This window comes from Bos mutus, chromosome 13, assembly GCF_027580195.1.
Source record: "Bos mutus isolate GX-2022 chromosome 13, NWIPB_WYAK_1.1, whole genome shotgun sequence".
In the NCBI taxonomy this organism is placed as follows: domain Eukaryota; kingdom Metazoa; phylum Chordata; class Mammalia; order Artiodactyla; family Bovidae; genus Bos; species Bos mutus.
Genome location: NC_091629.1, coordinates 43,934,657 through 43,988,933, shown reverse-complemented (window position 1 = coordinate 43,988,933; position 54,277 = coordinate 43,934,657). Strand labels below are relative to the sequence as shown.

General features: G+C 44.5%; 3 protein-coding genes across 4 annotated transcripts; 2 read left to right on the top strand and 1 right to left on the bottom strand.

The window, feature by feature from the left end:
• The first annotated feature begins 5,175 nt into the window (after window positions 1-5,175).
• Window positions 5,176-48,482, top strand: RTF2 (replication termination factor 2). Of its 2 annotated transcripts, none has more exons than XM_070381512.1 (9): window positions 5,176-5,314; window positions 10,333-10,427; window positions 11,583-11,676; window positions 13,689-13,828; window positions 21,571-21,649; window positions 44,186-44,299; window positions 47,083-47,137; window positions 47,242-47,337; window positions 48,090-48,482. In XM_070381512.1, the coding sequence occupies exons 1-9, from the start codon at window positions 5,246-5,248 to the stop codon at window positions 48,242-48,244; spliced, it is 897 nt and encodes a 298-aa protein (XP_070237613.1). In that variant the 5' UTR covers window positions 5,176-5,245; the 3' UTR covers window positions 48,245-48,482. The 2 variants fall into 2 exon arrangements, with proteins under 2 accessions (XP_070237613.1, XP_005888032.1); XM_005887970.2 differs by having other exon boundaries at window positions 48,087-48,482.
• LOC102269034 (beta-1,3-galactosyl-O-glycosyl-glycoprotein beta-1,6-N-acetylglucosaminyltransferase 7) lies at window positions 30,191-33,849 on the bottom strand. The gene is made up of 3 exons (XM_005887969.2): window positions 32,880-33,849; window positions 31,803-31,898; window positions 30,191-30,414 (listed from the first exon to the last, which is right to left on the bottom strand). Exons 1-3 carry the CDS (start codon window positions 33,847-33,849, stop codon window positions 30,191-30,193), a joined length of 1,290 nt encoding a protein of 429 aa, XP_005888031.2.
• A 137-nt stretch (window positions 48,483-48,619) lies between the features above and the next one.
• On the top strand, window positions 48,620-53,469 carry FAM209A (family with sequence similarity 209 member A). Its single transcript, XM_005887971.3, has 2 exons — window positions 48,620-52,070; window positions 53,015-53,469. The coding sequence occupies exons 1-2, from the start codon at window positions 51,822-51,824 to the stop codon at window positions 53,270-53,272; spliced, it is 507 nt and encodes a 168-aa protein (XP_005888033.1). The 5' UTR covers window positions 48,620-51,821; the 3' UTR covers window positions 53,273-53,469.
• The last annotated feature ends 808 nt before the right edge of the window (window positions 53,470-54,277 follow it).

The window sequence follows — 54,277 nt, the reverse complement described above, 5'->3', positions numbered from 1 at the left end:
GCCAAAGTGAGGGTGAACGCCAGTGAGGCGCTCTCTTTGGATGCAAAATGCAGGCAGGCACACCCAGCACTTGGTAATAAAGATAAATTATATTTTATACAACATTTTAAAAATCTAAATTAATGCAAAAACTCCATGGTGGACAAGACATCAAAAGTTACATTTATAACAGGTTATCAGTGATGGTAAATGGAAGGAAGAAATTAAATCAGGGTAGTGGGTAGGGTGATGGGGGAGATGTGCATTTTTTAAAAAGATTTATTTATTTTTTTGGCTGTGGTGGGTGTTCACTGCTGCACTCAGGCTTTCTCTAGTTGCTGCAAGCAGGGGCTACCCTTCATCACAGTAGGTGGGCTTCTCAGTGTGCTGGCTTCTCTTGTAGCACAGCACGGGCTCTAGGGCACAGGTGGGTTCAGTAGTTGTGGTACGTGGGCTTAACTGCTCTGTGCTATGTGGAATCTTCCTGAACCAGGGCTCTAACTGGTGTTCCTTGCATTGCAAGGCAGATTCTTAACCACTGGACCATCACGGAAGCCTGAGTTTTTTGTTCGTTTGTTTTGTTTTTAATGCACCCTGCAGCATGAGGGAATCTTACTTCCCTGACCAGTGAGCAAACCCATGCCCCCTGCATTGGGAACACAGAGCCTCAACTACTGGCCCGCCAGAGAAGTACCAAGATGTGCCTTTTCAAATGGAGAGGTCTGGAAAGATTGCTCTGAAGAAGGGACCAGGAGCCAAGTGATGATGCATCACTGAAGAGAGTCAGCTTGGCAAATGCAGGGGAAGAGTGTTCTGCAAAGGGAACAGCAAGGGGAGTGTGCAGAGTAGATGTACACCTGGAAAGCAAACATACACCGGGAGAATAAATGTACACCTGGAGAGTAAACGTATGCTGCTGCTGCTGCTAAGTCACTTCAGTCGTGTCCGACTCTGTGTGACCCCATAGACGGAAGCCCACCAGGCTCCCCCGTCCCTGGGATTCTCCAGGCAAGAACACTGGAGTGGGTTGCCATTTCCTTCTCCAATGCATGAAAGTGAAAAGTGAAAGGGAAGTCGCTCAGTCGTGTCCGACTCTTATCGACCCCATGGACTGCAGCCTACCAGGCTCCTCCATCCATGGGATTTTCCAGGCAAGAGTACTGGAGTGGGGTGCCATTGCCTTCTCCGGAGTAAACGTATACCTGGAGAGAGTTCTATCAAGTGGAGGAGATGCCAGTGTAGGAAAGAAAAATGAATGACGTGAGCTGGGAGGCGTAGTTAGGAGCCCAGTTCATGTAAGGCCCTGTAGAGTCCTGGAATAGTTTTAATATTTCACTAAAACAGCAATGAAAAGTAACTTTTCTCTTGAATTACCGCCGCAAACACTTCCATTTTCTACTTTATTTTAACTGTCTTTGGGACACCCTCCCAGTGTAACCTTAAATGAGGCCATGAAATTCTTTTTTATTTTTTGGCCGTGCCAAGAGGCATGTGGGATCTTAATTACCCACCAGGGGCTGAACCCACGCCACCGGCATTGGAAGCACAGTCTTAATCCCTGGGCCACTAGGGAAGTCCCCAGGCTGTGAGCATCTTGAAGAATCCTAACACGTAGTTTTACGTTTTTGTTTTTTCATGCTGACTCTTAGAACGAGTTATTCTGCATATCAGCCTTTTCCAGACAGAATTGAAAACTGCAGCTTTGGAAGAGCATCTGGGCAGAGCTAACAGGAAATAAAACCCTCAATGGTTTAGAAGTCGGAAGTATTTGGGAACTATTTTAACAGGCAGTTGAAGCACTTAAAGTAGTGGGTCTTAGCCTGGGCTTCAGGAAGCCATGAATAAAATGCATATATGTATAAAGTACAGCTGGGCTTCCCAGGTGGCTCAGTGGTAAAGAATCCACCTGCCAATGAAGACAACAAGGGTTCAAACCCTGGGTCAGGAAGATCCCCTGGAGAAGGAAATGGCTACCCACTCTAGTATTTTTGCCTGGGAAATGCCATTGACAGAGGAGCCTGGCAGGCTACAGTTCATGAGTCAAAAAGAGTCAGAGATGACTTAGCAACTAAAATAACAAACAAATTGTAGCATCCTGAGTGCTTATGGATAATTTTTCTGGGGAATAAGTCCAAAGCTTTCACCAAATTCTCCAACAGGTCCAATGACCCCAGAAAGGTTAAGGAATACTGATTTTTTTAATTGGCTGAACAGCATGTGAGATCTTAGTTTTCTGATCAGGAATGGAACCATGCTCTCTGCAGTGGAAAAGTAGAGTCTTAACCACTGGACTACCAAGGACGTCTCTAAGGAGTACTGATTTTGGTAGAAGGTAATGGTTTTCTCTATCATGATTCCACGCCTCTCCTGCCCTTCAAGTTCACAGCTTGATCCAGGGATCAAACTTGTCACCAAGGATCCTCATAAGGGAATATCCTTTACCAGCTCATTCAACAGACAGTGGGAAGAAGCAGCAGATAATAGACCTACTTCTCAGTGTGGCTGGAAATGAAATACTCTAATGAAATAAAGGCAGAATACAATGCTGACAGCTCTCAACACAAACTAGTTGCTACTGATATTAAAAAATAAACCTGTACATTTTAGCTGTGTATAGTCTGCAACACAGAGTAGCTAAGAAACCAATATTCTAAAAGAGGAAACCAAGGGGGAAGAGAAAAACCATGCAGCTGCCTGAACTTTAACGCCCGCACAGTCATTACCACTGGGTGTCATCAGTAGCTTTGGGGGGAGGAGGTGAAGGATCCTGGCATCTGTGGTTAGATGGGCCTCATTTGGGAAAGCCCCTCCCCCACCTCCTTTCCCTTCTACTTCCCTGATGTGTGCCATGGACCCAGGACATCTGGCACATCTGAGCCTCAGGGTTGTCACTTGGATAACAGAAGGCACTATACCCCATACTAAGGTTGAGAGGACAGAAGGCAAGAATGCTTCCAACTCTCCCAGCATAGAATTACAGTTTGATAAAGAGCAGCTATTTTTGTTTATTCCACCCCAAATGAATTTGGTGAGGGGTAGTTGTACCTGTCCGAAAAGAACACTGGTTTGAGAGTCTGTCTAAAAATCCTTTATTTTTGCTATTCTCTGTTTTTCTGTCCATTGCTTTAAGAGAAAACCAATCTTAGAAGCCATCCCCAGCTCTCACTAGCTGTTTAACCTTGGACCAGTGCTTTTGATCTTTCCAGCCTTCTGTTTCCCTACCCTAGAAATGAGATTCTAGTTGAATCAAACTTTTTTAGGGTCTGCTGGTCAACCCTCTCGGAATGAATCTGTACTTTTTTGGTTTATGGAGGACTTAGACTCTTGCTCTCAACCTATTCGGAGAAGGCAATGGCACCCCACTCCAGTACTCTTGCCTGGAAAATCCCATGGACGGAGGAGCCTGGTAGGCTGTAGTCCACGGGGTCGCTAAGAGTCAGGCACGACTGAGCGACTTCACTTTCACTTTTCACTTTCATGCACTGGAGAAGGAAATGGCAACCCACTCCAGTGTTCTCGCCTGGAGAATCCCAGGGACGGGGGAGCCTGATGGACTGCCGTCTATGGGGTCGCAAAGAGTCGGACACAACTGAAGCGACTTAGCAGCAGCAAAGACTCTTGCAGGCACTGAGAATGCAAGAGGGAGTAAAACAAAGTCCCTAGGAAGTTTACAGTTCTTGAGATGTTAATAAAAATAAATTAGGTGCCAATCAGAGACCAACTGATTAAAGGATTTATTTTAATTCTAATTAATTGCAGTATCAGATAACTCAATCATCTAGCCCTTGAAGCTTTCCAATCCACATACACTGTATTTTCTCTTCCCAAGTGGGGAGTATTTTTAGTCTTTTTGTTTCATTTTGATCAAGGTGGTAACACCCAGACTCACGTCCATCTAGTCAGTGATGCCATCCAGCCATCTCATCCTCTGTCGTCCCCTTCTCCTCCTGCCCCCAAATCCTCCCAGCATCAGAGTCTTTTCCAATGAGTCAACTCTTCGCATGAGGTGGCCAAAGTACTGGAGTTTCAGCTTCAGCATCATTCTTTCCAAAGAAATCCCAGGGCTGATCTCCTTCAGAATGGACTGATTGGATCTCCTTGCAGTCCAAGGGATTCTCAAGAGTCTTCTCCAACACCACAGTTCAAAAGCATCAATTCTTCGGCGCTCTGCCTTCTTCACAGTCCAACTCTCACATCCATACATGACCACAGGAAAAACCATAGCCTTGACTAGACGAACCTTTGTTGGCAAAGTAATGTCTCTGCTTTTGAATATGCTATCTAGGTTGGTCATAACTTTCCTTCCAAGGAGTAAGCGTCTTTTAATTTCATGGCTGCAGTCACCATCTGCAGTGATTTTGGAGCCCCCAAAAATAAAGTCTGACACTGTTTCCACTGTTTCCTCATCTATTTCCCATGAAGTGATGGGACCGGATGCCATGATATTCGTTTTCTGAATGTTGAGCTTTAAGCCAACTTTTTCACTCTCCTCTTTCACTTTCATCAAGAGGCTTTTTAGTTCCTCTTCACTTTCTGCCATAAGGGTGGTGTCATCTGCATATCTGAGGTTATTGATATTTCTCCCTGCAATCTTGATTCCAGCTTGTGTTTCTTCCAGTCCAGCGTTTCTCATGATGTACTCTGCATATAAGTTAATTCCCGAACAATCTCAGTTAACATCACTTCTTTGTTGTGAATGCTTCGATCATAACTGACGCCCAGTAAAAAGATACGTTCTCTTTTAGACACATAAACGTTAACTGAAATGGATCCATCCCTATTCATCGCTAATTGCACTAATAAAATTTAGTCTTTTCCTCCACGCGGTCCCAGTCTAGGGATGTTTGCCCACAGTCAGAAAGGCTGGGGTGGGATGGGGCCCCAAAACACGGCTGCTGCTCCTGAGTCGTCCCCACCCGCGCCGCCCCCTGAACCCCGCCCCCGAAAGGTGGAAGAACGATTAGGTAGGCGGATGCAGCAGGAATCCCACGTCCACCGGAAAGATGAAGGGACTGGCTGCAGACAGACGTGCTGCTTGCACCAAGACCCAGCCTTCGCTTTGCAGCTGCCCCCGCTGCGGGGCCACGCCCAGCGCCTAGCGACGCTCTCCATAGCAACCAAGACTGGGCACAAGCCCCGCCCCGCCCCGCCCCGCCCTTCCGTGTGGAGACTAGCGTGTTGCGTCATTGCAGCGCGCCGGAAGTGAGTCCTACAGTCGCCAGGGACTCCGGAAGTTGCTGCTTGTTCTGGACTCTGTCGGCTTGCGATGGGTTGCGACGGAGGAACAATCCCTAAGAGGCATGAACTGGTGAAGGGGCCGAAGAAGGTTGAGAAGGTGAGTTACATGGGCCCAGTGGGGCCTGGGGGTGGTGCGGCCTGCGAACGCTCCCAGGAAACGAAGGGAGGTGGGAGGAGGAGCTAGCGGGTTTCCACATACAACCGTGCTTATTTATTCCCTTTCAGAGAACTCAAAATTAACCACAGTGTTAATAAGGGACGTTCATTGACTGCGGGCTGTTACCATTCATCCGACAGTATGCATGATATAGGGTGTCTCATGTAATTTTCAAAGCAGCCTTACGGGTATATACTTTCAGAAGCCTCACTTTTGAGACTTGAAAATTGAGGCTCAGGAGGAGAAAGTTGCAAAGCTAGTAAGTGGCAGAACCAGGATTTGAAGTTTGTCTGCTGCTAGTAACAATGATACAAATAGTTGCTGTTTATTGAGTTCTGTACACACTAACTTCGTTTTCTCAGGAGGTCAGGGCCTCCACTTAAAAAGTAACCACCGTGTACACTGCGTTCAAGTTGATTACTGTTGGTCTTAGAAGGTGGTTGGGCTTCTCAGTTGGTAAAGAATCCGCCTGCAATGCAGGAGACCGCGGTTCGATTCTTGGGTCGGGAAGATCCGCTGGAGAATAAATAGGCTGCTGCTGCTGCTGCGAAGTCGCTTCAGTCGTGTCCAACTCTCTGTGACCCCATAGACGGCAGCCCACCAGGCTCCCCCCGTCCATGGGATTCTCCAGGCAAGAACACTGGAGTGGGTAAGAAATAGGCTACCCACTCCGTATTCTTGGGCTTCCCTTGTGGCTCAGCTGGTAAAGAATCCGCCTTCAATACAGGAGACCTGGGTTTAATCCCTGGGTTGAATATCTCCTGGAGAAGGGAACGGCTACTGAACATTTCCCAGTGTTCTGACCTGGAGAATTCCATGGACTATATAGTCCATGGGGTTGCAAAGAGTGGGACAGGACTGAGCGACTTTAACTTTCAGAGGGTGGTAAGCTCCTGGGGGCTGAGGCCACACCTTTTCCCCCTCCTCAACTAGCACTATAAATACCGTAGATAAATGGGTGATTGAATAATCCATAATTCTCACCAATGATTGAGCAAATTACGTATAATAATTTACCTGCTTTTGTTGTTGTTCAGTCGCTAAGTCGTAGGCTACTAACAGGGAAATTGAGTCAGTAACATGAGCAAGATCACACAACTGTTAGGTAATGAAGCCAGGATTCCCATCCAGTTATTCAGGATTTCAGAGTTAGCACCAGTGATTACTTTTTAATAATAGAAGGTGTTTAAAGTACCTAATATTATACAAGTGACTGCCACACTGGGTGGTCCATATGAGTCTCCAGTCAGTAGCCAGAGAAGTCTTTTTTTAAAGTAAATTCCATGTATCACTACTGTATTTAAACCCCTCCAGTCATTCCCATTATATTCAGAAAAAAAGTCCCACAAGACCCTGTGTGATCAGACAGGATGTGATCTGTTTACCTCATCTTCTGCCCTTCTCCAGTTCTTTTATTCTGTTCCAGCTCATAGGCCTTGTTCCTCAACCTGGAGTATAATTTCCTCAACCTGGAGTATAATTTCCTCAACCTGATATGTTCTTCACTGAGACAATCATATCATTTGGTGTTTTTTTTAATACATCAGTTAATTCTTTACTGAAATGTCATCTCAGCCCACTGTAGCCAAAATACATCTCTTTTCTGATCACTCTGTCCTCTTCTGCTGCTTTACTTTATCATGCTTATCACTATATTTATTTATTCTTTGTCTATTTCTTATGTGAACAGGGGCCATGTATGTGTCACTTTTGTGACCCCTGTGATGTGTCTGCCACACAGTCAACTCCCAACAAATGTATATGGAATTTGAGAGTGAGTGAACACCCAAGGTGATGGTGTGTGCTCTTCTGATCACAGCTACGTGTGCAGAGATTAATGCTGGGTAGCTACCACTTTTGTGAGCAAGCTTTTACCCAAGTAGTATTTAGCTCGGTTTTGTTACCTTGAGCCCAGAACTGAAGAGGAGTAGCTTATTGACAGGCTTGGCTAAGAATAGATGTCAGAAGGGGAAAGAAAAGAAGAAAGGGTGATCTGAAACAACTAGAGTACCCAGGCAAGGTGGATTTTTATTATCCTTATTCACTCAACAGATACATATTAAGTGCTTACGATATACACCATTCTAGGCCCTGGAGTTATAGCAGTGAACAGAGTCCAGCCATTGTAGAGCTTGCATTTCAGATAGGTATATAATAACATTTGTCGATCACATATAGTATGTTTGATTTGGCCCAAGACATTCCTCAGGTTTAAGACCTTGTGTGGACCAAATTTTAAATTGGAAAGAAGTAATTCCTTCCCTGTCCCCAACTCTCCCAGGTAGTTTTTTTGAAGCAGTGAAGGACTGTGGTGTGAAGCAGGTGGGAGATCTAGAAGGTAGATCCTAAACTTACCTAATGTAGCTTTTTAAATCTACAAAAAGCATAGTACGTCAGCTTCACTGGTGACAAGTCTCTCTCGGGGCTCTTCTACAGTGTGGCTGATGATAAGTGCTATTTAAGATGCCAAAATGGGGCTGTTGGATCTTGGGACCAAATAGGACAACATCTGCAGTAGTGTGGTGGGATTTTTGTTGTTTGTGTGTTTGGTTTTGTTTTAAACTATAGAGGGGAAGGACACATTTATCTGTATTAACAGATACTAACTACTATTAATAACCTCAGATATGCAGATGACACCACCCTTATGGCAGAAAGTGAAGAGGAACTAAAAAGCCTCTTGATGAAAGTGAAAGAGGAGAGTGAAAAAGTTGGCTTAAAGCTCAACATTCAGAAAACGAATATCATGGCATCCGGTCCCATCACTTCATGGGAAATAGATGAGGAAACAGTGGAAACAGTGTCAGACTTTATTTTTTGGGGCTCCAAAATCACTGCAGATGGTGACTGCAGCCATGACATTAAACGACACTTACTCCTTGGAAGAAAAGTTATGACAAACCTAGATAACATATTGAAAAGCGGAGACATTACTTTGCCAACAAAGGTTCGTCTAGTCAAGGCTATGGTTTTTCCAGTAGTCATATATGGATGTGAGAGTTGGACTGTGAAGAAGGCTGAGCACCGAAGAATTGATGCTTTTGAACTGTGGTGTTGGAGAAGACTCTTGAGAGTCCCTTGGACTGCAAGGAGATCCAACCAGTCCATTCTGAAGGAGATCAGCCCTGGGATTTCTTTGGAAGGAATGACGTTGAAGCTGAAACTCCAGTACTTTGGCCACCCCATGCAAAGAGTTGACTCATTGGAAAAGACTCTGATGCTGGGAGGATTTGGAGTCAGGAGGAGAAGGGGACGACAGAGGATGAGATGGCTGGATGGCATCACCAATCGATGGATATGAGTTTGAGTGAACTCCGGGAGATGGTGATGGATAGGGAGGCCTGGCGTGCTGTGATTCATGGGGTCGCAGAGTCGGACACGACTGAATGACTGAACTGAACTACTATACATAAAATCAGGATGAGATGGTTGGATGGCATCATCGACTCAATGGACATGAGTTTGAGCCAACTCTGGGAGATAGTGAAGGACAGGGAAGCTTGGCGTGCTGCAGTCCGTGGGGTCACAAAGAGTTGATGTGACTGAGCGACTGAACAACAAATACATAAAATAGATAAGCAACAAGGATTTACTGTATAGCACAAAGAATTAAATCTAATATCTTGTAACAGCCTGTAATTGAACATAATCTGCAAAAACCTCAAATAACTACACTATATACCTGAAACTAACACAATATTGTAAATAAACTGTACGTTAATAAAAATAATATAAAAGTTATACAAAAATAGAAATGTAATAGAGAGTAGCGATTAAAAGCATGGTCTTTAGAGCCTGCCTGCCTGACTTTATCTTCGCTCCTCTGCTTGAGTGTGTGACCTTGACACGCAATTTAACTTCTTGGTACCTCAGTTTCCTCAACTACAAAGATAGGAATCCAAACTCATAAGTTTCTATGAGGGCTAAAATATGCTGAAGCTGAAGCTCCAACACTTTGGCCACCTGATGCAAAGAACTGACTCATTGGAAAAGACCCTGATGTTGGGAAGGATTGAAGGCAGGAGGAGAAGGGGACGACAGAGGATGAGATGGTTGGATGGCATCACCGACTCGATGGACGTGAGTTTGAGCAAGCTCCGGAGTTGATGAATAGGAAAGCCTGACGTGATGCAACCCATGGGGTTGCAAAGACTCAGACACGACTGAGCAACTGAACTGAAAAGACTAAGTCACAGAAACTGTCTAGCATAGTACCTGGCATACAGTAAACCCTTAAATAGTTCCTGCAAAAATTAAATTTGAGGGAATTTAAATTCTTTATTTTTTCTTCCTTTCTTTCCCCCAAGTGTGCCATCTTGTTAAATTATTCAGGTTTGACATTTTAGGAACAGTAGAGAGTGGGACATGGGATATTAAATAGGTGGAAATATCATTTGAGGGCTTTGGAGGGTCTCAGATCTGAATCTTTACAGTGTGGATAATGACTTGATACGCCTTGTAGTGAGTACTCTGCAAAAACATTTTTGTTACATCGGTGATTTTTGTAAGGAATTATACAGTCTTTGTGCTGAACTTTTTTTTGTTTTTGTTTTTAATGCCTGTCTTCTCAATTCTTTGCCCTTAAATTCTGCTACAACTTTGGAGCTGTTCCCACTGTTAGAAATCAACCTGTACTGCTTGTTTTTTCTGTTTGAGCTTCCTGGTTTACTATTAGGATATAAATACTAATATTTATATGTAATTGACGTAAGCAATTTAGTGACTTGATGTAAACTGTTTTTTTGTACACATCATATATAGAGAGGCCTTTATTTGACATACTATTGATTACTTGTGACTTTTTAAATCCCAGCTTCGTGTTTCAGTAATTTGATTTAAAAAACAAAAATGATCACAGCGTGGTATTACTAAATAAGCCTTTATATGTAGAATTCTGTGGAGTATGTGTCTTTCAAAGGAGAAAATTAACTGAAAGGATTTTTTTTTTCTCTTCTCAGGTCGACAAGGATGCTGAATTAGTGGCCCAGTGGAACTACTGTACTCTAAGTCAGGAAATATTAAGACGACCAATAGTTGCCTGTGAACTTGGCAGGTATAGTTCCTTCACTTAATGGAGATGAGTTTTTATTACATGGTGTTAAAAAGAATTTTAACATGTAAATTCAGTTTTTGATTCATCAGATGATGAATTATCTCAAGCAAATTTGTGAAGCCTGGGTTGTCATTCCCTGTCTCAGAGCATACTTCCGCACTTTTCTATTCAGTTTGGTTTGTTTAATCCATGGGTTGGAAACTCAGGGGCCGATAGGAGGGAGCTAAGTTACAAACCTAAACGCATGAAGGATCCATGTGGGATCAGTAGGGCATGGTGAGGACTGGGTGAACCAGAGAGTTCATGTTCCCTGGTGTTCCAGTGGTTAAGACTTGTTCTCACTGCTGAGCGCCCACGTTCAGTTCCTGGTTGGGGAACTGAGATCCCCCAGGCTGCATAGCAAAAAAATAATAAAATAAAAGGCAGCTGCTATTGAATTCCAGCTTGTTGTTACATTTCAAGAAGGTAGACTGATTCCAAAACATCTGATTTCTTTTTTCCCCCAGGGAAAGTTGAAAATGTGTACTTTAAAAAAAATAATAATTTTATTTATTTATTTATGACTATGTTGGATCTTTGTTGCTTAGCAGGCTTTTCTCTGGTTCCAGCGACAGGGGGCTACTCTCTAGTTCCAGTGCACAGGCTTCTCATCATGGTGGCTCCTCTTGTGGCACAAGGCTCTAGGGTGCTCAGACTTCAGTGATTGCGGCACAGGGCTCAGTAGTTGCAGTTCCCAGGACCCAGAGCACAGGCTCAATAGATGTGGCACTCTGGCTTAGTTGTCTCTCGGCAGGTGGGATCTTCCTGGATTGGGGATTGAACCTGTGTCTTCTGCACTGGCAGTCAGATTCTTTACCACTGAACCACCAGGGAGGCCTGAAAATGTTTTATGTTAATTTCCCAATTTAAAAAATCTTAGTTTGGGTCACATTCAGTCCTCTGACTGCCAGTCCGCATAGCCCTTGATTTAAACTGGTTTCTTTCTTTGTATGCTTTGGAAATGGTTAAGACAGGATTAAATTTACATTTTTAGGAGTGCAAGGACATTTCTGTTATCAGATGTAAATGACTTTGGACTGTACTCAGTTTAGTCTTCTTCCCTTGGATGAAGGTTGATTGTTGCCAGAATGTCTTGACTGATCTTTATTGTTGCAGACTTTACAACAAAGATGCAGTCATTGAATTTTTATTGGACAAATCTTCCGAAAAGGCTCTTGGGAAGGCAGCCTCTCACATTAAAAGCATTAAGGTAAGACAGGTGATTCTGAAGTGCTCTGGGAGTCTCAGTGGTTAAGGTTTATTGTATAGAATTCATGTATGTTTTACACTGGACTTGGAAATTGGAATTCCAGTCCCATCGAGCCATCTAATAAAGGTGTGATTTAGGACAGGTCACGTAAAGTTCAAGCCAGAAGTCCCCACACCTGTACTTACTGGATTATAAATCTCTGGTGACTTAATGTCTGTGAAAGAGCTTCAAAAATTCTCAGTGTGCTGTATAAATGTTAAGAGGCATAATTTTTGAAGTTAAAACTCAGCTACTTGAATTTTTTTATTTAGAAGACACTTTTATACAATTAGAGATTTTTATAGATAGATCACTTTTCAGTCATTGTGGTTATCTCCTGCTGATTAGATGTTGTGATTGACACATTTCTATCACAGAAGTGGAAAAACAAGTTTTGTAGTAAAGGAACTTTGTTGAGAAGACAAAATCTGGTCAGTGGGAGAAAAATCAAAAAAGTAGTGAAGAATCTGAGAACTGTAAAGCTTGTCAGACACTTCATCTCACTGTGTGTGACATGGTGAGGCCTCATGGCTTGTCAGAGGGTTGCTTAAATCAGAGCCAGAGCCCCTGACTCCCAAGCTGAGGCTTTGAGGTTTTTCCTTTTTTTCCTCCTCCTCTTTCTTTTTTAAGTTTTTAGCCTATTACTACAGTAGGTGTTTTGTTTGAGTCTGGGGTGGGTAATTAAAGGATATAGGGATTTGAAATAGTTCATTTCAGACAAATTAATAATTCTGAATTGTGGCTGATGGTCATGCTGTGGAGATATCCATGTTGATTTTTGTCGTCATTTCCTTGAGAAGAAAATTCATTTCTTAAAAACCCACAGTAGCAGAATGACCTTATCTCAAAAATGTGATGACCACTGAAATTAACCTATACAAGTCTATACTTACAATATATAATGTATGTGGTTGAACTTTTAATTTTAATGCAAAATATTTTTTCTAAGAATTCATAACTCTATAAAGACAGAAGGATTCAAATAAAACAATGTAAAAGTTATTATTACTGTAATTAATAGTCCACAAATACTCTGAGCAAAGAACCTAATTAGCACACACCAGCTCTCAAGCAAGAAGTTTACTGTGTAGTGGCTTTCCTTCGGACATGCTCAGCTGCTCCCTGGAGTGTTGAAATCAAATTGGTGCAGTTAATTATGAAGAAATGCTTCAGATGCTAAAGTGAGGCTGTTAAGTCACTCCTTGTAAAATTGAATTTTGAAAACCCAAATAACTGGGTCTTGGAGTATGACAATAATCCCCAGCTGATAGCCTGCCTTGGACTCATTAGATCGTGGCCTCACAGATTTACTGTCTCTTCAGCTGTTAAATTAACATGGCAGGTCAATAATATGAACAGCCTGACTGAGGCTTCATTAGCCAGGAAAGAAGGTGTTCCTTTCCAGAGAATACTAATACGAACCTTTCTTCTCTTAGTGGGATAAATTTTCATGTCCAAAGTTCCTTTGCCTTACTTAGCAAAACGCTTGTAAAATAAAAATTAATAATCTGCTAGACAGTACATTTAAAAAATGTTTTCTATCACAACTTATGGCTTAATTTCATTTCTGTGTTAATTGATGCAAAAGGAAAGTAGAAAAAGAGGTTTGGATGGGAAGAGACTATGCTATGCTATGCTAAGTCACTTCAGTCGTGTCCAACTCTGTGGGACCCCATAGACAGCAGCCCACCAGGCTCCCCTGTCCCTGGGATTCTCCAGGCAAGAACACTGGAGTGGGTTGCCATTTCCTTCTCCAATGCAGGAAAGTGAAAAGTGAAAGTGTAGTCGCTCAGTCATGTCTGACTTTTAGCGACCCCATGGACTGCAGCCTAACAAGCTCCTCCGTCCATGGAATTTTCTAAGCAAGAGTACTGGAGTGGGGTGCCATTGCCTTCTCCGGGGAAGAGACTAGAACAATAATTAAGGCTAAGGATGATCCATTTGTCAAAGGAATTGTTGATGTTTTTTCACAGAATGTGACAGAACTGAGGCTCTCTGACAACCCCGCCTGGGAAGGCGATAAAGGAAACACTAAAGGTGACAAGCATGATGACCTCCAGCGGGCACGTTTCATCTGCCCTGTCGTGGGCTTGGAAATGAACGGCCGACACAGGTAGGTAGTCAGTGTAGACAGGTGATGTGGACTCTGGGTGAGTAATCCCAGGGCTGTTATGAACTATGCTGTAACTTCATAATCACACTGGTTTCTCTAAGGTGTCTTTTGGTTAGGGAAGTGCTGCACCTAATCTGGAGTGTTCTGGCACATCTGTACATGGCCATCTAAGAGACATATGTACATTGTATGTGGAAAACTACACCAGAGGAACCGATCACCCAGCTCTGAAATGAAATAACCTAAGGCTTCATGGGTTTGTGGAGAAGGAAAACTTAAGTCCCAAGGATCTTCTACTTTTAAAGTTTATATTCTTCAGATAGTCTGAATGGAAATCGTTTAGACTTCTCTTAAAGTTTACGTTTAGTGGTGACCCTGGGAGTACGTCAAGGCTGTATATTGTCACCCTGCTTATTTAACTTATATGCAGAGTACATCATAAGAAACGCCGGGCTGGAGGAAGCACCAGCTGGAATCAAGATTGCCAGGAGAAAATATCAGTAACCTCAGGTATGCAGATGACACCACCCTTATGGCAGAAAGTGAAGAAGAACTAAAGAGTCTCTTGATGAAAGTGAAGGAGGAGAGTGAAAAAGTTGGCTTAAAGGTCAACATTCAGAAAGCTAAGATCATGGCATCTGATCCCATCACTTCATGGGAAATAGATGGGGAAACAGTGGAAACAGTGGCTGACTTTATTTTGGGGGGCTCCAAAATCACTGCAGATGATGGTTGCAGCCATGAAATTAAATGACACTTACTCCTTGGAAGGAAAGTTTTGACGAACTTAGATAGCATGTTGAAAAGCAGAGATATTACTTTGCCAACAAAGGTCCATCTAGTCAAGGCTATGGTTTTTCCAGTGGTCATGTATGGATGGGAGAGTTGAACTGTGAAGAAAGCTGAGCGCCGAAGAATTGATGCTTTTGAATTATGGTGTTGGAGAAGACTCTGAGAGTCCCTTGGACTGCAAGGAGATCCAACCAGTCCATTCTAAAGGAGATCAGTCCTGGGTGTTCATTAGAAGGACTCATGTTGAAGCTGAAACTCCAATACTTTGGCCACCTGATGCGAAGAGCTGACTCACTTGAAAAGACCCTGATGCTGGGAAAGATTGAGAGCAGGAGGAGAAGGGGACGATAGAGGATGAAACAGTTGGATGGCATCACGGACTCTATGGACATGGGTTTGGGTGGACTCCGGGAGTTGGTGATGGACAGGGAGGCCTGGCATGCTGCAGTTTATGGAGTTGCAAAGAGTCGGACATCACTGAGCGACTGAACTGAACCGTGAGGTGATGGGTATATTAACAAGCTTGACTACAAGGATTATCTTAACAGTTTATACATATAGCAGATCATCAAGTTGTACACAAATATATACAATTCCTGTTTGTCAATTATACCTAAATAAAGCTGAAAAAAAGAAAAGTAAATAAAATGAAAGGCTAAAGTTCACGAGAGAGATTCTGAGGAATGAGACTTGCCACTAACCTTGTTCTGTCGTGTGTTGTGTACATAGACAGTATTTTGAGGTGAATTTCATAATGTGAAATTTATCATTTAAGGTGTATGTTTCAGCGGCATTTAGTATTGATCCAGTCAGAGTGCTGTGCAGCTGTCACCTCCATCTAGTTCAAAAACCCCCTACCCATTAGCAGTCCCTCCCCGTTCCTCCCCAGCCCCATAGAATGACACACTATGTGACCTTTTATATCTGACTTCCCACTTCTTTTTAAGGAAACCATGGTTCACCCCAAAAGAGGAACTTAGCAGAAACAGTCTCAGCTCTGGGGTCTTGAGCAGGGGTTACCTGCAGTACATTGCTCCGATTGTGGTTTCCCCTAGATTTTCTTTTCACTTGTTAGTTAATCTCTTCTCCTTTTTCTCTTCTCAGTTCATTGAGCTTTGCCTGTTTTGGCTTTGCCCTGGTGCTATTTGTAGGACCTCCACACTAGAAAATTGATTTTGGAGTTCGTTTGTATATTTAATATACAAAACAAAGCACGTCAAAGGCTAACAAGAGTTTTGCCAGGAGAACGCACTGGTCGTAGCAAAGACCCTCTTCCAACAACACAAGAGAAGACTCTAGACATGGGCATCACCAGATGGTCAATTCCGAAATCAGATTGATTATATTCTTTGCAGCCAAAGATAGAGAAGCTCTATACCGTTAGTAAAAACAAGACCAAGAGCTGACTGTAGCTCAGATCAACTCCTTACTGCCAAATTCAGACTTAAATTGAAGAAAGTAGTGAAAACCACTAGACCATTCAGGTATGACTGAATCAGGTATGACTGAATCAAATCCCTTACAATTTTACGGTGGAAGTGAGAAATAGATTCAAGGGATTAGATCTGATAGACAGAGTGCCTGAAGACCTATGGACGGATGTTTGTGACGTTCTACAGGAGGCAGTGATCGAGATCATCCCCAAGAAAAAGAAATGCAAAAAGGCAAAATGGTTGTCTAAGGAGGCCTTAAAATAGCTGTGAAAAGAAGAGAAGTGAAAGGCAAAGGAGAAAAGGAAAGATATACCCATTTGAATGCAGAGTTCTGAAGACAAGCAAGGAGAAACAAGAAAGCCTTCCTCAGTGATCAATGCAAAGAAACAGAGGAAAACAATAGAATGGGAAAGACTAGAGGTCTCTTCAAGAAAATTAGAGATACCAAGGGAACATTTCATGCAAAGATGGGCACAATAAAGGACAGAAATGGTATGGACCTGACAGAAGCAGAAGATATTAAGAAGAGATGGCAAGAATACATAGAAGAACTACACAAGAAAGATCTTCATGACCCAGATAATAATGATGGTGTGATCACTCACCTAGAGCCAGACATCCTGGAATGCAAAGTCAGGTGGGCCTTGGGAAGCATCACTACGAACAAAGCTAGTGGAGCTGATGGAATTCCAGTTGAGCTATTTCAAATCCTGAAAGATGATGCTGTGAAAGTGCTGCACTCAATATGCCAGCAAAGTTGGAAAACTCGGCAGTGGCCACAAGACTGGAAAAGGTCAGTTTTCATTCCAATCTCAAAGAAAGGCAATGGCAAAGAATGTTCAAACTACTGCACAGTTTCACTCATCTCACACACTAGCAAAGTAATACTCAAAATTCTCCAAGCCACGGTTCAACAGTACGTGAACCATGAACTTCCAGATGTTCAAGCTGGTTTTAGAAAAGGCAGAGGAACCAGAGATCAAATTGCCAACATCCATTGGATCATCGAAAAAGCAAGAGATTTCCAGAAAAACATCTATTTCTGTTTTATTGACTACGCCAAAGCCTTTGACTGTGTGGATCACAACAAACTGTGGAAAATTAGTAAATAGATGGAAATACCAAACCACCTAACCTGCCTCTTGAGAAATCTATATGTAGGTCAGGAAGCAACAGTTAGAACTGGACATGGAACAACAGACTGGTTCCAAATAGGAAAAGGAGTACGTCAAGGCTGCATATTGTTACTCTACTTGTTTAACTTCTATGCAGAGTACATCATGAGAAACGTTGGGCTGGAGGAAGCAGAAGCTGGAATCAAGATTGCCGGGAGAAATATCAGTAATCTCAGATATGCAGATGACACCACCCTTATGGCAGAAAGTGAAGAACTAAAGAGCCTCTTGATGAAAGTGAAAGAGGAGAGTGAAAAAGTTGGCTTAAAACTCAACATTTAGGAAACTAAGATCATGGCATCTGGTCCCATCACTTCATGGGAAATAGATGGGGAAACAGTGGAAACAGTGACAGACTTTCTTTTCTTGGGCTCCAAAATCACTGCAGATGGTGATTGCAGCCATGAACTTAAAAGATACTTGCTCTTTGGAAGAAAAGTTATGACCAACCTAGATAGCATATTAAAAAGCAGAGACATTACTTTGCCAACAAAAATCCATCTAGTCAAAGCTGTGGTTTTTCCAGTAGTTATGTATGGATGTGAGAGTTGGACTATAAAGAATGCCAAGCACTGAAGAATTGATGCTTTTGAACTATGGTGTTGGAGAAGACTCTTGAGAGTCCATTGGACTGCAAGGAGATCCAACGAGTCCATTCTAAAGGAGATGAGTCCTGAATATTCATTGGAAGGACTGCTGCTGAAGTTGAAATTCCAATACTTTGGCCACCTGATGCAAAGAACTGATGCCTTGGAAAAGACCCTGATGCTGAGAAAGATTGAAGGTGGGAGGAAAAGGGGATGATAGAGGATGAGATGGGTGGATGGCATCACTGACTCGATGGACATGAGTTTGAGTAAGCTCTGGGAGTTGATGATGGACAGGGAAGCCTGACGTGCTGCAGTCTATGGGGTCACAGAGAGTCAGACACAACTGAGTGACTGAACTGAACACTTGTTTCCATAGGGAATGTTTCTGTAGGAGAAATTCAGAAGAGTGATGCTTTACCCAGTGCTGCCAGTCGTCCTCCTGAAATCCTGTAGTGTGTCGCACCCACCCACCCACAAATGTGCGTTTCCCCAGACAGTTTCCAGCTGGTCACCTTCAGACTCTTTCATTACTGCCTGATCGGTAAAACAGTATGTGTCTTTGTTTGAAATGCGTTTGTGTAATTAATAGATGGGGGTTCAGTTCAGTTCAGTTCAGTCGCTCAGTCATGTCCAAGTCTCTGCGACCCCATGAATTGCAGCACACCAGGTCTCCCTGTCCATCACCAACTCCTGGAGTTCACTCAACTGAACTCGGTGTCCATCGAGTCAATGATGCCATCCAGCCATCTCATCCTCTGTCGTCACCTTCTCCTCCTGCCCCCAATCCCTCCCAGCATCAGAGTCTTTTCCATTGAGTCAGCTCTTCATATCAGGTGGCCTAAGTATTGGTGTTTCAGCCTTAGCATCAGTCCTTCCAATGAACACCCAGGACTGATCTCCTTCAGAATGGACTGGTTGGAGAGTCCAAGGGACTCTCAAGAGTCTTCTCTAACACCACAGTTCAAAAGCATCAATTCTTTGGCGCTCAGCTTTCTTCACAGTCCAACTCTCACATCCATACATGACCACTGGAAAAACCATAGCCTTGAGTAGACGGATCTTTGTTGGCAAAGTAATGTCTCTGCTTTTCAATATGCTATCTAGGTTGGTCATAACTTTCCTTCCAAGGAGTAAGCGTCGTTTAATGTCATGGCTGCAACCACCATCTGCAGTGATTTTGGAGCCCCCAAAAATAAAGTCTGACACTGTTTCCACTGTTTCCCCATCTATTTCCCATGAAGTGATGGGATCAGATGCCATGATCGTAGTTTTCTGAATGTTGAGCTTTAAGCCAACTTTTTCACTCTCCTCCTTCACTTCCATCAAGAGGCTCTTTAGTTCTTCACTTTCTGCCGTAAGGGTGGTGTCAACTGCATATCTGAGGTTATTGATATTTCTCCCGGCAATCTTGATTCCAGCTTATGCTTCTTCCAGCCCAGCGTTTCTCATGATGTACTCTGCATGTAAGTTAAATAAGCAGGGTGACAATATACAGCCTTGACGTACTCCTTTTCCTATTTGGAACCAGTCTGTTGGTCCATGTCTAGTTCTAACTGTTGCTTCCTGACCTGCATATAGGATTCTCAATAGGCAGGTCAGGTGGTCTGGTATTCCCATCTCTTCCAGAATTTTCCACAGTTTATTGTGATCTGCATAGTCAAAGGCTTTGGCATAGTCAATAAAGCAGAAATAGATGTTTTTCTGAAACTCTCTTGCTTTTTCCATGATCCACTGGATGTTGGCAACTTGATCTCTGGTTCCTCTGCCTTTTCTAAAACCAGGTTGAACGTCTGGAAGTTCACAGTTCACATATTGCTGAAGTCTGGCTTGGAAAATTTTGAGCATTACTTTACTAGCGTGTGAGATGAGTGCAATTGTGCGGTAGTTTGAGCATTCTTTGGCACTGCCTTTCTTTGGGATTGGAATGAAAACTGACCTTTTCCAGTCTTGTGGCCACTGCTGAGTTTTCCAACTTTGCTGGCATATTGAGTGCAGCACTTTCACAGCATCATCTTTCAGGATTTGAAATAGCTCAACTGGAATTCCCTCACCTCCACTAGCTTTGTTCGTAGTGATGCTTTCTAAGGCCTACCTGATTTTGCATTCCAGGATGTCTGGCTCTAGGTGAGTGATCACAGCATCGTGATTATCTTGGTCGTGAAGATCTTTTTTGTACAGTTCTTCTGTATATTCTTGCCACCTCTTCTTAATATCTTCTGCTCCTGTTAGGTCCATACCATTTCTGTCCTTTATTGTGCCCATCTTTGCATGAAATGTTCCCTTGGTATCTCTAATTTTCTTGAAGAGATCTCTAGTCTTTCCCATTCTTTTGTTTTCCTCTGTTTCTTTGCATTGATCACTGAGGAAGGCTTTCTTATCTCTCCTTGCTATTCTTTGGAACTCTGCATTCAGATGTTTATATCTTTCTTTTTCTCCTTTGCTTTTCGCTTCTCTTCACAGATGGGGGTTAAGCATCTTTTATGTGTTCTGACCGTTTATGTTTCTCTTGTCAACCACATGTTAAGGCCCTTTGCCCATTTTTCTGTATTGTTTATTATTGCTTTTAAAGACCATTTTGAATATTCATAAACTCTGAATCTTGGGACTTCCCTGCTGGTCCAGTGGTTATGACTGTGTGCTTCCAATACAGGGAACGTGGGTTCAATTTCTGGTTGGGAAACTGAGATCCCACATGCTGTATGTAGTGGCCAAAAAAAAAAAAAAACTCTTGAGTCTCATATATATTTAAAATATTTTCTCCCTGAGTTCGTATTCTGTCTTTTGACTCTTGTGGAGTTTTTAAAAAATTCATTTATTTATTTTTATCGTTAGTGTTTTTTTCCAAAGGATTATTGCAAGGAGGTGGGAGTGGAACTGTTGCCTGTGTTTGTGGTTTTAATTTCAGTATACGGGTTTCTCCTCTATGGTGGCTCAGACGGTAAAGCGTCTGCCTGCAATGTGGGAGACCCTGGTTCGATTCCTGTATCAGGAAGATCCCCTGGAGAAGGAAATGGCAATCCACTCCAGCACTCTTGCCTGGAAAATCCCATGGATGGAGGAGCCTGATAGGCTACAGTCCATGGGGTCGCAAAGAGTCGGACATGACTTAGCAACTTCACTTCACTTCACTTCACTTCCTCTATCTGAAAAGTAGAGCTTTCCCTAAATTTGTACGAATTTTTATAAGAATTTTTCTTATAAAATGAAGAAGCAGTTACCTTGCTTACCTTGCTTACACATGCACAAGTTAAATAGGGATGAAGGCCTGATGCTCACAGACATAATTCAGAGCTGTGGCAGCTTGATGCTGAGATGGTGAATGTGGTTAGCTGGAAGGAGTTTGGAGTGCAAGCTACCTATATAACAGCTCTCTGCAAAACAAACACTGAACGCTATTTTCTGCTTTTTTGCCTTGTTTCATAGAAGGAAAAATTCACTTTGAATTTCTTTCCATTAGTAAAAATAGGTGCTCATGTAGGTCTTTTGAAACAATGAAAGTGTAGGTCTTTGTAAAGAATGAAGTTTCCTAAAGCAAACTTTCAAAAAGTGGGGGATACCTCATGTGTGGGTCTGTACTTACTTATTTATTTAGGACACACTGATTTTTTTTTTCTTAAGGGAATCAGATATAACCATTTTTCTCTTTGTGGTTCTTGGCCTTTGTGAAAACAGAATAAATATTAATCGATAATGTGGGTAATAATTTTTAAGTTGTTATTTAAGTCATTCTCCATGTTGGATTCTCTCTCCAGGTTTTGCTTCCTCCGGTGCTGTGGTTGCGTGTTTTCTGAGCGAGCCCTAAAAGAGATCAAAGCAGAAGTTTGTCACACGGTGAGTTGTTGACATCATTTGTTCCTTCTCAGTAGCTGAAGACATCAGATGGTTTGGGCTCCTTCCCTCCGTGTGTTATTTCAGCATCTTTCAATTCTTTCTGAGACAGGGATCTCATCGGTTGCTTCTCTGCATAAAACCCTTCCATCCCCATCCTTGCTTTGATTCCATCTTCTATCCCCTCCTTTAAGGTAGAGACTCAGACCACCTCTGGTCCCTGCCCACCTGTCCTGTCTGGTGCCTTTATTCCCTCTAGTGGGTGGAGGCCTGCTTCCAGAACCTTAGTTCAGAGCCGTTGCTTCCTCTGTGAACCCAGCCTCCTTCCCCATTCCCTGGGCACTTGGTTATCCCACGGATCTCATCAGAATGTACTTGCTGGTTGTGTGGTACTTTTCCCACTGGACTATGAGAGTTTCTTCTTTCTCATTTTCTTTTTTATTTTCATAAATAGGACTTTATTTTTAGAGCAGTTTGACGTGCATAGCAGAATTAAGAGGAAAGTAAAGGGTTTCTCACAGACCCTCTACCCCCATATGTGCACGGCCTCCCCCTGTATCCACATCCGCGCCAGTGGTGTATTCGTTCCAGTTAATGAACCTATTATGATCCCTCACCATCACCTGAGGCCCCTTCATGTTAGGGTCCATGCTCGGCAGTGAGCGTTCTTGAGCTGGGACGAGGATGTAATGGTGTGCGTCTGTCACTGCAGGCTCACAGTGTGTCTCCACTGCCCTCACCATCCCCTGTGCTCCGCTGGGACATGTTTGAAAGTGGGAGCAGGGCTTGACTGTCTCTTCACCCTTGCCTTGTTCTGTCCAGGCATGTTGGACGTCCTCAGTAGACGCTCACACCCATGAGCACACACGTGATGTAAGAGTGCCTGCTCAGCTCACATGAGAGGGTACAGAGGACTTTGCTCTCCAGGGTTGCTGCACAGCCTGGGACCTCTGTGTCTTGGTGTTCCGCCTGTCCGTGGAGAACCTGGCATTTATTTTAATGTCATGGATGCCAACAACTGACTGCATTTTCATCCACATTAGCTCTGCTTGGGTTTCCTTAGGCTTCCCAGGATGGTTTCTCCCTGTTGTGAGTTATTCTTTGATTCAGCAGCTTTCATAAAACAAATGTCATGGGCCAGCCTCATCTTGGCAACTGTGGAATGGGGTGCCTCTGCAGATTTGAGTTAAGACCTGAGGGCAGGAAGGAGCTCGCTGAAGAACATTTGCACCTAAGCTCAGAAGTGGCAGAGGGTTTTGCTAGTTGAAGGAACAGAAAGTGTGGTGGAGGGTGGGGACAGGAGAGGAGAAGTGGGTGAGGTGGAGGGCTAGGCAGGGGTCACCTTCCGTAGGCCCGGGTGGCCACACGGGGGCTTGTGGATTTTATCCTCAGAGCAGTGGGAAGCTGGGGGCAGCTTCCAGCTAAGCTGGATGACTTTAGTTTCAGAATGACTTCTCTGCAAAGAAGCCAGACGCAGAGGAGGACTCACTGAAATGTGACTTCATTAATTTGAGGCTCAAAGGCAGACAGAAGGTGATGGGTGGTGAAGAAGTTGGGGAGCATCTAGTTGTTTCCACTTTGGGGTGATTATGGATCGAGCCCATCACAAAATTTGGAATCTGTCTCATTAAGCTTTTACCAAAAAAAGAGAAATTTAAAGAATGCATTTAGGAATCAATCCGTGTCATTTATTGTCCAGTATTGATTATGTCTCCGGTATTAAAGATGATGTTACAGGGGTTCCCAGGGAAAGTGGGATGTGGATGACTCGGTCCCTGCACTTAAGGAAACTGCAGTCCTGCAGGAATCAAGTTATATGAAAAATCGTGTTCTACTTCGTTTCTTGAGTTGTTGTTGTTTCGTCAGTAAGTTGTGTCCAACTCTTTGTAGCCCTGTGGACTCCCTGCCAGGCTCCTCTGTCCATGGGGATTCTCCAGGCAAGAACACTGGAGTGGGTTGCCATTCCCTTCTTTGTCTCTTGAGGCCAGTTGCCAAGTGGATGTAAGGACGTTATTGGAGTTGAGGGGCCGGAGAACTTTCTGGCCATGCTGGTGATAAATGGCTTTATGAAGGAGGAGGTATTTGTTGTAGGCCTTGGAGGCAGAGCGTGTTCTCATCAGTCAGGCTTTCCCAGAGATTGGGACGTCACTGTCAGCGTAGGAGTGCTGGTGCGGGGACCACAGGAAGGACCCCAGACATCCTCACGAGACATTGCGTGGCAGGACGGCAGCTCCCGTTTCCCGCGCCTTCTGTCATGTGCCTGCCCTGCAGGGAGTCTCCATTTGGTCCTGGGATGGTTTTAACGCATCTCCAACACTCACTGAGCTCCCAGGAGAATGGGCCTTACGCTCAGAGCTTAGGCAGACAGAGCCTCCAGAGATTTGTTCTCTGCATTTCTATGCTTCCTAAATCCCATGGTCAGAGGAACCCAGTGGGCTGCAGTCCATGGGTTGCAAAGAGACAGACGTGACTTAGCATGTGCACACACACACTATTTTTATACTTAGCAAGATCAAGTTAATGTTTCAAGTAAATTTAAGTAAAAGCGATGGGTAGATTTAAAGAAAAATATTAAGATGCTGACAGTACATTAGGCAGGGGAAGGCCTGCAGTTTGAGAGATGCTATTAGTGATGGTGGGCGCGCTGTGGGGGTGGCAATAGGTGGGAGAGGAAGAGCTGCAGCCGCATTCAGGAGAGGAAGTGCCCAGGCAGCCTGAGAAGGTGGGGGCTCGAGGTGCCATCACTGCCCGGGCCGCTCAGGAGCAGGGAGAAGCCAGGGGTGTGAGTCAGACTGCCTGGTGAAAACTAGGAGCACCAGGCTGAGGAGCAGCTGCCCGGGGGTGGAGGCGGGAGGGCAATGCTGTCATCGGGGGCTGTTGATACCTTTGCAGCAGCAGAGACCCCTGGGGGCAACAGTGTGTAGGTCTGTGCAAGATGGACAGAGAGAAAAGACTAAACAAGAGCAAGTAAGAAAAAGGAGCCTGTGAGAGAAGCGTCGTGAAGGAGAGGGAACTCAGCTGGCCTGGGGTTCCCAAGAGCAGGAAAGGAACCTCTCTGTGTTCAAGTGTGTGTGCGTTTTAACAAGTAGTGTGTGAGGCGTTGTCTGTGTCAGACACATCCACAGGTGCACTCTGGAAGCTTGCTTGAAAGAATGTAAATATGAGAAGGTGGGAAATTAAGCTGAAATCTTAAAGCAGTCAGATGCCCTGAACTAGTGGTTCCCAGCCCAGGCCGCGCTGTAGAGTCACCGCAGTGGTTTTTTAAGTCCCCGCTCCCGACCTCAGGCCCTACGTCAGGATTTCAGGATTAGTGTGGAGCCCTCACGTATTTCTTTTCTTTCTTCATTTGTTTTTGATTTCTGCTGGGAGGCTCAGTGATCTAAAGGAATCAGGCTTTTTCTCCTGACCCACAGTGGGTGTCCATCTCTTAGATTGGTGTGCAGTTGTCTTCTTCTCTGGCTGACCCTGGATGTCCTTGGTGGTAGCCATTGTGACAGGCCTGCAGCAGAACAGGAGTGTGCGAACAGGAGTGTGCTCTGCAGAACAGCTCTGCAGAAAAATTGATGTGATTTCATGGAAAGGCAGTGCCACTAGGGAACTGTAAAGTCATTCTGTTGGTGTCTCGGAACAAAGTGCTAGTCACCTTCTGAAAGTCACCATCCAGCTCTTCAAGGGAAGGGAAGGAAGCAGGGGGAGAGGGGAAATGACCTCATCAGGATTGCACAAGCAGCAGCCAAGACCAGATGAGAACCAGAGTGCTGGCTCCTCCTACCACCTAACAGGGGCCGCAGGGTAGCCGAGACTACCCACAGTCAAGACGGGACCCTGGCTATATAACCCAGGAACCAACCTTAGGGACCAGCTTCCCTTAAAAATCAGTCTGTCATCAGAAGAGTAATATTTTACTCTTTTCACTTAGGTCATCTCCTTAAAAATCGCCCTTGCACACAGAGGTAGGTTGAGTACTCTGCGTATTAGTTCACTAGGGCTTCCGTAACCAGGCGCTGCAGACTGGGTGACCTAACAGACATTTAGTTTCTTACCTTTCTGGAGGCTTGAAGTCTGCAGTCACAGTGTTGGCCGGGCTGGTTCTTCCTGAGGGCAGCGAGGGGAAGATCTGTTCCAGACCTCTGTCCCTGGCTTGTCCATAGCTGCCTCTCCCTGTGTCTGTTTGCACAGTCTTCCCTCTGTGGAGCGTGTCTTTGTGTCTCAATTCCCCCCTTTTTATAATAATACCAGCCCACGCAGTGACTGCATCTTAACCAACTGCATCTGCAGAAGGTGACGTTGTAACATCCTGGGGGTTAGGACTTTTTGGGGAGGTGGGGGAGCATAATTCAACTGATAACACTATACGGTTTAGAAAATTAGAGCCTGGGACAGTCTGTGGTGCCCTTGGTGGGCGTCATTCATTCAGTCACTCACGCAGCCAACACTGAGAGCCTTGTATTTTATGGGGCAGACCTGGGTATAGTACTTACTGCTTCTGCTCACATGCCATTGGCCAGAACTTAGTCAGGTGACCACACCTACCTGCAGGAGCCTAGGGATTGCGTTCTAGCTGGACACCCCAGAAGAAGAGGTGAACACCAACCATTTCTGCCCAAGTACCCAAAGGAGGAATGATGGTGCAGTTTCAGGAGCTGTGGTGCGTTGTGAAAATGTGAATGAAGGGAGATAAGGCCACAGTGTGGAAATCTAAAGCAAGTATTTTTCATGTTTTAGAAAACGTCTGAAATTTAGAGGAACCAGTGTCATTAAAACGGTGTCAGGGACTTCTCTGGCAGTCCAGTGGTTAGAACTGTGTTTCCTCTGCACAAGAACACCTTTCTTGGAAACAGGAAGGAATAAACATGTAAACAAACACGATGGAATGTTATGTTTTAAAAAAAGAACAGTATCAGGAGTGATGCTGAGGGTGTGCACTTTCTCCACTTTCCCTCTGTAATCCCATGGACATTGGGCTCTTTGGTTCACCAGAAGAGACTCCAGGGTTTGAAGTTGCCCTGGTTCTGTGTTCTAAAATACACACTGTGCGCCTGACTTCAGGAAACAGAGACCAAAGAGATGTAGTTGCTAGGTTTTTCTGTTTTCGTGGTAAACAAAGCACTAGCCACAAAACTAATAGTATTCCCTACTGTGTTCATCCCTGCTTGTAATAAGAAACACATTGGAGTAACCACGGGTTGCAAAATAAATGGTGTGCTTGTTACTCAAAACATGAGCCATGGTCCCGCGAATACTGGCATCACCTGGGAGGGTTTTGCTTTTGTTTTTTAAGAAACACAGAAAAAAAAAAAACAGACTCCCAGGCCCCTCCTCAGACCTGCAGAATTGAAAACTTCATTTTAACAAGAGCCTCCCAGGGTATTTGTATGCACAGGTCAGCTTGAGAAGCTGACCTGGATGTTAACGGTGGTGGTGATGGTGTTCCTTCGCTCAGTCATATCTGACTCTTTGCCACCTCATGGAGTGCAGCACACCAGGCTTCCCTGTCCTTCACTATCTCCCAGAGTTTGCTCAAACTCATATCCATTGAGTCGATGATGCCATCTAACCATCTCATCCTCTGTTAACCTCTTCTCCTGCCCTCAGTCTTTCCCAACATCAAGGTCTTGTCCAGTGAGTCGGCTCTTTGCATCAGGTGGCCAAAGTATTGGATCTTCATCTTCAGCATCAGTCCTTCCAATGAGTATTCCAGGTTGATTTCCTTTAGGATTGACTGGTTTGATCTCCTTGCTGTCCAAAGGACTCTCAAGAGTCTTCTCCAGCATCACAGTTGGAAAGCACTAATCAATAGAAGTGTGGGCAGTAGCATTTGGCTTGCTGACCTGGCTTTATTTAGTTAGGCCTTGTGACAACTGAGCACAGGGTGTGGATGTTTTAAAGTCAGAAGTGAAACAAAAATTTACACTCATACACTGGTTTTTTGTTTTGTTTTATTTTTATCATGGAGCAAGCAGAGTGGAAAGGGGAGAAAATAAAGAAGGAGGCACTTCAAAAGCGGGTGGTGAATTCTGCTTCTCGGGCCCAGCCTCCTCCAGTTGTTCCTTTCTGCCATCTTCATGGTCTCGGTGAATAGTAAGCCTTAGGAAATCATATAGCATACAGCACTGGCAGCTTTAAATTTTTACATGTAAGGAAAACACAATAGGAAAATTGAACAGTAGACTCTACATATTCACAAGCAGGTTCTGTTCCCGGAAACTTAGAGAAATTATCTCAAGACCCCTATTTGTCTCACCTTTAAGATACAATCCTTAGAAACGTTGTTCAGACTTTGTTTTACATGTGATTTGATTTTGTTTTTTTTATATGACGAATAAACACAGTTAGAGGCTGGCTCAGGGTAGAGAGTGCGGCAGCTTCCCACTGGTTCTCATATCCATGGAGGCTGTGGCTTTGTCTTGGCCTCCTGGGAGGTGCCCTGATGCCCCACTAACACCCAGCTTGTGCTTCCCCAAATCTCACGCTGCTTCATTCCACTGTGGTGGTGGTTTAGTTGCTTAGTCGTGTCCAACTCTTGCAACCTCAAGGACTGTAGCCCTCCAAGATCTTCTGTCCATGGGATTTCCCAGGCAAGAATACTGGAGTGGGTTGCTGTTTCCTTCTCTAGGGTATCTTCCCAACTCATGAATGGAACCCAGGTCTCCTGCACTGCAGGAGGATTCTTTACCAACTGAGCCACCAGGGAAGCCCCCTTCATTCCTCTGTACGTTTAAGTTGTTTTTTATTTATTTATGTGGCTGCACCAGGTCTTAATGCAGCATGCAGGATCCAGTTCCCTCACCAGGGATAGAACCCAGGCCCCCTGCATTGGGAGGGCAGAGTCTTAGCCGCTGGACCACGGGGGAAGTCCCTGTCTTTATCTTATTATTCTTATTTTTTATCTCGCTGTTACAGAAATGCTTTGTTGCAGGATTTGAGGTTTTTGAGGGCAGTTGTGTGAATTTGTGTTCTATGAATGGACATTGAAATGAAGGGAAGCTTATCTTTTAAGTAACTTGAAACAATGTTAGCTTCTTTTATTTTTTATTTTATTTAATTTAAAAAGTGTACTGGGGTTTGCACTTACTTGCAAAGAGTTGTTATAAAATGTAGGGGACAAGATTGTGGTGAACCTGAGCTTTCTGAACAACCACTCAGACCATGACCATCAACTCCGTGTCTGCCTGTAAGCAGGCTGGCTGGGGCGCTCACATTTTCTGATGGTCTTAACCTTCTGTTGTGCGCTTTCCCTGGAATCACGTATCTTTGGTGAAGAAATATTTGTTTCAATGGAAATTCAATGTGCTATGGTTAGCTCAAGTTTGATTTGCAGACTCTGCTTTCAGAGCCTCTTTTCCTTCTGTGTAGTTCCATGCTTTTCAAGGGCTGTTTGCATTGACTTAAGTGGAATCTCATTTAGTTTCTGCATTTGAGAAGTGTCAGTTCACTAAAGGGTATGCTTTGTCCTTGAATTATATGTTTATTTCTTTAGTATCCTGTCCTGTGGTTCCTACTTTTCCCTTATTTTAGTTGTTTTAAGTTGTGCTGTTTAATAGTTGTATGTTTCTAACCCACTCCAGTATTCTTGCCTAGAGAATCCCAGGGACGGGGGAGCCTGGTGGGCTGCCGTCTATGGGGTCGCACAGAGTCGGACAGGACTGAGGCGACTTAGCAGCAGCAGCAGCCCTGTATGATGCCGTGGGCTCTTTTCGAAAGAGTATATAAAAAGTCCTCGACAAAACAACAAAGATTTGTGGATTTTTGAAAGACCTGGATCTTTGAGTAGAGAGAAGTAAGACCATCCACACCTTTGACCTGTGCTGTTCTGTAACCACCAGCTACGTGTGACTTTTTACATTTTAATTAATTAAAGTTTTTAAAGTTAATGTTCACTTGATCAGTCACTGCAACCACATTTCAGATGCCCAGCGCTCCCTGTGGTTGTGACTGGTATAGGCAGCTTAGACACAGACCATCCCATCATCGCAGCTGCAAGCCCGCAGAAACTTGGGGGCAGCCTTTGTAAGAAGTTATGTTTCAATTCCATAATTTCCTTTTACCCAAAGGAATTAGACTCTTCCTTGTTTTTCTAGGATTTCTAGAACAGAGTTACATTGTTCCTAGCCAAACTGGAGGACTGCTAGAAGCCTATTTTCATTTTCAGTGGGAGTTTGTTCTTTATTAGAATCTCATACACAATAGTATCTTTAAGACAAGATACATTCTTACTCTAACTTGAGCCTGGATCTAAGTGTTTGGAGAATCTTGATTTCCATTAACTGTTTAGTGAGGCAGTCAGGCCTCCATGTCACTTATCTAGTCACCAGTGGAACTTTGAATTATTTTTTCTCTTGTGATTTCTTTCTCTAAACTGTGAAAGTGGCTTATCACCAACAGCAGAGTCTTTGTCAGTAGCAAGTTTCTAAATTCATTTTATGACTAACTTCTGTCAAGGAATTATTTTTCCATTCTTTTTTGGTTGAATGTTCTCTGATTTCAAGTCAAGAAAACAGAATGATACCAATAAGAAAGCAAGCAGTCTCTATAACTTTCGACTCAGCGGTTCAATTCCGTATTAAAATGGCTCTCCCGTTGGAAATGCCAGTGTGCCTCCACAGGGCCCTCTGCCTGCCCGAGAACTCTGAGCCTGTGCCACCGCTCCAGGCAGGAGACCACAAGAGGCTCGGTCGAGTCAAATTGGTTGGCAAAGAGAGAAGGTGATTGAATGATCCATGGCAAATCCCCTGGTCCGTACACACAGGTGTCCTGGGCGTAGTGGCCTGCAAAGAGAACACAGAAGCTGAGCCGCCTTTGTTTTGTTGTCAGTGTACATCTACATGGATAAGTGCCACTTCTAAGGTCATCTCTCAGGCCTCTCTGCTTCTTGCAAGTTCAGATTAAACATGATTTCCACAAGTGCTTTGAAAGGGGCTTTTATTTTCAACTTTGAACTTGTGATGGAAGGGAAGCTTCTATTCGTTTGGTTAGTGATGTGTGAAGTCTTTAATGGCTGCTGTAGGTGAATTCTTTAGAATTTTAGCTCGTCATGAGCTGCAACTCTCTGGCCCCCTGATGTGAAGAACTGACTCACGCAGGGATTTGCTGCAGTCTCCGCGAGTTCTCTGTCCACCACGAGCTGCGGGCCCACAGAGGTCATGCATGCTCTGTTTTCCCTTCCGTGTGTGCACCAGAGAACTTGCCATCTTTCTACTGGACCCCGTCTGTGTCACGTTGTGAATCGTCATCCATCATTTCCTCCCTGAGACTGTCTGCCCCTCTCTGCCATCTTCACATCGCAGGTCTGGGTGGGCAGGGAGAGCCAGCCCAGGAGAGTAGGCTTGAATCGCTCCCTAGGAGCCAGGTTCTGGCTCTTCAACCCGGAAGTGATCTCCCCCAAACTGATGAGCCTGAGAACCTCCCTGTAGCCTGCTAATTCTCTTCCAGACTATTCACAGAACAGAGACACTGCTCTCTCCTCCACCCACTATCTGGCTTCTGTGTTTTGTCCCAGTAACTAAAACCTCTGGGACACCAGTCAAAGGGGCAAAAGAATTCACGGTTCCGGAGAGCCTCCTGAGGGCAAAGGAAAGAGACCTTTTTTCAGCAGGAACTGTGTTGGAAATGTGGGGTATCGCTGGCTGATCCCACCAATGAGCACAGACTTGTGTTATTCAGTCGTTTTGTTCTAATAGACCCAGGGAGGCAGGGAGCTCATTTTAAATAAATGTTTGGGTTTGAATTCTAGGAGCAAGTGGGGTAAAGCCAGATGGCTGATGTATTTTTATCTGAAAATTTTGGAAGTTGCAGTCCTGTTGTGTGTTCTCTTTGTGAAAATTTATTGACTCAGATTCTTAGAATTTGTGTACTTTTCTGTCTGGAGAGTAGTTAGAAGTTTTTTAAAAAATTGACACCATGCTAATTGGATCATCTCATACATGACCGTTAGCCTTTTCCTATTGTTACTGAGGCAGCAGTTGTACAGTTTTTGTAAAATTTGAAGGCATCCTATGGTGTGTGTTTTATTTTGTTTTTATTTTTTGTTTTCCTGAGCTGGTTGGCTTGCAGGATCTGTTTCCAGACCAGGGATGGAACCCAGGCCCCAGCAGTTGAAAGCCTGGAGTCCTAACTCATTAGGCCACCAGGGAGCTCCCTTGGGTTTTGTTTTTACCTTTACAGCCTTCGTGAACTGTTCCCTCCTTATTTCTCCATTTAACAGCTCGAATGTTTCCTTCCCAGCCAGCGTTTGGGGTGGAGCCCGGAGCGTCTAAGGGAGAAGACAGGCAGGTACACAGGGAGCAGGTGGAAAGCAAGCCCTACCTCACTCAGGATGTGTGCCCTTGTCTGCACAAAGGACAGCTCTCTGGGGTAATTTGAAAGGATTTTCAGTGGTTAAAAAGGTCCTAACTCATTTTTTCTGGACTCATTGTTTGCACTGTCTTCCTGGACCTATTCACTTAGCTATTCAAGCTTGAAGGCCCGTCCCCAGTTGGAGCCAGTCGCAAATAAGCCCCATTTAAAGGAAAGCATCATATTTCCCTCTGCCTCTCAGAAAACCTACCTACCCACACACAATGGCTAGTTTTAATATTTTCCATTCTTAAAGAGCCCCTAGCATGATATATGGAGAAGGTGATGGCACCCCACTCCAGTACTCTTGCCTGGAAAATCCCATGGATGGAGGAGCCTGGTAGGCTGCAGTCCATGGGGTCTCGAAGAGTCGGACACGACTGAGCGACTTCCCTTTCCCTTTTCACTTTCATACATTGGAGAAGGAAAGGGCAACCCCCTTCAGTGTTCTTGCCTGGAGAATCCCAGGGACGGGGGAGCCTGGTGGGCTGCCGTCTCTGGGGTCGTGCAGAGTCAGACACGACTGAAGCAACTTAGCAGCAGCAGCATGATAAATAGTACGCGTAGGTATTCAGCAGTATCTAATAAGTAAATGAAGAAAGGAAGACCTTTCCAGTGATCTGTGCTCAGAATTTTCAAAGGGCTCTATTTGGGGAGATGCAGAATGCTGGCACTTCCTTCTGGAGAGGGAACAAAGCAGTGAGCCTGGCAAAGCCCAGACCCCTAAAAGCAGACACACCCTGCACCCCAACCCCCGCCAACAACCACCCAAGTGGGAGGTCCTACAGAATATGTAGAGCTGTTTGCCAAGTCAAAGAGCTGAAATAGAATCTTCAAGGGTACACGTCTGCTGTTGCAGCTGGCCTGCACAGACACCCCTCTGCTGGATTGTTTTTACCTTTCAGTCGGTTCAGAGTCACCCAGTAGTGTCGCTCTGGGCCATGGATGTCTTGGGACCACTGGAGCATGTCTTTTGCGCGGATGTCAGTCAGCACAAACTCCACAAACTTCCTCGTTAGTACATAGTAAGCACTTCCAAAATAAATGGTCAAGTTATGGGGTGGCTCAACCTTGAATCCTGCATTTGGAGACACGTAGATGTCTCCTTCAGGGCTGAATTCAAGATGGCTCTGACTTGTCTTAGATTTAATGCTTGGTGACTGGATTACTCCGGGAGTGATATTTTTATCTTTCCATTTGCTTCTGATGTAGTGTATGATTTCTTTGTTGGTTTTGATTGGAAAGTCCTGTCCACAGAGATTAATGACATAGTTCCATTGAAATTTGGAATGCACTAGATCTCTCATACAGTTAATATCTGCCTGTAGTCTTCTAAAGCCAGTGTAAGCCATTTTCTCTCTCTTTGATGAAATGAAAATGTTCTCAAAACAGTTAACCAGGGATTGCACTGCAGTCTTATACTTCTTTGGGGCCTTTTCATCCACATGAATACAGTAAACATTCTGAGGCACATAAACAGCCCTGAGTAGCTGCACAAACATAGCCAGCTCCTTATGAATAGTTACAATATATGCCAAAGAGAAGCTGGCTTCCTCTGCAGACAGGGGTCTGGTTATGAAATGCAACTCCTGGGAAATCCTGGAGCAATTTCCTGGTCTGTGTAAATGAGCAAGTATTTCAGATCCATGAGGGTTTCTACAGAACTTTGCAATCTGGGGAGCCGCCTCTTTCCCTTCAAACAAAGCCGAGCACAGTTCATCTGGATAGAAGCCGCATTCCACCACTGCTGGGTGGGTGGGTTCCTCCTCTGCTTCCTCAGGAGTCAGATTCCTTAAATAAATAAAAATGAAGATGCAAATGGCTGTGCACACGAGAAGACCAGGCTTTGTGGCTCGCAGCTGGCTCATGCTTTGAGCTCCAGTTGCCTTCTTATTACCATGGTTTGAAATGTTCTCCTCTCAGCTTCCTAAAGGAACAACAGACAGAATTCAGGGTGTTGTGAAAGTGCTTGTGAAACCCACACCACAGTCACGTTAAGCATTTCTTTTACCCCATAAGAGTTTTCTTGGGCCCCTTTGTACTCTATCCTCCTTCCATCCTTGTCTCTAGATAATCTCTTAATGTGCTTTGGTCACTGTAGATGTTTTGGCATATTCTGCAGTTTTATATAAATGGAGTTACACGTGTGTATTTTTTTGCCTGGATTTTTTTTTCACTTAGGATAATGCTTTTAAGGTTTGACCCACATCATTGCACTTATCACCATTTTCCCTTTTTACTGCTGAGCAGTATTCCATCAAATGGATGTGGCACAATCTGTTTGCTCATCTGTTGAAGGACTGAAGTTGTTTCCATTTTAGGATACTACAAGGCGCTGTAAGCATTTATGCATAAGTCTTTGTGTAGACCTGTGTTTTTGTATCCCTGAGGTAAGTACCTAAGAGTGAACTAGCTGGCTCACATATGGGTGTTTAACTTCTTAAGAAACTGCCAGGTTGTTTTCCAAAGTGAGTGTGCCATTTTCTATCCCCACCAGCAAAGTATGAGCATTCCGTTTACTCCACATCCTCACCAACACAGGGTGTAGTCAATTTAAAATTTGTTTAATTGGTAATGGTAATTCACTGTGGTTTTACTGTGCATTTCCCCAATGATTGATGGTGTTGAATATATTTTCATGTGTTATTGCCTTTATCTTGGCAGAAAAAAAAAATCTCAAAGATTTATTTTGGACGTAGATCCTGTCCTGGTTTGCATTATCCAGAATTTCTTAGGCTGTAATTCTGTATCATGTTATGAGGATATATCTTTTCAATAAAAGGAACAACAAATCAAGAGAAATTTTGTGATCACATAATTCGACTTACTGAAATGAATTTATGTATTTTAATTTTTTTTAGAGAAGGCTTCAGTGATTAAAAACAAGATATTTTTAATAAGATTATTTGATAATAATTTAGTTGCCTCTCTTGAACTCTATAGAGATGCATGAATAGGTGTTTTAATTAATTATTATTAGCATGCAAATACCATCCTTGGGAATTTAGGGAAGAAAATTGATCAGGTAAAATGTCTTTATTGTTAGTAATTTTTTTCCTTATTTATGAGTCTTATTTCTAAGTTTCTGTAAAAAAAAAAAAGTCATCATTGCCTATTCCTCCTTCCTGTTTTTAAAGACCCAATTACTTTTGACCAGTGTTAATCTCAAATTTCACATTAGCCCCTTACCTTTCCACATCATTATTGCAAATGCCATTTGAAAGTATGGATGAGGCAACATTTTTGAGTTATCTCTGTGCTTTTAAAACTGTGAGCCAGGAAAAACTATAAATGCTGGTTGAAGGTTGTGGATTTTTAAAATGTATACAGTTTTCTTTTTACACATCATGCTTCAAAAATAAAAAGCAGCTGCTGCCCATATACGCCAGGTTACATTTTACTCTAGTTCAGTAAATGTTTGTTGATGGTCCCAAACAGAAAACATTATGGCATAATTTTAAAGACATTTTTTTATGAAGTACAGAGTCATCATTAACACATTTCAGTATCTGGTCTCTAAAATAGACACAACCTTTATCATGTAAACAGAAATCCAGTTGGAAGGAAATACCTTCCTGAAATGAAAAGAAATGCTTCTCTGTTAAGAATTTTGGTTAAATGTAAACCATGTACCATAGTTTATTACATTTTATCCTGCATTTAGTTTTAGCATGGGAAGGGGGTTTGGAGTATTTTTCAGTTTGTTGTCTTGGTTGATGTTTTTAAGCTTATGGTCAAAGTAAAACCAGCTGGCCTCATCACAGAAGTGTTAGCCCCACTTCACTGACAGACTCCACCTCATGCAGCGCCCAGAGGATTGGGTATTTTCAGTGGTTTGTGATAATTAAATGAAGATGAGTCCCATGTGTAACCTGTTGTCCTTCAGGGCAATACATGGGCTAAGTCCCTTCCCTCCCTTATAAAGAGACGGTCAGTGGAGCGTGGTCAGGGTTAATCGGCCGCCTTTCCACCTCTTGTTCTGTGGTGTGTGGTTCACAGTTGCCCAGTCTTCCTTTTAGCTCAGGTTCACTTTGAAATTTAGAAGCTGGGGAGTGCTAGAATGTCACGTTGTGGGAAGGGCCACCAACTTTATTTTCATTGTTTCAACACGAGCCTTTCAAGGACAGCCTTGAAATGAAGCCTTTGGAGACCCTACTGCTGTTGAATGTAAATAGTTGTTGCTGTTGGTTTAACCTCCACGAGGTGGATAACGTGAAAATTGCTACAGGGATCAACTGTTTAGGGCCTGGCAATTTTTTCTTTTGAAGTAGTAAATGAACACCATTTTCAGCTTTGCAGGCATTTCCAGCCTCTCTTCTTGGTGATTTTTTGTTGTTTTGTTTCTGTAATGTGAAATCAACTTTTGTAGTCATCATGAAACTATAATTGTTAAACATGTGACTTTTAATCACTAATTTCCAAGAAATACAAGCAATATTTTTCAAGTGAGGGGATCCCATTAAAAAAAAGTACAGTCTTTTATTTTTGAGCCTTTTTTTTCTTCCGCAAAAAGTTTTATTTAAACTGTGTATTTTAAAGGCTTTAGAAAGAGCGGCAGTTATCATTGTGTTTCATGGATCAGGAGCAGATATAGTTCTTTTTTTTTTTTTTTTTTTTTAATGAGTAGCCTCATTAAAATAAGGCTTCACAGGTGGTGCAGTGGTAAAGAATCACCTGCCAATGCAGGAGCCACAGGAGACTCGAGTTCCATCCCTGGATTGGGAAGATCCCCTGGAGTGGGAAATGGTAACCTGCTCCAGTATTTTTGCCTGGAAAACCCCATGGACAGAGGGGCCTGGCAGGCTACAGTCCATGTGGTCGCAGAGTCAGACACGACTTAGCAACTGAGCATGGCAAAAACGTCATTAAAATATATATAATGGAACTTTCCTGGTGGTCCAGTGGTTTAGACTCTGTGCTTCCACTGAAGGGCAGGGGGTCAGTGGGGCATGGGTTCTGTCCCTGGTAGGGGAATGGCCAAAAAATAATAATAAAATATGTATAGTGTACAGTAGAATTAAATAGCTTCCAGACAATGAATAATGTTTTAAAGATTTTACAGTCAGTTGACTGAAGACATATGACATCTAAGAGATTTTGTAGAATATCCTTCAATAGAAGTAATTACCAAGGCTATGGTTAAGGATGGTGTTAAGATTTTTTCCTTTTTGTGGTATTAGCAATCACACATGATTTCTAATTCTTGTTCTCAGAATGGAATAATTTAACCTTTTATGTTTTTTGTCCAAGCATAAAATATTTCCAAGAAGTTATTTCACAATTCCTTACTATCCTAACTGAGAGCCAGTAAGTATATTTTCCTTCTTTTTTCCTTTCTTCTGTGTCCTTCTGTAGTCCTCCTCTCCCACCCCACTAACAAGCCTTAAACAGCCCAAAACAAAGCCAGTAATGTGGGTTTGGTACCAGGTATTGCCACTGGAACACTTCGGGGCAGTCGTTTTGAATTTCATTATGATGAGATTTAAGTTGTTGTATGGACTTTAAAGGGCAGGTTGGCAACATCCTGTATAAATTAATTATTTTGCTGAAACTTACACTTATTTAAAGGTTATTCCTGTTAGTAAATAGATCATGGGCATCTTTAAAGATGAACTTGTGGTATTTTGCCATATACCCTAGTATGCTTCTGTTTTAGAGCATTAATGTTAGCTGGTTAATGTCAATTTAACAGGGATTAAACAGTGTAGTCTTTATCTTCTGGACTGCAGGTGGGGGTATATGACAGAACCTGTCTCTTAAGGCCCAGGGACCCAGGGGTGTGGGAGTGGATAGACGAGTGTTTCCTCCTGAGCCTGGCCTGGGAGGGTGCTCAGTGCTTAAGTCGGATGGGGGTGCTTAATTCCCACCAGTCTCCTGGAGTAGTGAGACCTTCAGACCATGAATGTCGGCTCTCTCTCCATTTACTGTGTGTTTGTCCTAAAAAAGTCACTGTAGCTGCAGCGATGAAAATTTTATGTGTTTTTCTGTCATCTCTAGGCTCAGAATGATGTCCAGAGCATCCTACAAGTTAACGGTTTTTTTCTTGAACTATTTGAGCTTTAACATATTAGACTAATTTTGAACTCAGACCATCTAGCTATCTAGTAAAACAGATGTCTTAATCACAACATGCTAATTCCTAAAATGAGTATTTGTTTCTTCAGCCACTTTGATATGAAGAGGGAAACTGCATTTCAGGATATCCACTCAGAACATCACAGCAAATACAACGTTCTTCTTATTGGTGCAGATTGAGAACTGAGAGTGTGGACACGGCCTTGAGGCTGACTTAGTTATTTCCCACATGAGGAATCAATAAATGGCAGCATTTAAAATTTAAAAATAAAATTGGTCTCATTCTTAAAATTCCACTTTAAATTTTCTTGACTTAAATGAAAAAATGAGGGCTGTTTTTTGAGAGGAAAAGATGCGCAGTACTTCTGAATTTTAAAATATTACTGATATTCCAGTAGTTCTAGTTTAAAGACATGGAGGAGACACAGAAAAACTTAAATTTCATTTTATTAGTAGTAACAATACCTGCTCAGCCTGTGGCATTCATGAAGCACTTACCGAGAGAGGCTCCTCTCATGGGTTGGAGGTCCGGGCGTGTCTGCACCCTGCCTGGCTTTTCTTCTCCTTCAGTTGCTTCTCTTGCTGCGGCTCCTGCTGAAGTCACATGAACCAGAGTCGCTTGGCAGGTTTTGTTACCCTTTCATCCCTGGAGGATTTTATTCTTGTCAATTCTGACCCATGGGTTGAAAAACAGAACCTGAGTGTTTCTTCAGGGCTGGCTCCCTTTACAAAACAAACACCTGGCCCAGGAGAAGGGCAGCACGGGGTGCTTCTCGGATTCTAAAAGCTGGGTGAAATCCTGGCAGTCCTGGGTCAGATTTCTTAAATGTTTTTAAAAGAAGAAGGCCAGAATTGATTATTGAGCCTTTTTCATTCAGGGAGTAAATAAAAATCGCTTAAAAATCTCACTTGCTTCCTACGTAGCATTGGAGCAGTCGAGTGCCTCAGCATGGCTCTCCAGAGGCCTGACTTCAGAGACACAGGCAGAGTCCTGGCCCTGCCCCATCTTCCAGCGGCCACCGGCTAGCCTGTGCACCAGGCGGAGGTGGAGTCTCTGTCCACGAGTAGTGGCTCCCCCCTTTTGTTACTCTTCTCTGATGGGTACTTCTCCTCTTAACAATCTTCGCTTTTCTGGCTTAAAAGGTCCTCCACTTGCTGGTCCGCTCTTTAGGTTTACCCCACGTGTGTCTGCCGGGGATAGTGAAGCCAAGAGACGTGACTCAGAGCCCACAGAGACTCTCACCCTCGTGGGTGTCCAGACACCTGAGCTCTTTGTTAAGTCAGATGAGTCCAGCTTTTCTTCACCTCCGGTCACTCGAGATACCTGTTGCTCTTTTGCAGAACAGATGTTGCTTAAGTTTTCTTAATGGGGCATAGAGAACCTGGTCTGTCTGATCTTAAGGGGCTGCAGCATTGCTGTGCATGTAACATGCATGCTTTTTATATAAAAACAGATCTATGCAGCCTTTCAGTGGGGAGACCCTGTGTAGGTTTGTATGGAGGTATTCAGATTCTCTGAGTCGATAGACTAATTTTACCAAGAAAGGAAAGGCCACCCTGCCAGCTCGTCAAATCGTTGCTGCAGTGCTGCCCCCCAGGACCCTGAGGGCTTGTCTTAAATGTCCCGTGGGTGCTGCTGAACTGGCCTGGCAGGTCCATCCCTGGGGGAAGAGGTTTGGTGCTGGATTTCACCTGGATCTCACATCCTTAACCTGGGGAAAACAGTGGAAGAAAACAGCTGAGAAAATGGTGAGAGTTGCTTGCATGCACTTTACACCCCACAGCTCTGAGGAAAATACAGAATAAAAATCAAACATGTTGGAGGAGCTGTTGTAATAAGTGGATGAAAGATAGGTTTAATGTATCAGCTTCTTATACAGATTGAAAGTGAAAGTGAAGTCTCTCAGTCGTGTCCAACTCTTTGCGACCCCATGGACTATAGCCTACCAGGCTCCTCTATCCATGGGATTCTCCAGGCAAGAGTACTGGAGTGGGTTGCCATTACAGATTGATTCAGCTAAAATTTTTTAAATGAAAGTCCTAAGAAAACAGCATAAACATAAATAACAGAATTTATATGTGCTATGAATACAGTGGGGTACTTTTGTATTTCTTAAAGCCCAAGAGGAGCAATCTTCTCCTTTTTAGATTACCGTAAGTTTTTTTTTTTTTTTTTTTTTACCCCTGCCTTTATGTGATGTGATGGGCATTCTCACATGTTTTAGGGAGTGTAAGGTTCATGCGGCCTTTTAGGCGAGCTATTTGGCTTTAAAATTTCACTCCCTTTCATCCTGGTTTGAAATATTTCTTTAGGTTATGTTCTCATTCATGGAGTCAGCAGTTATTTACTGAGCGTCCACTGTGTGCAAGACCCTGGGCTTAAGACTTGGCTACAACCAAGAAAGATAAAACCTTCTCATTTGGAGCTTACGGTATGACAGAGGGAAGCCCTGTTTTAAAAGTTCATACACACATACAGGCATGCATTCATTTATTAATATTATAAGCCATGAATGCAGGAAACTGACAGGGTTCTATGACAGAATAACCAAGTCTCAGAAGTGAAATTTCTGGGTCAGAGATGCATGTAATCAGTTCTTCATCACAGTTATTGTTCGTAAGAACAAAAATTGAGAAACCACTACTCCATTTGTCTCATATGTAAAAATACAGATAGAGAGGCATATTACTCTTAATTCTGTCTCCTTCAGGACTTTGCTACTAGCCTTTTTTTCCCAATATTTAAAAAGAAATTAACATCCAGAGATCATATGAATATATAACTTCCAGCCTACTTTTCCTTTTAACATATAATAAGCATTTTCTATGCTGTCAAAAAATCTAAAATAGCTATATATACGCTTCCTTTTTAGGAACGTATTATGATTTATTTAGCTATCCACCCCCCCTCATTTTTTTGGACGTCTAAGGTCCAAGTGATGAAGCAAAACTGAAAATGAATTTACGATTTCAAGTGCATGGTAATGGCACACATAGAAAAATGCATTCACAGGGAAATATGGTGTTTTCTGCTTTGTGTGCATGTTAATTTTATAGGCAGAGAGAGGATCAGTCCCTTTGGGGTCTTTACAGCAGCGCCACTCCCCCCCCCTTTCTAAAGTGATTCCTACCCTTTAGTCCACAGAGAAGAGCCCCAGTCTGAGGCTGGCATCATGGCAGAAGCCTGATTCCTGCCCTGGTTTCACTCACCTCCAGGGATGGTTTGCTCCACCCAGGGCCCTGGAGTCCTGCAGAAGCCTGGTGAGGTCAGGTCACAGGCCTGTGGCTGGTGGGAGAGCCAGGTGCCTTCTCCAAGGGCTGCCAGGTCAAGTCCAGGCAGTTGAAGCCTTGAGGGAAGAGTGGGTTTGATATTAGTGGGTCTTTTAAATTTTGGAGACCAAGAGCAAGATACCACGAGTTTTAACGTGAGCAGTTCCTGACTTGGTGGTGGTAGCAGCTAAATCAGCTGTAAGAGTACAACTTTGGGGGCAGCATACCACAGCAGCAGGCAGGGCAGAGCCCACCATTATAGACAGGCAACTAAGCAGTCATGTGCAGGGGAGGAGGCTGAGGCCACTGACATGATCAGGCCAGGGCAGCAGGGCATGGTGGAAGGTGGAAGGAGGCACAGAAAGCCCCCAGAGGAGGACAGCGCGGCTGTGATGGAGCAGGGTGAGCAGACGCCACAACTCTGCCTCACGGTTGTGCACTCAGGAGGGTTACTGACACCAGAACCCGGCCCCAAGCCTCACTGGGCCTTATCTACCACCTGATTCTGTTCCTGCAGATTCTCTCCCATTGTCTCTCCAAGGAGGACACCTCCAGGGGAAGGCTCTGCCCAAATCTCCCACAACCCGCGGCTTCTGGGTTAGAGGGACTCTCCCCCTGCAGAGGGGCTCTTCCCTTCCCCAGGCCTGCCAGCCTCACTGTTCTCCAGGGGCACAGAACTATCTCTACGGCACCAGCCTTGGGCTTGGTGGGTCAAAGGAATGTCTTTTCAGTTGAGAAAACTTACCCGAACGTGAGCTTACTTTGACTTGGAGCTATGCTTTTTGGACCCAGAACCACAGTAAATAACACAGCTAAGGCAGTGGCTGAGGAGAGTTGGGAGGTGCTGGGAAAGCTTTGGCAGCTTCTGAGAACAGAACTTGCAACAGTCTTGTGTTGAGAATGTTCTCTATCAAAGAGATTCTGGGCACAGTTGGTCTCTTACTGTTCTGGGCAGAGTGGGCTAGTAGGACCCACCGGACGTGCCCTACAGCTGTCCTCATGGCCCAGCTTTGTCCACTGATCCAGCAGGGGTGTGTAGCCCTCATGGTGAGGGATGGAGACTCAGGCTGTCTAGAGGAATCCTGTGAGGCTTCCTTCTGCGTTCTCCCCCGATGCAGGCGCGCACCTCCCAGTAGGGAGAATGCAGCCATGTGACTGTCAGCCCTCCTTATTGGGCTGGGGGCTTGGGGTTGGTCCAGGACACTCCCCCCCACCCCGCCCCCAATACCAGAATCCGAAGAGGCTGAAGTCCCTTATATAGCATGGTGTAGTATTTGCGTGTGACCGACATCCATCTTCCCATATACTCCAAGTCATCTTCAGGTTACTTAATAAAATACCTAATAGAATATACCTAAGAATAATAATAATACCTAATGATCTTCCTGGGTAAGATATCCCCTGGAGAAGGAAATGGCAACCCACTCCAGTATCCTTGCCTGGAAAATCCCATGGATAGAGGAGCCTGGTGGGCTGCAGTCCATGGGGTCGCAAAGAGTAGGGCACGACTGAGCAACTAACACTCCTACTAATAGAATGTAAATGCTTTGTAAATACGGTGTAAATGTTATGTTAATAGTTGCGGGTCTGTGTAAATAGTTACTGCCCTGCACAGATGCGTGGTAACTATTTAAATAGTATTCAAGTGTTGCTTTCTGGAACTTTATGAAAAAATTTTTTTCCCAGTATTTTTAGTCAGAAGTTGGTTGAATCCATGGATAAGGAACTCAGGGTAGGCAGTGCTTCTGCCTAGGGAAGCTGGTTAGAGCATGGTGCAGAGGGCTGTGTCTTAGAGTTCCACCTGTGCTGATACCAGAAGCTCTGCTCCAAGAAAATGCGCAACTGCAACAGTAGCTGAGAATGGTCAAGTGCTTGGTGCCCAACTCGGCATTCTAGTCCCTTCAGTGTTACCCTTGCTGGGAGTTCAGTTTATTCCCTTTAACAGAGGCAGTAACTGAGGCCAGGGTCTAGGCAGAGGGACTCTGGAGAGCCCACAGGAAGAGGTCCTCCATGCCCCTGGCCCACACCCTGTCCTCAGCAGCGCGGGCTCCCCAGGGAGCGGCTGAAAATGCAGGTCCCTGTGGGGATGACAGTGGCCACTGCAGCCCAGGACAGAGCTGAGATGCAGCTGTGTCTCTGGAATGATCTCTCCCCCGTCCTGCTAGAATTCAGCCCATTTGCCCCAATCACCAACTATCTAAACTCTAGAACCGTGGTTCTCAAAGCCTGGTTCCCCCACAGGCAGCACCTGCAGGACCTGAGAACACATTAGAAATGTGAATCCCCAGGTCCCACCCCAGAACTGAAAGGTGGGTCCCAGGGATCCCCCAGGAGGTGCTGCTCTGAGGTCAAGGTCACAGACCTCTGTCTGGAATGTGAGATCCCCTGGTCTCTTCCCTTCTAGCCTTGGCTCAGCTGTGTGTGAGCCTCATGGGCTCGTATTAAGTCTGTCATCATGAGATGAGGCAGCAGTAGGTGCTCAGTAAGTACTGCTGGTGAGTCCTTAACAGGCATCTCCTAAATGCCCACCCCGTGCTTGGGTCTGTGCACCCAGAGGTTGGGTCCAGTGGCGGGGGTGGGGACTGTAAGCAGAAGCCCAGCACAGTTTGGAAATGGGAAGAACCCTCCAGAAATGTACGTTCCCAGACACCAGCCAAGGCCAGTCTTGTAGGCAGGCCTGTTGGACTAACCATGCCCGGAAACTTCCCCAAGCAGGGCGGGACCTCCACAGCGGATCAAGCCAAGGTGCAAGCGGGAAAACAACAGGAGGCCCAGTGGCTGGGCTGAGAGCCAGGACCTGGGGTCGCTGCTGTCCGCGTGCTCACGGGACCTGTCTCCTCTCTCCTCTCTCCTCTCCAGTGTGGGGCTGCCTTCCAGGAGGATGACGTCATCGTGCTCAATGGCACCAAGGAAGACGTGGAAGTACTGAAGAGCAGGATGGAGGAGAGGCGGCTGCGAGCCAAGCTGGGGAAGGTACCGCGTCCTGGGCTTTGCCCTTAGCCTCTGAGTCTGGGCAAAAGTAGGTCCTGCCCAGCTATGGCCCCTGCTCGGGAGCCTGTTGCAACCCCACAACCACACTGCTGGCAGCGCCCTCAGGGTTTGCAGTGATGGAGGTGGCTTTTATGACCTAGAAGAACGTGGGCTCTAGAAGATTCCTCGGAGCTCGGGCTCCATGGTCTGCTCTGCACTCAGCTTCCTCTTCAGTGTGGAGGGAGGAGTGGTTGGCCCACCCGCAGGGGAAGAGCACGGGCAGGAGAGCAGAGAATAGCCTTCCCACCACTGGAGCCATGGCTTGGACTCTCTTCCCGCCCACCTGTTTTGAGTGGCACCTCAGTGAGCATCAACTGCAGGCAATGCTCTGGGTTGGGGTGTCGGGGTGCAGGCTTTGTTTTGTGCCCCAGGCTCAAAACAATTGATCAGCTAAGAAATGTGTTCAATATGCCATCGATTCTGTATCCAGCAGTGAATTTTGTTATTTCTTGAGTACTTAAGGTGATAGCTATGGTCTTTTTACATTCTTAAAAAAAAAAGTTAGGTTTAGTTTAAATGTGGGAGAAACTTCATGTCTTCAGAACTAAGGCAAAAGAATGCCTAAAATACTAGAAAATTGAGGACATAAAATTGTGGGGAAGAAAAAATAGCCTGCCTGTTTTTATGCAGTTGGAGTACATCTACCAGTGATGTCATAATTAAAGATTTTTCAGGTTATTCTTTTTTAAAAATCATAATAGAGGAAAGTGCAGGATTGTATCACTCTCAAATAATATGTAATTCATGTTCATGGGGCTTTAAAAGCCTGATGCTTGAGAATGTGGTATTGGTCTTACGTGTCCAGAATTCTCAGAAAGAGCTAAACCATTTGGGTTTTCTTCTCTTATTGTCTCACTTAGGTAGAAAATAAATAATTTGTGTGAATTATTCTGTAGTACAGGAAATTGTGCCCAGCTTATGTGATCAAATGCCAATCGAAGTGTTCCTCGAAGTGGTCTTGTATGGGTTATTACAACATTCATGAGGATAAAGAGCCACTCTGTGTTTTAAAGGGGTGACTTTAGGTTTAGGAGCAATTAAATCTATAAATGTGTTCATTTCAAGTTGGTTTTCTAAATAGCTGTGATCTCATTATCAAATGAGCAAAAAAAGAAAAAGTTTGAGATGTTTTTGACAGAGGACATTTACCAAAAAGGATCTGCTTGTCCTTGATTGCTGCTACCAATCAAGTCCAGTTTTTAAAAAGCACGGAAGGGGAGATTGTGTTTTGAAGGAAGCTTTAGTAGAGATGGTGGTGTGGTCGTAGCCCTCTTACCTTAGTTGTCTCCTGTGTCCCAGGCTTCCGCCAAGTTGTTGAAAGCCCAGCGGAGCTAACCTGCCTGTCTCCTCAGGGTCCTTCCTGGAGCTTCTGGGAATGCCTCTTAGAGACGGCTGCCGGGAAACCAAAATATTTCCCAAATATACCCACAGCTAGGAATAGGACATAGCATTTCCTTTCTAATGCCCCATTGCCCATGCTTTTCAAACATCATAACCTTATCTGTGAGTGGAGGGCTTAGAAGTCACTTTTCTGTATTATTTTTGAACCACGATGTGTTACCCTCAGAGTTGAATGCATGTCTTGCCTGTGTGAAATGAACAGGACATTGTGTTTTGTACAGATGTTACAAATCACAAGGCGTATATATATATTACAAGACCAAGAGGCCACTGCCTGAGCAGGGTCTCTGATGTTTTCTAGAGGTGGGATGTTTTCTAGGTATGGGAGCCTCCTGAAAGGGTTAGGCTGTGTATCTGTAGCGCCGCCTTTTGCATACTGAAGGAAATGTCATGATGAGAGTAAATTCCCTCAGTGAAGAGTCCTGTTTATCCTATGATTGAATCAGCTGTGTGGTTTTTAATATTCTTTTTCTCTTAATGTTTATTTGTTTATGGCTGCACTGGGTCTTCATTGCTGCGTGGGCTTTCTCTAGTTGTGATGCATGGGCTTCTCATTGTGGTGGCTTCTCTTGTTGCAGAGCATGGCTTCTAGGGTATGCGAGCTTCAGTAGTTGAGTAGCAACACGGACTTAGTTGCTCCTCGGCTTGTGGGATCTTCTCAGTTCAGGGATCGAACTTGTGTCTCTCGCATTGTTAGGTGGGTTCTTTACTACTGAGCCAGCAGGGAAGCCCAGCTGTGTGGTTTTTAGAAGTTTCATTTCTTAACTTTTTGCTGACCAGCTTAACTTTAACTATTATGAGCAACAGAATTCTAACAGAAGTAATCCACAGTTGAGAATTGGCTAAAGTGCTCTTTAGTACAGGCCTCAAGTCCTTACAGTTAAATACACAAATGTCAGAACATTTTGACCACTTTGAAGAGGTCTTCCTGAAAAGGTTAGGACTCAGTCCATGGTTATCCTGTCTGGATTTTATGTTATTATCCAGCTAACTGCTCTTATGTGTGTGGTGGTCACTATTAAAACGGACTGTTCTCACCGAAACTTGTCTTCCTCGTTGAAATTGTCTGAGGATGTGGTTTTGGAATATAACTGTACAGCTGAGCAGATCCCTCTAGATGTGTACTGCGTGAGGCATAAGTGTGCAGCCAGAAACACCTAGGCAGGACCAAGGTGCAGGGCTGAGGGTCAGAGTCGCCTTCAGAGGGAGCCCTGCCCTAGGTGACTGTGTCGGCCTCAAGTTGGACTCCCAGGCCAGTGGCAGCCACACAGACGCTAAAAATCAGTGAATTGGAGCACGTGTCCTCTCTCCCTTTCTTTTCACAGAAAACAAAGAAACCTAAGGCGGCAGAGTCTGTCTCAAAATCAGAAATCAGTGAAGGTAAGATGCTAAAAAGAAGTCCTTGTTTAGCAAAAATAAGCCGCTAGGCCTGTTTTGCTAAGTAAGTTCCTGCTTTGGTTTTGTTTTGCTTTGTTTTTTCACAGAAACCCCAGGACCATCAAAAATGAAAACAGGGAAGCCCGAAGAAACCAGCCTTGACACTCGAGAGAAGAAGACCAACTCTGCTCCCAAAAGTGCAGGTAGGTCCAGTTGAGACGACTGTGGGCCACTCAGACAGCTGGAGACCCGCGTGGTCGTGTCACTGTTTGCTGGGGTGACTCTGGAGACTCTAGCTTATCCTGATCGTGTCTCTCTTGGGGTTCCCTGAGCTCTCTTGGGGGGTGACTAAGAAACGGTTGATTCACCTTGGAGCAGAAGACCTGTCAGGATTGAAGGGGGTGTTCACACATGCCGTTGTCCAGTTTTCCTGTGGAGCCTGCTCGTAGGGCCAGGCGAACGGGGTGCAGAGACCAAAGACCTGACTCGGTCGTTCCCCGTTTCAAGGCTGGGTTCTCTGTGCACTGGAGCCAGCCTCCCTCCTCTGGCCTCCCAGCCAGGAGCTGTTTGGTGGCTAGTCCAGAATTTAGAGACACTAGTACTTATTTCACAAAGAAGAGAAGGACAGATGGATGAGGTAAGGAGTGAGTCATCTAGTGTTCATGGGTTCCAGAAACCCCTCCACATACCAGCTCCCTGGCCTCAGGGTCTCATGTACGTCAATCCCTGAAGCTGGGGCCAGTGCAAGTAGTGATTAAGGTGATTTTAAATGACAGATTTACATACAGTAGCTTCGTTTGTTTTTTGGGTTTGGTGATTGAGATACTGTATTTCAGCATTCCTCCCCAGAAAGGAGGAGGGAAATTCCTGGGCTTGGTGGCCTCTCAAGAATGTGATGGTTGGAATGGTCTGCAGCCCCAGCCTCAGAGTTGAAAGCTTCTCGTTTTTCCAGCAGCACACGGGATCACTTCTGGAAAAGCCGCTAAGAGGTCCATCGCCGACAGCGAAGAGTCAGAAGCTTACAAGTCTCTCTTCACCACCCACAGCTCCGCCAAGCGCTCCAAGGAGGAGTCGGCCCACTGGGTCACCCACACATCCTACTGCTTCTGAGGCCAGCGGTGCGGCCTCAGCTGGGGCCTGTGCACTTGCTCGTCCCCTTAAAGCTGGAGCCAGGCACGGTGCCTTCGAGTAGGAAGGCACAGTGGGGACTCTGTGACCCCGCTGGCCTTGCCCGTCACCCTGTCCCACTGACCTCCACCCTCTGTGCACTTGGACCTTCCCGCGGCCCTAAGAGCACGTTGGCTGCATATTTATGCTCAAAATAATTAAAGACTCCAGGTTCCTCCTGGGTGTGTGGTCAGCTCATTTTGACTAACATTTTCATGGTTTTGCTGCCAATGGTTAATTAATTAAATAAGCCAAGTGAGACTGAACTTGAGAAAGGACGAGTTGAGTTTCAAGTACATTCTGCCTGCAGGGCTGTGGGAGGGAGCGTTTTGCACCAGAGCAGGGGACTTAGGGGGTTTCCTTGCTCCATCGCTGTGATGAGAAAGGCGATTTAGTTGCGCACCTGATGATTTGGTACAAAAATTAAGTCTAAAGTCTGCTTTTTCTCTCATCTCTGTGTTTTCCTTCTTCCACTAATATTTGAGTAAGAAACTTGGAACCATTGCATTGTTAGTGACAGTAATTCTGTGACGTCACATCAATGCCACATTCTTTCTCAGCAGATTATGAAAAGGAAAACTGGATATAAAATTGGTATGTCTCATGCATAAAGTATGTTAAAGTCATTAATTAATGAAACTGTTCTAAAGGCAGGAGCCTCAAGATTGTGAGCCCTGCCTTCTGGAGACAGGGGCATATTACTGAGATGGTTCTTTATAGGGGATCCGGGGCATGGGGTTCCATTAAGAAGCAGGCAGAGGAAACACAACACTGTAAATCAACTATACTTCAGGAAAATACAATTTTTTTTAGAGCAGACAAAGGAGCTGGGAGAGGAAGTTGGAAGCGGGAGGGAGCAGCCTGGGGTTGGGAAGGGGAAGGGGCTGGAGAGCTGAAGCCAGGCTGCTCTGACACCCTGTCCTCTGCCTTAGCAGTCAGGAGTTGGACCCCAGGATACGTGAATATAGATGCATTTTCATCAGATTATATCAAGATCAGTGAATTTTTGTTGCAGACTTTTTCCAGAAGAAACGTGAAAATTACCGTTTATGTACATTTATATGCAGACATCTAGTTACGATCACCATGCCTATTTCTGATCAAGCCTGGGGTCTCACACTCCTGTAAGCTCTCTACCCGGGAGCCCCCCGCCCCTGAAGCTAGGGGGAGTGTGATCCCCACGTCAGCCTGTGTGGTACGTCCGACTCTCCTCTGTCTCCCCTTCTGATTTCACATCCTCTCACAGAACTTCCCTGGGCTCAACACAGTCAGAGGCTGAGTGCAGACACACCGTGGACCCTGGGTTGTAGCAGTAGAAGTCTTCTTTCTGAGGAAAATGTGTGAATCTCATGACCCATCGGAACAGCTGCAAGCCCTGTGTTCCGCTGATTGGGATTTTTTTTGTTTTGTGTCACTTTCAGAAGCTGGTGGTTTTTGAACACAGTGGCCTGTGGGCCTGGTTGTGTTCCTGGCGGCGGCTCCTGTCTGCGGCACCCCTGTCGCCTCACCGTCCCCACACCTGCCTGGATATCAGCCTCTCCCCCACTTCATCCAGCCAACTGATCATCCCTCACACTCTGCCCGGATGTCTTCTTCAGGAAAACCTGCCTGCCTGAACTAACCTCCAGCTACCCCCTCGCACTCTCAAAGCTCTCATTTCTTACCACAGTTTTTTTGTTTTTTGGCCATGCTGTTCAGCCTGCGGCATCTTCATTCCCCAATCAGGGATCGAACCTGTGTCCCCTGCATTGGAGTCCTAACCACTGGACCACCAGGGAAGTTCCCTCATCACAGTTTGTTTTTTCACAGTAATAACAGTTCAGTCCCTGGATCTGGAAGATCCCCTGGAGAAAGGAATGGCTACCCACTCCAGGATTCTTGCCTGGAGAATCCCATAGACAGAGGAGCCTGATGGGCCACAGCTCATGGGATCACAAAGAGTCAGACATGACTGAGAAACTAACGTTTTCACTTTTTTCAGTAACAGTTAAATATTAAAATAAAAATTAGTTTTCATTTACATTTGAAATCGAGATGTCCAATCTCCATTGTTTTTCCAGAGAACTTAGAGGAAAAAAAGATCACCTAAAAGGATGGAGCTTTTTTAAGGCTGTTGCTGCTTCTGCTGCTGCTAAGTCGCTTCAGTCGTGTCCAACTCTGAGCAACCCAATAGACGGCAGCCCACCAGGCTCCCTCGTCCCTGGGATTCTCCAGGCAAGAACACTGGAGTGGGTTGCCATTTCCTTCTCCAATGCATGAAAGTGAAAAGTGAAAGTGAAGTCGCTCAGTCGTGTCTGACTTTTATCGACCCCATGGACTGCAGCCCACCAGGCTCCTCCATCCATGGGATTTTCCAGGCAAGAGTACTGGAGTGGGGTGCCATTGCCTATTCACAAACTTCAAATTGGCATTTTTCTTCAGTTTTCATCTCCGCTATTAGTACTTATTAGTCTAAAACTCAAAACAGTTTGCTAATGAACAACTGCATACTTCATACTGTGACCATTTGATAACTGGTCATGTAAAACTAATGCTCAAATGTTGATTTGTCTTCAATTTATAAATAGTAAAAGCAAAAGAGGTCTTTCCTAATTCCCTTATCACAATTTTAATGAAGTAAATGATACTCTTAATTAAGCCAGGCGTTGTACACTCAGGTGATGTCAGCGAGTGTGGATATGAGGTAATAGGAAGTGGTGGGGACAGTAGAACATAGCCACCGGAGGGGCGGTTTCCTACTTGGCTCCAGCAGAGAGGGGCCCTGTGTTATCAGATCTTCCATACTTTTCAAGGAAATCAGAAATCTGACCTTTGTAAATTGGAGCTCCCCCACCCCCATTTAAATACCCCAGCCAAAGCAAGAGATGCAGGAGACTTGGTTTGATCCCTGGGTTGGGAAGATCCCCTCGAGGAGGAAATGGCAACCCACTGCAGTATTCTTTCCTGGAGAATCCCATGGACAGAAGAGCCTGGCAAGCTACAGTCCATGGGGTCACAAAGAGTCAGACACGACTTAGCGACTGAATACAATAATTTTTCAGAACAGTGTAGGCCACACAAAACACATCAGGAGCTCCTAGTTTGCAGCCTCTGGTTTAATATCTTTCTTTCCCATTCAGCTTTCTGCTCCATGGGGGCACATGCCTTGAGTCTGCTCTGCTCACCACAGTGTCTGGATTCAACAAATGCAAAAATAAAAATAGGAGATGGACCCGCCCTCCCAGTAGAGCACCAGGCTCAGAAAGCATACACTGGCAGGGAGATGGCATTCTGTCACTCCCCACCTCTTTTTCGACTGCTTGCTGGAAATGATGCCATTTCCCTTTAAATCCTACTCCCAGGCGACCCCCTCAAGCCTCTTAATCCTCTGCCCTGAAGTCATCACAATGGCCAGAGCAGGTTCTGGCTGGGGGGCCCTCTGTGACATCACCAACAACCCAGCCCTGCCTGGTCCCCTGTCTCCAGGTGCAAGGGCACACCAGCCCACTGTGAGCCACGTCCTGTGCCATCTCTGCTCACCATGCAGTCTCTGAAATGGTGCTTGTTCTTGCCTCTGTGTCTCTCCTGCGGCTATGCCTTTATGTTTTCTTCTCTGAGAGAGAAACCCAAAGAAACCCAGGGGAAGGTGCCCTGCGGAGGGCACTTTAGAATTCGGCAGAATCTACCAGAGCATACCCAAAGCTGGCTTGGGAGCAAGTGGCTCTGGCTCACTTTTATTGTTGTGCTGTACATGATACTGAAGTTTCGAGGAGATGGTGAAAAGAATAAGGTAAGGGTGGCTCCTTTTGTTAATCCACGTTGATTCCATCTCAGAAAACTCAGACTCAAGAGAAACAGATGCTCTCGTTATTACAGGCAAGACTGTTAGGTATAACGAGTTTGAATATGGAGTATCTACGCCCAGTCCTGAGTGTGCTGGTTAACTCATTTCCCCACATATCCTTAGAGAAAACTAGGCCTGAACTCACAGAGGTTGGGACTCATATAGTTGAAGGCCACCTTTTGTTTATTAGGCAACTAAAACCTTGGCTCAAAGTTTATCCTGTTAAATCAGTTTGTTTTTTTTTTTTTTCAAATGAGGATAGATTCAAGAACTTGGCATGTTTCAGGTCAAAATTATTTACAGAGCCAGATTCACTACCACTGATTTTTCATTTCCCTGACATCTGAATTATTACCAGTTGCTGAACTGAATGGAAGTGGTATCATTATTCCAAGTAAAGGAAAAGATCTGTTGTAAAGGGTCAGAGGTGTAAAGAAGTAACAGCCTGTCCATGAAGTGGCTGAAGAGCTCTGAGAAGGGGATGGGAAGAGAAATATGGTGGCTTGTTCCCTCTTCAGCAGACCCAACGCTCCAGGATACTGTGTCCAAACTGATGGGAGCAGGGGATTGGCAAACCTTTCTGCAAAAGGCCACATAGTCGATATTTTCAGCTTTGTAGCCCATTCAGTCTCTGTTGCAAGGACTCAACTCTGCCCTTTGAGCATGAAAGCAGTCATAGACTATCGGCAAATGAATGAGCCTGGCTGTTCCAATAAAACTTTATTAACAAAAACAGCTGGCAGGCCATATTTGGCCATCATTTGCCAGTCCTTTGACTAGATCAATGCTAGAGCCAACTTCTCTCAGGTGAGCCCAACTCTCTTAGAACTCCGTCAACACAAACCAGCAATGTCAACGGTATCATTCACCCTGAATATCTTTCTTGACAGGTGCAGACTCCTCCCACCCTTCGGGGCTGTACATTTCGCCCTCCAGGAAGGAAAAACGCTTCACCCAACAAAAACTATGCATTCAGTACCTTAACCCAGCTCGAGATGGACCTTGTGGAATTTGTGTCCAGGGTGCGGAATCTGAAAGTCAGCATGGCAACCAGCAGTCACTTCAGGCTTCAGAACTTAGGGAACGCAGATCCACAGCATAAAGTTACAATATATGAGGTTTGGGGCGAAGAAGACTCTGTCGATTGAGTGGGTTTGTGTGTCCAAGTAGGAGAGGAGAAGTTGGGTACTGACAAACTGTATCCAAACTATAAAACTGTTGTGAAGAAAAGCAATTCTCGTATTTGTGACCTTTTTCCTTTCTCATTTTTTCTTTAAACTGGGAAAAAAAAAAAACGTGAGGCCAGAAGCCATTGCAGTTACTGTTTTTGTGTTTCTTACCTTCTCTAGAGCTGAGGGTGGTGAGAAGCGTGAGGACAGTGACAAGCTTGGCCACTGGGCCATGACCTTTGTAGAATAAGGCTTGGGAGATTTTGGGATAAGATGCTAATATTATTTCTGTAATAACTTATCTTTATAATAGCTATTTTTGGAAAGGGCAGAACCATTTTTTCTCTAATTTACTACATTACAAAGGACAACTTTAATTATAGGTTTAAAATTATAAAATGATTGAGTTAGGAGGTATGTGTGCCCGGAGGATGGTGGATTCACTTTTTTTTTTTTTATGTTTATTTATTTAGCTGCTCCTGGTCATAGTTGCGACCTGTGGGATCCAGTTCCCTGACCTGGGCTCCCTGCATTGGGAGTGTGTAATCTTAGCCACTGGACCACTAGGGAATCCCTCACTTCATTTTCTTACCTTCAGAAACTTATTCATTCTATCTTGTGGGTCTAACATATTGACTTTTTCTACACAAAACTGACAGTTACATGTATCTAAGTGGATTAAGAAAAATGGAAACTCAAACCACGTTTCTAATGTCATTTGGATATAGACAAGCTAATCAGGAGCTTCCAAAGCAGTCAGGGTTAGCATTCTTTGTGAGTGCTAAGTCGCTTCAGTCATTTCCGATCCTTTGCGACCCCATGGACCACTCTGTCCGGGATTTCCCAGACGAGAATACTGGAGTGGATTGCCATGCCTCCTCCAGAGGATCTTCCCAACAGATCAAACCTACGTCTCTTATGTCTCCTGAATGTTCTTTATAATACTTGTTTAAAGTATGGATATTTGGGGAACTTCTCTGGCAG

Coding starts and splice junctions, on each gene's coding strand:
- FAM209A (XM_005887971.3), top strand. CDS start 51,822: ATGCAGTCTCTGAAATGGTGCTTGTTCTTGCCTCTGTGTCTCTCCTGC. Junction 52,071..53,014: donor GAGATGGTGAAAAGAATAAG/GTAAGGGTGGCT, acceptor CTTTCTTGACAG/GTGCAGACTCCTCCCACCCT.
- RTF2 (XM_005887970.2), top strand. CDS start 5,246: ATGGGTTGCGACGGAGGAACAATCCCTAAGAGGCATGAACTGGTGAAG. Junction 10,428..11,582: donor GTTGCCTGTGAACTTGGCAG/GTATAGTTCCTT, acceptor TTATTGTTGCAG/ACTTTACAACAAAGATGCAG. Junction 13,829..21,570: donor GAAATGAACGGCCGACACAG/GTAGGTAGTCAG, acceptor TTCTCTCTCCAG/GTTTTGCTTCCTCCGGTGCT.
- LOC102269034 (XM_005887969.2), bottom strand. CDS start 33,849: ATGAGCCAGCTGCGAGCCACAAAGCCTGGTCTTCTCGTGTGCACAGCC. Junction 31,899..32,879: donor GACTCTGAACCGACTGAAAG/GTAAAAACAATC, acceptor CTTCTCCCTTAG/ACGCTCCGGGCTCCACCCCA. Junction 30,415..31,802: donor AGTTCACGAAGGCTGTAAAG/GTAAAAACAAAA, acceptor TTCTCTTTGCAG/GCCACTACGCCCAGGACACC.